Raw genomic sequence first — 72,089 nt, 5'->3', positions numbered from 1 at the left:
CAGGAGATATCCACCAAAACGCTTAGGGGGGCGCTACAGCGCCCCCATCTGACTGACAGGGATGGGTCGGAGGGCCTGAGTAGTGGGTAGGAATTGACATCTTGCTGCCAAATTTGGTAAGCCTAGGTCTTACGGTTTAGGCTGGGCATTCAGTTTTAGGGAAGAAAAAAAAAAGAAGAAAATCCTAACAAAAACAATAAGGTTCCATAGCACTACGTGCTTGGACCCTTAATAATCCTAAGAAAAACAATAATGGTCCATAAGGACTTCGTCCTTTGGACCCTTAATAATAATCCTAAGAAAAACAATAATGGTCCATAAGGACTTCGTCCTTTGGACCCTTAATAATAATAATCCTAAGAAAAACAATAATGGTCCATAAGGACTTCGTCCTTTGGACCCTTAACTAGAAACTGCAGGCAGTTACTGAAGGGTCCAAAGGGTATGACAAGTAGGACAGGTAGGACAGGTAGGACAACAGATGGTTTGAGTAGAAGGTAGAAATCAGGATGGAGATTGTTGAGTGTCCGTCTAACAGGTCAGGAAATGTAGGACAGAATGTAGGACCCTGTGGTGTAGTGCCTGAACCTGACTGAATGTAATGTTTTGGTGAGATAGTCTGAGTAGTAGGTAGAAATCAGGATATAGACTAGTTAGTATCGGTCTAACAGGTCAGCAAATGCAGGACAGAATGTAGAACCCTGTGGTGGAGTGCCTTAGCCTGACTTAATACATGTTTTGGGTCAGATGGCCTGACTAGTTGGTAGATTTAGGGACCTTCATACCTGGTCTGGTAAGTGTAGATATTACATAGTTGCTTTTTTATACTGCCTGTGTAAACATAGGCTGTGTTGCATATTCTTAACAAAGTGCTGAGTTGCGGGAGTGTGACATGTAACAGCAGTAATATCATGCTGTATGCTATTCTAGGATGTATATTTAGACAGGAGAAAGGCTAAAAGTATTGAAGGCATTATTGAAATGGAGCGCTGACTCCACCTGCTGGCCAATTTATTATAAAATTGTAATTGCTGTAGTGTACACAGCCTGAAGAAAGATTAAAGTTTGAAAGATTTGTAAAAGTCAAATGGCAGGAGAATATAAGCAGATTAAAAATATGGACTTAGATGAAGGTTAAGGTGATTAATATTTTAATTTTTAAATAAACAATAAGCAGATTTCAGCTGCATTAACCAAGGTTGGTCTTAGACATATTATGACAGTGGCTGTAGTGCCCCCGTTTGACTGATTGCCACCAAACTTGGAAGGTCTTTTGCAGCTTGGCTGAGGCAGTCTAGTAACACAGCCGTGCATCAAATTTTGTGAGGATTGGATGAAGCATGCCAGAGATATAGCTATTTGAATGAAATAGGCATGGAAACAGTGTGGCCAGCAGGTGGAGTCAGCGCTCCATTTTAGAAATTGTATTCAATACTTTCAGGCCTTCTTATGTGTAAATTAAGTCTGATAATGTTCTATGAGGCAAATTGGTGAAAAATGAAAGTGAATAAAAAATATGGACTCAGGTGAAGGGAAAGGTAACAATTCTTTCAAGGTTTTATGAGAAATAAGGACATTTCAGCTGAATTTGCTAAGGTGGGTCTTAGACATATATGGACAGTGGCTGTAGCGCCCCTGTTTGACCGATTGGCACCAATATTGGAGGGTCTGTCTGAGGTCCCTTACTACATTAGGCCGTCAAATTTGATGAGGATTGGCTGAAGCACGGCTGAGATTCAGATGGTTGATTGAAATGAGCATGGATATGGTGCAGGTTTGTTGTAGCTGGTGGCCATAGCATACAGGTCAAGATATTTTTATGAATTATCCATAAGGGCAATGTCCTGATTGATGTACTACCAGAATGACCTACTTGGGCTGGATATTGTAGAAGTTACAGTAATATGTTATTTATTAAGTTATTAAACATCACAAGGGAATGAAAATGACTATCATTGGGCATTGCATATGTCTTGATTTGGCATGACTCACAGAACTGGCAGTACAAAATATTTTAACCAGTAATATGTCACTAGAACAGAAATGAGATAAATGTAAGTTGAACTGATTTTCAAGGTTTATACAGACATGTTATATTGTTGTAGCGCCCCCGTTTGACCGATCGGCACCAAATTTGGAGGGCCCTTCCGGACTACTATTCTACAGGATATATTAAAGTTTGGTGATGATTGGCTGAGGCAGGCCTGAGATATAGCTGTCTGATTGAATTGGGCATGGCACCTGTATGGTTTGTGTGTGGCTGGTGACTATACCTCATGGAAAGTTTATGATTTTTTTATGAATTATTTATTATGACTGTCTCCTGATTTAAATGATACCAGATTTGTGTAGGTTTGGTGAAAATCCTAGGAGGTTAACGAAATGTCTTGTTTTCAGACCAATATGAATTATGCAAAAACGCAAAGATGCAGAAGCAAGTTCTACATGTTGTTTGATTTGGCATGTCGTACTTAATTGACCGGGCAACAATTAGACTGCCATAACAGGATGGAGATTTAGCGTAGCTCTAATGTGACAGGAGATGTAGGGCAAACCGTAGAGGAGGATACTAAAAAGTCAGACAGAACTACAGGTCAGCAGATGTCAGACAGAACAGAACTTGTTTAGGTCAGATGGTTTGAGTAGAAGGTAGAAATCATGATGTAGATTGTTGAGTGTCGGTCTAACAGGTCAGGAAATGTAGGACAGAATGTAGAACCCTGTGGTGTAGTGCCTGAACCTGACTGAATGCATTGTTTTGGTCAGATGGTCTCAGTAGTAGGTAGAAATCAGGATATAGATTAGTTAGTATCGGTCTAACAGGTCAGCAAATGTAGGACAGAATGTAGAACCCTGTGGTGGAGTGCCTTAGCCTGACTGAATGCATGGTTTGGGTCAGATGGCCTGACTAGTTGGTAGATTTAGGGACCTTCATACCTGGTCTGGTAAGTCTAGATATTACAGAGTTTTCTTTTTTATACTGCCTGTGTAAACATAGGCTGTGTTGCATATTCTTAACAAAGTGCTGAGTTGCGTATTGTGACATGTAACAGCAGTAATATCATGCTGTATCATATTCTAGGTTATACATTTAGACAGGAGAAAGGCTAAAAGTATTGAAGGCATTATTGAAATGGAGCGCTGACTCCACCTGCTGGCCAATTTATTATAAAATTGTAATTGCTGCAGTGTACACAGCCTGAAGAAAGATTGAAGTTTGAAAGATTTGTAAAAGTCAAATGGCAGGAAAATATAAGCAGATTAAAAATATGGACTTAGATGAAGGGAAAGGTGATTAATTTTTTAATTTTTAAATAAACGATAAGCAGATTTCAGCTGCATTAACCAAGGTTGGTCTTAGACATATTAGGACAGTGGCTGTAGTGCCCCCGTTTGACCGATTGCCACCAAACTTGGAAGGTCTTTCTGAAGTCTAGTAACACAGATGTGCGTCAAATTTTGTGAGGATTGGATGAAGCATGCCAGAGATATAGCTATTTTAATGAAATGGGCATGGAAACAGTGTGGCCAGCAGGTGGAGTCAGCGCTCCATTTTAGAAATTGTATTCAATACTTTCAGGCCTTCTTATGTGTAAATTAAGTCTGATAATGTTCTATGAGGCAAATCGGTGAAAAATGAAAGTGAATAAGAAATATGGACTCAGGTGAAGGGAAAGGTAACAATTCTTTCAAGGTTTTATGAGAAATAAGGACATTTCAGCTGAATTTGCTAAGGTGGGTCTTAGAAATATATGGACAGTGGCTGTAGCGCCCCCATTTGACCGATTGGAACCAAAATTGGAGGGTCTGTCTGAGGTCCCTTACTACATTAGGCCGTCAAATTTGATGAGGATTGGCTGAAGCACAGCTGAGCTTTAGATGGTTGATTGAAATGAGCATGGATATGGTGCAGGTTTGTTGTAGCTGGTGGCCATAGCGTACAGGTTAAGATATTTTTATGAATTATCCATAATGGCAATGTCCTGATTGATGTACTACCAGAATGACCTACTTGGGCTGAACATTGTAGAAGTTACAGTAATATGTTATTTATTAAGTTTTTAAACATCACAAGGGAATGAAAATGACTATCATTGGGCATTGCATATGTCTTGATTTGGCATGACTCACAGAACTGGCAGTACAAAATATTTTAACCAGTAACATGTCACTAGAACAGAAATGAGATAAATGTAAGTTGAACTGATTTTCAAGGTTTATACAGACATGTTATGTTGTTGTAGCGCCCCCGTTTGACCGATCGGCACCAAATTTGGAGGGCCCTTCCGGACTACTATTCTACAGGATATATTAAAGTTTGGTGATGATTGGCTGAGGCAGGCCTGAGATATAGCTGTCTGATTGAATTGGGCATGGCACCTGTATGGTTTGTGTGTGGCTGGTGACTATACCTCATGGAAAGTTTATGATTTTTTTTATGAATTATTTATTATGACTGTCTCCTGATTTAAATGATACCAGATTTGTGTAGGTTTGGTGAAAATCCTAGGAGGTTAACGAAATGTCTTGTTTTCAGACCAATATGAATTATGCAAAAACGCAAAGATGCAGAAGCAAGTTCTACATGTTGTTTGATTTGGCATGTCGTACTGAATTGACCTGGCAAGAAATGTCGATTGTAGGCTTCACCGTTCTCGAGAAATAGGCAGAAATGCAAAAGTTGTCACTGTTGCGCCCCCATCTGGCCGAGTGAGGTGTCCTTTACAGTTTAGGCAGAGGGTCAGAGCACAAATGTATCACCCAAATTTGATTTAGATTGGTCATTGAGAAGCCTGTGAAATGCCTGCTTGATTTTGATTGGCTGATGGCGGCCACTCTTTAAGGAATAATTACTGCCATTGTAGGTGACTGACCACAGGCTGCTTCCTAGTACATATCTACCAAATTTCAGTTAGATTGGCAAAGGCAGTCAGGAGATATTGCCAGTTTTTAGTTGTAGCGCCCCCTATTGACGAAATGCGGCCCGCCTCGGACCGTGTCCCCAGAATGGTGTAGGGAGGTAGCATTTCAAATTTGGTCAAGGTAGGCCAAGGCACGGCCAAGTTATAGCCGTCAGACCAAAACGGGCCAAATTTGGACATTGTTTGGGCGTGGCTAATGGCCGTAGGATATAAAAATGTCTGAATTTTGTGGATAATTCTTGATCAGCAGAGAATTCTGATTCGTCTGACACCTCATTTGTCTGATTTGGTAGGACAAGCCAGGACTTTAAGGAAAAAGTAGGATTGGCAAATTATGCAAATTAGCAAAAAATCTAAGTAGGCGGAGCTTCATAGTCCAAATGGCAAGTTGGTAGGGCTTTGCTGTCTGTATATGTAGAACAAAGAATTTCGATTGTAGGTCTAACAGGACAGGAGATATCGACCGAAACGTGTTGGGGGGCGCTAAGGCGCCCCCATCTGGCTGGCAGGACTGGGTAGGACAACCTGAGTAGTGGGTAGGAATTGACATCATCTGACCAAGTTTGGTTGGTCTAGCTCTTACAGTTTAGGCTGTACATTCAGTTTTAGGGCAGAAAAATAATAATAATAATAATAACTAGAAACTGCAGGCAGTTACGAAAGGGTCCAAAGCGCAGGACGATCGGACTGGTCGGACAGTAGAGGAATAACGGCAGTGAACCGGCGGCCAGGGTAGTAGAAAGTCAGACAGAATTAGACTGCCATAACAGGATAGGAGATGTAGGACAGAGCTGGACGGTCTCAGTAGTTGGCAGACATTAGGATGGAGATGCTTTTAGTGCAGGTGTAACAGGCCAGTCAACATCAGAGAGTACACTGTGCACATCAGGATACCTAGCTGAAATACAAAAATACTAAGCTGGGTTCGAACCGGCGATCCTCTGATTACAGGCACACAGGATTAGCACACTGAGCCACCCGCTGCTGTGGGTAAGACGACTGAGATCAGTAGACACCTTCTGGTAACTCGTTTTAGCTCAATGAGCCTAGGTGGGTCTTAGATGTATATAGACAGTGGCGTAGCGCTCCCGATTGACCGATCGACACGAAATTTGGAGGTTATCTCTGGGGTACAGTCCTACATCAGTGAGCCAATTGTTGTAATGATTGGCTGAAGCATCCCTGAGATATAGCTGTCTGATTGAAATGGGCAAGACATCAGTACAGTCAGGGTGTGGCTGGAGGCTGTATCTTACCGAAAGTTTAAGTTTTTTCTGTAAATCTTTAAAAGGACTGTCTCCTGATTTGAATGACACCCGATTTATGGATGTTAGGTGAATATCCTAGGAGGTTAACAAAAAACCTGTTTTCAAAACATCTATAAATCATGCAAGAAGGCAAAGATGTAAAACCAAGATCTATATGCAGGTTGATTCATCAGGACATAGTGAATTGGCCTGGCAATAAATTTCAACTGTAGGCTTGACAGGTCTGGAGATATAGGCAGAAATGCAAATCGGGGTGCTGTAGCGCCCCCATCTGACTGACTGGGATGGGTCAGTGGGACTGAGTAGTGGGTAGGAATAGCAATATTGTTGCCAAATTTGGTCAGTCTAGGACTTACGGTTTAGGCTGGGCATTCAGTTTTAGGGAAGAAAAATAATTATTGTTTAACCGTCTGAAGTAGTGCCTGAGCACGTCTAAATTAACAATAATATAAGCTTCATTCATCATCGTGGGGAAAACGCCTTCACGTCTCCCCAGCTCACTTCATGGAGGGTATGCTGTGCACATCGGGCTGCCTAGCTCGAGTACCCGCCGAAGCTGGGTTCGAACCTGCGACCCTCTGATTACAAGCATACAAGTTTAGCCCACTGAGCCACCCGTTGCTGTGGTTAAAGCAAGTGAGATCGGTAGACACCTTCCTACCTGATCTGGTAACTCATTTGAGCTGAATTGGCCTAGGTTGGTCTTAGTAATATATAAACAGTGGCCGTAGCCACTGTTTACACGGTAGGCTGAGGGTCAGAGGACAAATGTACCAGCTAAATTTGATTTGGATTGGTCATCATTAAGCAAGTCAAATTGCTGCTTGATTTTGATTGGCCAATGGCGGCCACTGTTTCAGGACTCATGACTGTCATTGTAGGTGACTGACCTCAGGCTGGGACCTAGTACATATCTGCCAAATTCCAGTTGGATTGGCCAAGGCAGTCAGGAGATATTGGCAGTTTTTAGTCATAGCGCCCCCTATGGACGAAATGCGGCCCCCCTTGGACCGTGTCCCCAGAATGATGTCCGGAGGTAGAATTTCAAATTTGGTCGATGTAGGTCAAGGCAAGGGCAAGTCATAGCTGTTAGACCAAAATGGGCCAAATTTGGGAATTCTTTGGGCGTGGCTAATGGCCGTACAATACACAAAATGTCTCAATTTTTTTAGAAATTCTTGATGAGCTCACAGTTCTGATTCGTTTGACACCTCATTTGTCTGATTTGGTAGGACAAGCTAGGACTTTAAGAGATAAGTAGTATTTGCAAAATATGCAAATTAGCAAAAAATCTAAGTAGGCGGAGCTTCATGGTCCCATTGACTTTTTGGTAGGGCATGGCTGTCTGTATCAGCAGAAAAAAGAATTTTGGTTGTAGGACAAACAGGACAGGAGATATTGACTGAAACGTGTTGGGGGGCGCTACGGCGCCCCCCTCTGGCTGAGTCGGACGGGTCGGACAACCTGAGTAGTGGGTAGAAATACCAATCATCCTACCAAATTTGGTCAGCCTAGGACTTACGGTTTAGGCTGGGCATTCAGTTTTAGGGAAGAAAAATAATAAAAATAAAAAAAACTAGAAACTGCAGGCAGTTACGAAAGGGTCCAAAGCGCAGGACGATCGGACTGGTAGGACAGTAGAGGAATAACGGCAGAGAACCGGCGGCCATGGTAGTAGAAAGTCAGACAGAATTAGACTGCCATAACAGGATAGGAGATGTAGGACAGAGCAGGACGGTCTCAGTAGTAGGCAGACATTACGATGTAGATGCTTTTAGTGCAGGTGTAACAGGCCAGTAAACACCAGAGAGTACACTGTGCACATCAGGATACCTAGCTGAAACACCAACCTAAGCTGGGTTCGAACCGGCGACCCTCTGATTACAGGCAAACAGGATTAGCACACTGAGCCACCCGCTGCTGTGGGTAAGATGAGTGAGATCAGTAGACTGGTTTTAATGACAGCAGATTTATGTATGTTTGGTGAAAATCCTACGAGGTTAACAAAATAACCTATTTTCAAACAACTATAAATCATGCAAAAAGGCAAAGATGTAGAACCAAGTTCTTTATGCAGTTGAAATTCATCATGACATAGTAAATTGGACTGGCAATAAATTTCAACTGTAGGCTTGACAGTTCTGTAGATATAGGCATAAATGCAAATCGGGGTGCTGTAGCGCCCCCCTCTGACTGACTGTGACGGGTCAGTGGGACTGAGTAGTGGGTAGGAATAGGAATCTTGTTGCCAAATTTGGTCAGTCTAGGACTTACGGTTTAGGCTGGGCATTCAGTTTTAGGGAAGAAAAATAATTATTGTTCAACCCTATGAAGGAGTCCCTCAGCCCGTCTAAATTATAATAAAAGAAGCTTCATTAATCCTCGTCTCCCCAGCTCACTTTATGTAGGATATGCTGTGCACATCAGGATGCGTAGCTCAAGTACCCACCGAAGCTGGGTTTGAACCTGCGACCCTCTGATTACAAGCATACAAGTTTAGCCCACTGAGCCACCCACTGCCGTGGGCAAAATGGGTGAGATCGGTAGACACCTTCCTACCTGATCTGGTAACTCATTTTACCTCAATGAGCCTAGGTGGGTCTTAGACACATACAGACAGTGGCCGTAGCATTACCGTTTGACCGATCGACACGAAATTTGTATGGTATCTCTGCGGTACAGCCATACATTTGCGAGAGAAATTTTGTAATGATTGGCTGAAGCATCCCTGAGATATAGCTGTCTGATTGAAATGGGCGAGGTACCAGTACAGTCAGGGTGTGGCTGGTGGCTGTACCTTGCCGAAAGTTTAAGTTTTTTTCTGTAAGTCTTTAAAAGGACTGTTTCCTGATCATAAAGACAGCAGATTTATGTAGGTTCGGTGAAAATCCTTGCAGTTTAATGAAATAACCTGTTTTCAAAGAACTATAAATCATGCAAAAACACAAAGATGCAGAACCAAGTTCTATACGTTGTCAGGTTTGACATGACGTTGTGAATTGGATTGGCAATAAATTTCAACTGTAGGCTTGACAGTTCTGGAGATATAGGCAGAAATGCAAATCAGACTGCTGTAGCGCCCCCATCTGACTGACTGGGACGGGTCAGAGGGGCTGAGTAGTGGGTAGGAATAGGCATCTTGGTGCCAAATTTGGTCAGCCTAGGTCTTATGGTTTAGGCTGGGCATTCAGTTTTAGGGAAGAAAAATAATTATAATCTAACCGTTTGGAAGAGAGCCTGAGCCCATCTGAATGGCTGGTTTAATAAAATTTTTTGTATTTTTTTTCCTCTTGCTTTACGGAGAGCATGCTGCGCACATCGGGCTGCCTAGCTCAAGTACCCACCGAAGCTGGGTTCGAACCGGCGACCCTCTGATTACAAGCATGCAAGTTTAGCCCACTGAGCCACCCGCTGCTGTTGGTAAGATGGGTGAGATCGCTGGACACCTTCCTACCTGATCTGGTAACTCATTTTAGCTCAATTGGCCTAGGTTGGTCTTAGTAACATATGAACAGTGGCCGTAGCGCTCCCATTTGACCAATCGACACAAAATTTGGAGGGTCTCTCGGTGGTACAGCCCTACATTAGTGAGAGAAATTTGGAAATGATTTGCTGAAGCATGCCTTAGATATAGCTGTCTGATTTAAATGGACACGGCACCAGTATGGTCATGGTGTGGCTTTTTTACGTACCTTACCGAAAGTTTATTTTTTTTCTCTCAGTATTTAAAAGGACTGTCTCCTGATTTTAATGACAACAGACTTATGTAGGTGAGGTGAAAATCGTAGAAGGATAATGAAAAAGCCTGTTTTCAGAAAAACATAAATCATGCAAAAACAGAAAGATGCAGAACCAAGTTGTATATGCAGTTGGATTCAGCAGGATATAGTTAATTGGACTGGCAATAAAATTAATGTGTAAGCTAGGCAGTTCTGGAGAAATAGGCAGAAATGCAGATGGGGGCGCTGTCATGCCCCCATCTGGCCTAATGAGATGTCCTTTACAGGGTGGGCTGAGGGTCAGAGGACAAATGTACCAGCTAAATTTGATTTGGATTGGTCATCTTTAAGCCAGTCAAATTGCTGCTTGATTTTGATTGGCCGATGATGGCCACTGTTTCAGGACTCATGACTACCATTGCACGTGACTGACCTAAGGCTGCGTCCTAGTACATACCTTCCAAATTTCAGTTGGATTGGCCGAGGCAGTCAGAAGATATTGGCAGTTTTTAGTTGTAGCGCCCCCTATGGATGAAATGCGGCCCGCCTTGGACCGTTTCCCCAGAATGCTGTACGGAGCTGGCATTTCAAATTTGGTCAATGTAGACCAAGGCACGGCCAAGTTATAGCCATCAGACCAAAACGGGACAAATTTGGACATTGCTTCGGCGTGGCTAATGGCCGTACAATACAAAAATGTCTCAATTTTTTTAGAAATTCTTGATGAGCTCAGAGTTCTGATTCGTTTGACACCTCATTTGTCTGATTTGGTAGGACAAGCTAGGACTTTAAGAGATAAGTAGTATTTGCAAAATATGCAAATTAGCAAAAAATCTAAGTAGGCGGAGCTTCATGGTCCCCTTGACTTTTTGGTAGGGCATGGCTGTCTGTATCAGCAGAAAAAAGAATTTTGGTTGTAGGACAAACAGGACAGGAGATATTGACTGAAACGTGTTGGGGGGCGCTACGGCGCCCCCCTCTGGCTGAGTCGGACGGGTCGGACAACCTGAGTAGTGGGTAGGAATACCAATCATCCTACCAAATTTGGTCGGCCTAGGACTTACGGTTTAGGCTGGGCATTCAGTTTTAGGGAAGAAAAATAATAAAAAAAATAATAAAAAAAATAATAATCCTAACAAAAACAATAAGGTTCCATAGCACTACGTGCTTTGGACCCTTAATTAAAAGGACTGTCTCCTGGTTTGAATGACAACAGATTTATGTATGTTGGGCAAAAAGCCTACGAGTTTAACAAAATAACCTATTTTCAAACAACTATAAATCATGCAAAAAGGCAAAGATGTAGAACCAAGTTCTATATGCAGTTGAAATTCGTCAGGACATATTCAATTGGCCTGGCAATAACTTTCAACTGTAGGCTTGACAGGTCTGGAGATATAGGCAGAAATGCAAATCAGGGAGCTGTAGCGCCCCCATCTGACTGACTGGGACGGGTCAGTGAGACTGAGTAGTGGGTAGGAATAGGAATCTGGTTGCCAAATTTGGTCAGACTAGGACTTACGGTTTAGGCTGGGCATTCAGTTTTAGGGAAGAAAAATAATTATTGTTCAACCCTCTGTAGTAGTGCCTGAGCACGTCTTAATTAACAATAATAGAAGCTTCATTGATCCTCGTGGGGAAAATGCCTTTAAGTCTCACAGCTCACTACACGGAGGGTATGCTGTGCACGTCGGGCTGCCTAGCTCGAGTACCCACCGAAGCTGGGTTCGAACCTGCGACCCTCCGATTACAAGCATACAAGTTTAGCCCACTGAGCCACCCGCTGCTGTGAGTAAAATGGGTGGGATCAGTAGACACCTTCCTACCTGATCTGGTAACTCATTTTACCTCAATGAGCCTAGGTGGGTCTTAGATGTATATAGACAGTGGCGTAGCGCTCCTGATTGACCGATCGACACGAAATTTGGAGGGTCTCTCTGTGGTACAGTCCTACATCAGTGAGCCAAATTTTGTAATGATTGGCTGAAGAATTCCTGAGATATAGCTGTCTGATTGAAATGGGCAAGACATCTGTACAGTCAGGGTGTGGCTGGTGGCTGTATCTTACCGAAAGTTTAAGTTTTTTCTGTAAATCTTTAAAAGGACTGTCTCCTGATTTGAATGACATCAGATTTATGGATGTTAGGCGAAAATCCTAGGAGGTTAACAAAAAAACCTGTTTTCAAAACATCTGTAAATCATGCAAGAAGGCAAAGATGTAGAACCAAGATCTATATGCAGTTTGATTTGTCAGGACATAGTGAATTGGACTGGCAATAAATTTCAACTGTAGGCTTGACAGGTCTGTAGATATAGGCAGAAATGCAAATCGGGGTGCTGTAGCGCCCCCATCTGACTGACTGGGATGGGTCAGTGGGACTGAGTAGTGGGTAGGAATAGGAATCTTGTTGCCAAATTTGGTCAGTCTAGGACTTACGGTTTAGGCTGGGCATTCAGTTTTAGGGAAGAAAAATAATTATTGTTCAACCCTCTGAAGTAGTGCCTGAGCATGTCTAACTTAAGAATAATATAAGCTTCATTGATCATCGTGGGGAAAACGCCTTCACGTCTCCCCAGCTCACTTCACGGAGGGTATGCTGTGCACATCGGGCTGCCTAGCTCGAGTACCCACCAAAGCTGGGTTCGAACCTGCGACCCTCTGATTACAAGCATACAAGTTTAGCCCACTGAGCCACCCGTTGCTGTGGTTAAAGCAGGTGAGATCGGTAGACACCTTCCTACCTGATCTGGTAACTCATTTGAGCTGAATTGGCCTAGGTTGGTCTTAGTAATATAAAAACAGTGGCCATAGCCACTGTTTACAGGGTAGGCTGAGGGTCAGAGGACAAATGTACCAGCTAAATTTGATTTAGATTGGTCATCATTAAGCCAGTCAAATTGCTGCTTGATTTTGATTGGCCGATGGCGGCCACTGTTTCAGGACTCATGACTGCCATTGTATGTGACTGACCTCAGGCTGCGTCCTAGTACATACCTTCCAAATTTCAGTTGGATTGGCCGAGGCAGTCAGAAGATATTGGCAGTTTTTAGTTGTAGCGCCCCCTATGGACGAAATGCGGCCCGCCTTGCACCGTGCCCCCAAAATGGTGTAGGGAGGTAGGATTTCAAATTTGGGCAAGGTAGGCCAAGGCACGGCCAAGTTATAGTAGTCAGACCACAATGTGTCAAATTTAGATATTGTTTGGGCTAGGCTAATGGCCGTAGGACATAGAAATGTCTGAAATTTGTGGATGATTCTTGATCAGCTCAGAGTTCTGATTCGTTTGACACCTCATTTGTCTGATTTGGTAGGACAAGCTAGGACTGTAAGAAAAAAGTATGATTTGCAAAATATGCAAATTAGCAAAAAATCTAAGTAGGCGGAGCTTCATGGTCCCATTGACTTTTTGGTAGGGCATGGCTGTCTGTATCAGCAGAAAAAAGAATTTCGGTTGTAGGACAAACAGGACAGGAGATATCGACGGAAACATGTTGGGGGGCGCTACGGCGCCCCCCATTGGCTGAGTCGGACGGGTCGGACAACCTGAGTAGTGGGTAGGAATTCCAATCATCCTACCAAATTTGGTCGGCCTAGGACTTACGGTTTAGGCTGGGCATTCAGTTTTAGGGAAGAAAAATAATAATAATAATAATAATAACTAGAAACTGCAAGCAGTTACGAAAGGGTCCAAAGCGTAGGACAATCGGACTGGTAGGACAGTAGAGGAATAAGGGCAGAGATCCGGCGGCCAAGGTAGTAGAAAGTCAGACAGAATTAGTCAGCCATAACAGGATGGAGATTGAGCATAGGTCTAATAAGATATGACTATATATGTTACTGGATTTGGCATGACATAGTGAATTTGACTGGCAATAAAATTTAAGTGTAGGACAAGTAGGACAGGTGATATCGACCAAAACGTGTTGTGGGGAGCAATGGCGCCCCCCTCTGACTGACTGGGATGGGTCGGAGAGGCTCAGTAGTGGGTAGCAATAGGAATCTTACTGCCAAATTTGGTCGGCCTAGGACGTACGGTTTAGGCTGGGCATTCAGTTTTAGGGAAGAAATATAATTATAATCGAACCCTCCGGAGTAGTGCATAAGCCTACAAAAATAGACGCTTCATTGACCTTCATGTGGAAAACACCTTTACATCTCCACAGCTTGCTTTACGGAGAGTATGCTGTGCACATCGGGCTGCCTATCTCAAGTACCCACCGAAGCTGGGTTCGAACCTGCGACCCTCTGTTTACAAGCATACAAGTTTAGCCCATTGGGCCACCCGTTGCTGTGGAAAAAATGGCTGAGATTGGTAGGCACCTTCCTACCTGATGTGGTAACTCATTTTAGCTGAATGAGCCTAGGTGGGTTTTAGATTTATATAGACAGTGGCGTAGGGCTCCCAATTGACCAATCAACATGGAATTTGTAGTGTATCTCTGCGGTACAGTCCTGCATCAGTGAGCCAAATTTGGTAATGATGCGCTGAAGCAGCCCTGAGATATATCTGTCTGATTGAAATGGGCGAGGCACCAGTACAGTCATGGTGTGGCTGGTGGCTGTAAATTACCGAAAGTTTAAGTTTTTTCTGTAAATCATTAAAAGGACTGTCTCCTGATTTGAATGACAACAGATTTATGTATGTTGGGCGAAAATCATAGGAGGTTAACAAAATAACCTGTTTTCAAACAACTATAAATCATGCAAAAAGGCAAAGATGGAGAACTAAGTTCTGTATGCAGTTGGATTCATCATGACATAGTGAATTGGACAGGCAATACATTTCAACTGTAGGCTTGACAGTTCTGGAGATATAGGCAGAAATGCAAATCGGGGTGCTGTAGCGCCCCCATCTGACTGACTGGGACGGGTCAGTGGGACTGAGTAGTGGGTAGGAATAAGAATCTTGTTGCCAAATTTGGTCAGTCTAGGACTTACGGTTTAGGCTGGGCATTCAGTTTTAGGGAAGAAAAAAAATTATTGTTCAACCCTCTGCAGTAGTGCCTGAGCACGTCTAAATTAACAATAATAGAAGCTTCATTGATCCTCGTGGGGAAAACGCCTTTACGTCTCCACAGCTCACTTCACGGAGGGTATGCTGTGCACATCGGGCTGCCTAGCTCAAGTACCCACCGAAGCTGGGTTCGAACCTGCGACCCTCTGATTACAAGCATACAAGTTCAGCCCACTGAGCCACCCGTTGCTGTGCTTAAAATGGGTGAGATCAGTAGACACCTTCCTACCTGATCTGGTAACTCGTTTTAGCTGAATGAGCCTAGGTGGGTCTTAGATGTATATAGACAGTGGCGTAGGGCTCCCGATTGACCGATCGACATGGAATTTGTAGTGTATCTCTGGGGTACAGTCCTGCATTAGTGAGCCAAATTTGGTAATGATGCGCTGAAGCAGCCCTGAGATATAGCTGTCTGATTGAAATGGGCAAGACATCAGTACAGTCAGGGTGTGGCTGGAGGCTGTATCTTACCGAAAGTTTAAGTTTTTTCTGTAAATCTTTAAAAGGACTGTCTCCTGATTTGAATGACACCCGATTTATGGATGTTAGGTGAATATCCTAGGAGGTTAACAAAAAACCTGTTTTCAAAACATCTATAAATCATGCAAGAAGGCAAAGATGTAAAACCAAGATCTATATGCAGGTTGATTCATCAGGACATAGTGAATTGGCCTGGCAATAAATTTCAACTGTAGGCTTGACAGGTCTGGAGATATAGGCAGAAATGCAAATCGGGGTGCTGTAGCGCCCCCATCTGACTGACTGGGATGGGTCAGTGGGACTGAGTAGTGGGTAGGAATAGCAATATTGTTGCCAAATTTGGTCAGTCTAGGACTTACGGTTTAGGCTGGGCATTCAGTTTTAGGGAAGAAAAATAATTATTGTTTAACCGTCTGAAGTAGTGCCTGAGCACGTCTAAATTAACAATAATATAAGCTTCATTCATCATCGTGGGGAAAACACCTTCACGTCTCCCCAGCTCACTTCATGGAGGGTATGCTGTGCACATCGGGCTGCCTAGCTCGAGTACCCGCCGAAGCTGGGTTCGAACCTGCGACCCTCTGATTACAAGCATACAAGTTTAGCCCACTGAGCCACCCGTTGCTGTGGTTAAAGCAAGTGAGATCGGTAGACACCTTCCTACCTGATCTGGTAACTCATTTGAGCTGAATTGGCCTAGGTTGGTCTTAGTAATATATAAACAGTGGCCGTAGCCACTGTTTACACGGTAGGCTGAGGGTCAGAGGACAAATGTACCAGCTAAATTTGATTTGGATTGGTCATCATTAAGCAAGTCAAATTGCAGCTTGATTTTGATTGGCCAATGGCGGCCACTGTTTCAGGACTCATGACTGTCATTGTAGGTGACTGACCTCAGGCTGGGTCCTAGTACATATCTGCCAAATTTCAGTTGGATTGGCCAAGGCAGTCAGGAGATATTGGCAGTTTTTAGTCATAGCGCCCCCTATGGACGAAATGCGGCCCCCCTTGGACCGTGTCCCCAGAATGATGTCCGGAGGTAGAATTTCAAATTTGGTCGACGTAGGTCAAGGCAAGGGCAAGTCATAGCTGTTAGACCAAAATGGGCCAAATTTGGGAATTCTTTGGGCGTGGCTAATGGCCGTACAATACAGAAAATGTCTCAATTTTTTTAGAAATTCTTGATGAGCTCACAGTTCTGATTCGTTTGACACCTCATTTGTCTGATTTGGTAGGACAAGCTAGGACTTTAAGAGATAAGTAGTATTTGCAAAATATGCAAATTAGCAAAAAATCTAAGTAGGCGGAGCTTCATGGTCCCATTGACTTTTTGGTAGGGCATGGCTGTCTGTATCAGCAGAAAAAAGAATTTCGGATGTAGGACAAACAGGACAGGAGATATTGACTGAAACGTGTTGGGGGGCGCTACGGCGCCCCCCTCTGGCTGAGTCGGACGGGTCGGACAACCTGAGTAGTGGGTAGGAATACCAATCATCCTACCAAATTTGGTCGGCCTAGGACTTACGGTTTAGGCTGGGCATTCAGTTTTAGGGAAGAAAAATAATAAAAAAAAAAATAAAAATAATAATAATCCTAACAAAAACAATAAGGTTCCATAGCACTACGTGCTTTGGACCCTTAACTAGAAACTGCAGGCAGTTACTGAAGGGTCCAAAGGGTATGACAAGTAGGACAGGTAGGACAGGTAGGACAACAGATGGTTTGAGTAGAAGGTAGAAATCAGGATGGAGATTGTTGAGTGTCCGTCTAACAGGTCAGGAAATGTAGGACAGAATGTAGGACCCTGTGGTGTAGTGCCTGAACCTGACTGAATGTAATGTTTTGGTGAGATAGTCTGAGTAGTAGGTAGAAATCAGGATATAGACTAGTTAGTATCGGTCTAACAGGTCAGCAAATGCAGGACAGAATGTAGAACCCTGTGGTGGAGTGCCTTAGCCTGACTTAATACATGTTTTGGGTCAGATGGCCTGACTAGTTGGTAGATTTAGGGACCTTCATACCTGGTCTGGTAAGTGTAGATATTACATAGTTGCTTTTTTATACTGCCTGTGTAAACATAGGCTGTGTTGCATATTCTTAACAAAGTGCTGAGTTGCGGGAGTGTGACATGTAACAGCAGTAATATCATGCTGTATGCTATTCTAGGATGTATATTTAGACAGGAGAAAGGCTAAAAGTATTGAAGGCATTATTGAAATGGAGCGCTGACTCCACCTGCTGGCCAATTTATTATAAAATTGTAATTGCTGTAGTGTACACAGCCTGAAGAAAGATTAAAGTTTGAAAGATTTGTAAAAGTCAAATGGCAGGAGAATATAAGCAGATTAAAAATATGGACTTAGATGAAGGTTAAGGTGATTAATATTTTAATTTTTAAATAAACAATAAGCAGATTTCAGCTGCATTAACCAAGGTTGGTCTTAGACATATTATGACAGTGGCTGTAGTGCCCCCGTTTGACTGATTGCCACCAAACTTGGAAGGTCTTTTGCAGCTTGGCTGAGGCAGTCTAGTAACACAGCCGTGCATCAAATTTTGTGAGGATTGGATGAAGCATGCCAGAGATATAGCTATTTGAATGAAATAGGCATGGAAACAGTGTGGCCAGCAGGTGGAGTCAGCGCTCCATTTTAGAAATTGTATTCAATACTTTCAGGCCTTCTTATGTGTAAATTAAGTCTGATAATGTTCTATGAGGCAAATTGGTGAAAAATGAAAGTGAATAAAAAATATGGACTCAGGTGAAGGGAAAGGTAACAATTCTTTCAAGGTTTTATGAGAAATAAGGACATTTCAGCTGAATTTGCTAAGGTGGGTCTTAGACATATATGGACAGTGGCTGTAGCGCCCCTGTTTGACCGATTGGCACCAATATTGGAGGGTCTGTCTGAGGTCCCTTACTACATTAGGCCGTCAAATTTGATGAGGATTGGCTGAAGCACGGCTGAGATTCAGATGGTTGATTGAAATGAGCATGGATATGGTGCAGGTTTGTTGTAGCTGGTGGCCATAGCATACAGGTCAAGATATTTTTATGAATTATCCATAAGGGCAATGTCCTGATTGATGTACTACCAGAATGACCTACTTGGGCTGGATATTGTAGAAGTTACAGTAATATGTTATTTATTAAGTTATTAAACATCACAAGGGAATGAAAATGACTATCATTGGGCATTGCATATGTCTTGATTTGGCATGACTCACAGAACTGGCAGTACAAAATATTTTAACCAGTAATATGTCACTAGAACAGAAATGAGATAAATGTAAGTTGAACTGATTTTCAAGGTTTATACAGACATGTTATATTGTTGTAGCGCCCCCGTTTGACCGATCGGCACCAAATTTGGAGGGCCCTTCCGGACTACTATTCTACAGGATATATTAAAGTTTGGTGATGATTGGCTGAGGCAGGCCTGAGATATAGCTGTCTGATTGAATTGGGCATGGCACCTGTATGGTTTGTGTGTGGCTGGTGACTATACCTCATGGAAAGTTTATGATTTTTTTATGAATTATTTATTATGACTGTCTCCTGATTTAAATGATACCAGATTTGTGTAGGTTTGGTGAAAATCCTAGGAGGTTAACGAAATGTCTTGTTTTCAGACCAATATGAATTATGCAAAAACGCAAAGATGCAGAAGCAAGTTCTACATGTTGTTTGATTTGGCATGTCGTACTTAATTGACCGGGCAACAATTAGACTGCCATAACAGGATGGAGATTTAGCGTAGCTCTAATGTGACAGGAGATGTAGGGCAAACCGTAGAGGAGGATACTAAAAAGTCAGACAGAACTACAGGTCAGCAGATGTCAGACAGAACAGAACTTGTTTAGGTCAGATGGTTTGAGTAGAAGGTAGAAATCATGATGTAGATTGTTGAGTGTCGGTCTAACAGGTCAGGAAATGTAGGACAGAATGTAGAACCCTGTGGTGTAGTGCCTGAACCTGACTGAATGCATTGTTTTGGTCAGATGGTCTCAGTAGTAGGTAGAAATCAGGATATAGATTAGTTAGTATCGGTCTAACAGGTCAGCAAATGTAGGACAGAATGTAGAACCCTGTGGTGGAGTGCCTTAGCCTGACTGAATGCATGGTTTGGGTCAGATGGCCTGACTAGTTGGTAGATTTAGGGACCTTCATACCTGGTCTGGTAAGTCTAGATATTACAGAGTTTTCTTTTTTATACTGCCTGTGTAAACATAGGCTGTGTTGCATATTCTTAACAAAGTGCTGAGTTGCGTATTGTGACATGTAACAGCAGTAATATCATGCTGTATCATATTCTAGGTTATACATTTAGACAGGAGAAAGGCTAAAAGTATTGAAGGCATTATTGAAATGGAGCGCTGACTCCACCTGCTGGCCAATTTATTATAAAATTGTAATTGCTGCAGTGTACACAGCCTGAAGAAAGATTGAAGTTTGAAAGATTTGTAAAAGTCAAATGGCAGGAAAATATAAGCAGATTAAAAATATGGACTTAGATGAAGGGAAAGGTGATTAATTTTTTAATTTTTAAATAAACGATAAGCAGATTTCAGCTGCATTAACCAAGGTTGGTCTTAGACATATTAGGACAGTGGCTGTAGTGCCCCCGTTTGACCGATTGCCACCAAACTTGGAAGGTCTTTCTGAAGTCTAGTAACACAGATGTGCGTCAAATTTTGTGAGGATTGGATGAAGCATGCCAGAGATATAGCTATTTTAATGAAATGGGCATGGAAACAGTGTGGCCAGCAGGTGGAGTCAGCGCTCCATTTTAGAAATTGTATTCAATACTTTCAGGCCTTCTTATGTGTAAATTAAGTCTGATAATGTTCTATGAGGCAAATCGGTGAAAAATGAAAGTGAATAAGAAATATGGACTCAGGTGAAGGGAAAGGTAACAATTCTTTCAAGGTTTTATGAGAAATAAGGACATTTCAGCTGAATTTGCTAAGGTGGGTCTTAGAAATATATGGACAGTGGCTGTAGCGCCCCCATTTGACCGATTGGAACCAAAATTGGAGGGTCTGTCTGAGGTCCCTTACTACATTAGGCCGTCAAATTTGATGAGGATTGGCTGAAGCACAGCTGAGCTTTAGATGGTTGATTGAAATGAGCATGGATATGGTGCAGGTTTGTTGTAGCTGGTGGCCATAGCGTACAGGTTAAGATATTTTTATGAATTATCCATAATGGCAATGTCCTGATTGATGTACTACCAGAATGACCTACTTGGGCTGAACATTGTAGAAGTTACAGTAATATGTTATTTATTAAGTTTTTAAACATCACAAGGGAATGAAAATGACTATCATTGGGCATTGCATATGTCTTGATTTGGCATGACTCACAGAACTGGCAGTACAAAATATTTTAACCAGTAACATGTCACTAGAACAGAAATGAGATAAATGTAAGTTGAACTGATTTTCAAGGTTTATACAGACATGTTATGTTGTTGTAGCGCCCCCGTTTGACCGATCGGCACCAAATTTGGAGGGCCCTTCCGGACTACTATTCTACAGGATATATTAAAGTTTGGTGATGATTGGCTGAGGCAGGCCTGAGATATAGCTGTCTGATTGAATTGGGCATGGCACCTGTATGGTTTGTGTGTGGCTGGTGACTATACCTCATGGAAAGTTTATGATTTTTTTTATGAATTATTTATTATGACTGTCTCCTGATTTAAATGATACCAGATTTGTGTAGGTTTGGTGAAAATCCTAGGAGGTTAACGAAATGTCTTGTTTTCAGACCAATATGAATTATGCAAAAACGCAAAGATGCAGAAGCAAGTTCTACATGTTGTTTGATTTGGCATGTCGTACTGAATTGACCTGGCAAGAAATGTCGATTGTAGGCTTCACCGTTCTCGAGAAATAGGCAGAAATGCAAAAGTTGTCACTGTTGCGCCCCCATCTGGCCGAGTGAGGTGTCCTTTACAGTTTAGGCAGAGGGTCAGAGCACAAATGTATCACCCAAATTTGATTTAGATTGGTCATTGAGAAGCCTGTGAAATGCCTGCTTGATTTTGATTGGCTGATGGCGGCCACTCTTTAAGGAATAATTACTGCCATTGTAGGTGACTGACCACAGGCTGCTTCCTAGTACATATCTACCAAATTTCAGTTAGATTGGCAAAGGCAGTCAGGAGATATTGCCAGTTTTTAGTTGTAGCGCCCCCTATTGACGAAATGCGGCCCGCCTCGGACCGTGTCCCCAGAATGGTGTAGGGAGGTAGCATTTCAAATTTGGTCAAGGTAGGCCAAGGCACGGCCAAGTTATAGCCGTCAGACCAAAACGGGCCAAATTTGGACATTGTTTGGGCGTGGCTAATGGCCGTAGGATATAAAAATGTCTGAATTTTGTGGATAATTCTTGATCAGCAGAGAATTCTGATTCGTCTGACACCTCATTTGTCTGATTTGGTAGGACAAGCCAGGACTTTAAGGAAAAAGTAGGATTGGCAAATTATGCAAATTAGCAAAAAATCTAAGTAGGCGGAGCTTCATAGTCCAAATGGCAAGTTGGTAGGGCTTTGCTGTCTGTATATGTAGAACAAAGAATTTCGATTGTAGGTCTAACAGGACAGGAGATATCGACCGAAACGTGTTGGGGGGCGCTAAGGCGCCCCCATCTGGCTGGCAGGACTGGGTAGGACAACCTGAGTAGTGGGTAGGAATTGACATCATCTGACCAAGTTTGGTTGGTCTAGCTCTTACAGTTTAGGCTGTACATTCAGTTTTAGGGCAGAAAAATAATAATAATAATAATAATAATAATAATCCTAAGAAAAACAATAATGGTCCATAAGGACTTCGTCCTTTGGACCCTTAATAACTAGAAACTGCAGGCAGTTACTGAAGGGTCCAAAGGGTATGAAAAGTAGGACAGGTAGGACAAGTAGGACAGGTAGGACAAGTAATAGAGCAATAACGGCAGAGGACTGGTGACCAGGGTAGTAGAAAGTCAGACAGAATTAGACTGCCATAACAGGATGCAGATTTAGTGTAGCTCTATTGCGACAGGAGATGTAGGGCAAACTGTAGAGGAGGGTACTAACAAGTCAGACAGAACTACAGGTCAGCAGATGTCAGACAGAACAGAACTTGTTTCAGTCAGATGGTTTGAGTAGCAGGTAGAAATCAGGATGGAGATTGTTTAGTGTCGGTCTAACAGGTCAGGAAATGTAGGAAAGAATGTAGAACCCTGTGGTGTAGTGCCTGAACCTGACTGAATGCATTATTTTGGTCAGATGGTCTCAGTAGTAGGTAGAAATCAGGATATAGATTAAATATTATCGGTCTAAAAGGTCAGCAAATGTAGGACAGAATGTAGAACCCTGTGGTGGAGTGCCTTAGCCTGACTGAATGCATGGTTTGGGTCAGATGGCCTGACTAGTTGGTAGATTTAGGGACCTTCATACCTGGTCTGGTAAGTCTAGATATTACAGAGTTGCTTTGTTATACTGCCTGTGTAAACATAGGCTGTGTTGCATATTCTTAACAAAGTGCTGAGTTGCGTAGTGTGACATGTAACAGCAGTAATATCATGCTGTATCCTATTCTAGGTCGTACATTTAGACAGGAGAAAGGCTAAAAGTATTGAAGGCATTATTGAAATGGAGCGCTGACTCCACCTGCTGGCCAATTTATTATAAAATTGTAATTGCTGCAGTGTACACAGCCTGAAGAAAGATTGAAGTTTGAAAGATTTGTAAAAGTCAAATGGCAGGAAAATATAAGCAGATTAAAAATATGGACTCAGATGAAGGGAAAGGTGATTAATATTTTAATTTTTAAATAAACAATAAGCAGATTTCAGCTGCATTAACCAAGGTTGGTCTTAGACATAGTAGGACAGTGGCTGTAGTGCCCCCGTTTGACCGATTGCCACCAAACTTGGAAGGTATTTCTGAAGTCTAGTAACACAGATGTGCGTCAAATTTTGTGAGGATTGGATGAAGCACGCCAGAGATATAGCTATTTGAATGAAATGGGCATGGAAATAGTGTGGCCAGCAGGTGGAGTCAGCGCTCCATTTTAGAAATTGTATTCAATACTTTCAGGCCTTCTTATGTGTAAATTAAGTCTGATAATGTTCTATGAGGCAAATTGGTGAAAAATTAAAGCAAATAAAAAATATAGACTCAGGTGAAGGGAAAGGTAACACTTCTTTCAAGGTTTTATGAGAAATAAGGACATTTCAGCTTAATTTGCTAAGGTGGGTCTTAGAAATATATGGACAGTGGTTGTAGCGCCCCCGTTTGACCGATCGGCACCAAATTTGGACGGCCCTTCCGGAGTACTATCCTACACGACATATTAAAGTTTGGTGATGATTGGCTGAGGCATGCCTGAGATATAGCTGTCTGATTGAAATGGCCATGGCACCTGTATGGTTTGGGTGTGGCTGGTGGCCAGCGATTATTGCGGCTGGTGTGGCTGCTTCCCAGCGATTATTAATTGCTTTTATAAAACCAAGACCTAAATGAGAATGATACTAAAAAAACATTAGCATAACTTAAACCATCTAAAAACAGAAAACAGCAAATCGTCAACAAACTACAATTAAAAAGATGTGCCGTCAGACAATATTACAGATATTCTTACCTCTTGCAATGCCAGCAGCAAAATCTAAAAGACAAGCCTTGCAATGGCGGACACCGGAAAGCGGTCACGTACGGCAGCCAATCAGAACCGTAAAAACATGTCCCCCTTTTGGCGAATGTCTACTGAGCACAAACAAAATGTCCGCCACAGAAAGGCGTCTTCGCCGCTATGTAAGGGATAATGTACAGTCAGCCGGTAGTTATCGCAGAAATAAGCCCCGACAGTGTGATCAGGACCCGACGCGAAGCGGAGGGCCTTGTATCACACTGAAGGGGCTTATTTCGCGATGACTACCGGCTGCCTGTACATTATACCGCTTATTACACAGCTATTTGTCACATAAGGAAAAAACCTGGACATCAATATAAATTTGAAACATTTTATTGGCATATTTGTTTTAAATTAGCATTTTTACCCTTCCGCGAAACGATATAGTACCACGTGACCATGCGTTATTACTTTGGAGAGGTTATTTGAAAAGAACGAACCTGCAAATGTCTCAACTGACCAATCAGAATCAAGCATTCCAGAGAGCCATGTAATAAGCCGAATTAATGCTTAACCAGTTTATCCCTTTATGAAGTTAGTTTAGTCTAAATTAATAAATTCAACAGACTTAGCTCTTAAAGCATATAGCAGCAAACCTTTAACATACAACTAAAAACACCTTCGGCTGACAAAGAGCATATGATAACCTAGGCTGACCAGATAATCCATGTCAGGGAGGACACTTTAAGCTACTCCAGGTTTTACAAACTACTTTAAAACTGAAAGGCACCTGTGTTTGGCTAAATAGCTCACTTCTTCTTGTGCTTTGACTGGTTTGATTGAAAAACTCATCCAGCTGTTACACATTAACATTAGTGGCATATGCATGATTATAGGAGACTGATCAATCAGCACACAGCAAGAATTCGGTGCTTAACTGAGATCCAGGTCCTTTTAATTTAAATGGTATTTTACAAATCCTGTCCTAGCTCAATGTGTCCTCCCTGACATGGATTATCTGGTCACCCTAGATAACCCAATTAAAAAAGTAATAAAGTACAACTCCGACACTGACCAAAAAGCAATCATTTGCGTGCCGTTTGCGGTAAATCCCTTGTTGTAAACAATAACTACTAATCGAATTTTAATAACACAGAAGGATTCAAACATCGCCTGGCTGTTTCAGAATGCTTCGTTTTTGCTTAACCCGATAACATGTCTTATTGTAGGCAGTCCGGGCTAAATGTTAGTAAACGAAAATAAAGTTTATTTATTTAAAACTGAGGTACGCCTATCTAAAATCCAACAACAAGCAATCCAGCGAAAGAGGAAATGCTGCTTTCTGAAACTGACCCCAGCCGTTCGTAAAACTATTTATATTCATGGCTATATTTCACTGTTTGTCCGCTTTTTAGTCTTCACCGAGTAGGCCTATAGTCAATTAAACCGCAGATAATACCTAAGTAATAACAGGCGCTCTAAAACTACTAAAACGTTAAAACTGGACTGCATTATGCGTCTAGTTTCGGTCGCAAACCTACAGTCGATTTGTACGACAGACACGCGTATTTAATAAATGCTTCCCAGCGATTATTAATTGCTTTTATAAAACAAAGACCGAACTGAGAATGATACTAAAAAAAACCTTAGCATAACTTAAACCATCTAAAAACAGAAAACAGCAAGTCGTCAACAAACTACAATTAAAAAGATATGTCGTCAGACAATATTACATATATTCTTACCTCTTGCAACGCGACCAGCAAAATCAAAAAGACAAGCCTTGCTGTGGCGGGGGAATGTGGTCACGTACGGCAGCCAATCAGAACCGTAAAAACACATCCCCCTGTCGGCGAATGTCTACTGAGCTTAAACAAGAGAAAGGCGTCTTCGCCGATATGCCGAATTAATGCTTAACCAGCTTATCCCTTTATGAAGTTAGTTTAGTCTAAATTAATAAATTCCACAGACTTAGCTCTTAAAGCATATAGCAGCAAACCTTTAACATACAACTAAAAACACCTTCGGCTGACAAAGAGCATATGATAACCCAATTAAAAAAGTAATAAAGTACAACTCCGACACTGACCAAAAAGCAATCATTTGCGTCCGTTTGCGGTAAATCCCTTGTTGTAAACAATAACTACTAATCGAATTTTAATAACACAGAAGGATTCAAAACATCAAGATTTCAAACATCGCCTGGCTGTTTCAGAATGCTTCGTTTTTGCTTAACCCGATAACATGTCTTATTGTAGGCAGTCCGGGCTAAATGTTAGTAAACGAAAATAAAGTTTATTTATTTAAAACTGAGGTACGCCTATCTAAAACATTAAAACTGGACTGCATTATGCGTTTAGTTTCGGTCGCAAACCTACAATCGATTTGTACGACAGACACGCGTATTTAATAAACGCTTCCCAGCGATTATTAATTGCTTTTGTAAAACCAAGACTGAACTGAGAATGATACTAAAGAAACCTTAGCACAACTTAAACCATCTAAAAACAGAAAACACCAAATCGTAAACAAACTACAGTTAAAAAGATCTGCCGTCAGACAATATTACAAATACACTTACCTCTTGCAACGCCAGCAGCAAAATCTAAAATACAAGCCTTGTATAGCGGACACCTGGAAGCGGTCACGTACAGTACGGCAGCCAATTAGAACCGTAAAAACACGTCCCCCTGTCGGCAAATGTGTGTCAATATGTTGTAATTACATATTCTAAACTACAAACATTTTCTGATATATTAGACTGTGAAACTAACATATTTGGCAAGCTTGTAATAAGTGTAGTCTAACAAAATACAATTAAGCAAATCGCCTGCACTGTTCATTAGCTCAGAAAATGCGGGCTTTGACACAATTTAATGTTATGAAAATGCGCTATACAAATGAACAGTATATTTTCATGAGAGGTCGATTTGGCTACATACAGTATGTATATGCTCTCCTCTCAATAAATAGAACATTTTAAATCATAATGAAGTTCACAAACAAACATTCCCATAGTACGATTTGCCTTTAAACCCAAACAACTTCAAAAACATGAAACATTCACAGTCAATTTGACGTGGTTTTACTTTATAACACATAAAACACAAACCAAAATACAACCGAATTCGCCCTTCTCATGTAATACAAACTGTCATGTCACAAATAAATAGGTCAAACAAGAAGTAATGTACAGTACAATTAGTAGTCCCATACTACTGCCATTTACACAAACTTTATACAAAAAACTTCAAAACTTCACGCTCACAGCAACAGTAATGTACAGTACAAGTAGCCCTATACACCTGCTATTTACACAAACTTTATACAAAAAACTTCAAAACGTCACGCTCACAGCAACAGTAATGTACAGTACAAGTAGTCATATACTACTGCTATTTACACAAACTTTATACAAAAAACCTCAAAACTTCACGCTCAGACTGTCAGAGCAACACAACAAACATATTAAACTAAAAACAGAACACGCTAATACAAAACAAACTACTCCGGCGAGTCATCACATCTCTAGCTAGACGAAGGGACTGCGCTATCTGCAATGTCTACAATAGAAGAAACGTTGCATTCGTCGTCAAAAGAGAACTGAAGGCATTCCTCAAAAAGAAGATGCTCTTCAATAGCTTCCTCTTTGTCCATTAATGATGTTATATTCCGTCGTTTTAAATAGTCCACCAGAGTACAGTGTCCGACAGTCAATGTATAATCTGCGCCGTCATCATTTTTCACTTTTAAAGTTCCGCGTAATACTTTTGAAAATGCCCCCGATTTCTGCAGCATCCTGCAGCTCTGGCATCGTGCAAACCTGCTCTGGCTGTCCCAAGTATCCTGCCGGCTTCCACACAGGGCACACTTCAGGCTTGCCTTAATCTCAGCTCCACATATGGAAGCCTTCACCGTCACAACCGATTCCTCTTCTTGTACAGCGTCCGCGTCTCCCACATCCAAATCGCAGATCTTCTCAATCATGCTCTCTACGGTTGTTGTTAGTTCCACTTTCCCTTCAAAAACTCTAGTCGAAAGCTCCGTAAAGACGTAAGATGAGTCAACCTCCACGTCATGGATCAGTCTCTCCCAAACGCAAAGACTCATCTGGGCAGTTCCATCAAAGACTGTGAATCTCTTCACCTCTTTGTCGCTGCCTCTAATGCTTACAGTTTTCTGCAATGACGCTGCCACGACCTTGGCTTTCACCAAAGGCACCTATAGGAATGAACACCAGTCATTACTTTTCTAAACTTCTCATCCAGAAATAGCGAAATTTTACAAAAGGTGTACATTGTCATTGCAAACTTATTCTTAAACGCACCTTCTTGCCTGCCGGCAGAGCTGTGACATCAACCAGTGTCTGCCTAACGGGTGCTGCAGGTTTCCGAAAAGGAAACGTCACCTTCGTTACAGACAGCTCGGTCAACTGGTTCCCCATCACGTCGAAGTCAGACGTGCCTTTAAAACCTACCAAAAAAAAAAAAAAACCAACAGACATTAATACATACTCAGTAACAACCATGTCCTGGAAAACTGTGCTCTGTAAAGCAATACTTACTCAAAGCCTTTCTGACATGTGTCAGGCGTATTGCCGTGCCATTATCTGAAGCTTGGCTGAACAGCGCACGCTTTCTCGGACTGAAGATGGTCACATCGTGAAATTCTTCACGTCCAGTCTGTAGTACAGCATTAAAAAAACCTCTGTTTTTAGTGGTGAATTTTAATGCTGAGATAGAGTGGATATAGCCACTGACTACGTCTGTGTCCATCCTCATTTTCTTCGCTGGAGTCTCCATGTCGAAAAAGCAATTAGAAAAACATGCAAAACACCCCAATATATATACTGCTGGGACATGCCATTAACCTCCCCTTATTACACGACTCTCTGGAATGCTTGATTCTGATTGGTCAGGTGAGACATTTGCAGGTTTGTTCTTTTCAAATAATAACCGCTCTTTTCAAATAATAACCGCTCCAAAGTAATAACGCATAGCCGCTACTACTTGTATGTTTAAAATGTTAGTCACGTCGTACTATATCGTTTCGCCGAAAGATAAAAATGTTAATTTAAAACAAATATGCCAAGAAAATGTTTCAAATTCATATTCATATATTGTCTCGTGTAGAGTTAATGTTGTCTACACTGACTATAATTTATGTTTTTGTATTTGGGTACATATGTTTGTTCCTTATTTTATTTTTCCTTATTTATATAATTCTCTATGTCCGACATGGGGACTGCACCTAATTTAGTTGTACTTGTTACAATGACAATAAAGTTATTCTGATATTCATGTCCAGTTTTTTTCCTTATGTGGCAAGTAGCCATGTAATAAACTGGATAATGTACAGGCAGCCGGTAATTATCGCGAAATAAGCCCCGACAGTGTGATACAAGAAGCGGAGAGTCTTGTATCACACTGAAGGGGCTTATTTCGCGATAATTACTGGCTGCCTGTACATTATCCCTTACTTACACGGCTACTTGCCACATAAGGAAAAAAACTGGACATGAATATGAATTTGAAACATTGGCGTCGGGTCCTGATCACACGGTCGGGGCTTATTTCGCGATAACTACCGGCTGCCTGTACATTATCCCGCTTATTACACGACTCTCTGGAATGCTTGATTCTGATTGGTCAGTTGAGACATTTGCAGGTTCGTTCTTTTCAAATAATAACCGCTCTTTTCAAATAATAACCGCTCCAAAGTAATAACCCCTAGCCGCTACTACTTGTATGTTTAAAATGTTAGTCACGTTGTACTAATTATCGCGAAATAAGCCCCTTCAGTGTGATACAAGAAGCGGAGGGTCTTGTATCACACTGAAGGGGCTTATTTCGCGATAACTACCGGCTGCCTGTACATTATCCCTTACTTACACGGCTACTTGCCACATAAGGAAAAAAACTGGACATGAATATGAATTTGAAACATTGGCGTCGGGTCCTGATCACACTGTCGGGGCTTATTTCGCGATAACTACCGGCTGCCTGTACATTATCCAGTTTATTACACGGCTACTTGCCACATAAGGAAAAAAACTGGACATGAATATCAGAATAACTTTATTGTCATTGTGACAAGTACAATGAAATTAGGTGCAGTCCCCATGTCGGACATAGAAAATTATATAAATAAGGAAAAATAAAATAAGGAACAAACATATGTACCCAAATACAAAAACATAAATTATAGTCAGTGTAGACAACATTAACTCTACACGAGACAATATATGAATATGAATTTGAAACATTTTCTTGGCATATTTGTTTTAAATTAACATTTTTATCTTTCCGCGAAACGATATAGTACGACGTGACTAACATTTTAAACATACAAGTAGTAGCGGCTATGCATTATTACTTTGGAGCGGTTATTATTTGAAAAGAGCGGTTATTATTTGAAAAGAACGAACCTGCAAATGTCTCAACTGACCAATCAGAATCAAGCATTCCAGAGAGTCGTGTAATAAGCGGGATAATGTACAGGCAGCCGGTAGTTATCGCGAAATAAGCCCCTTCAGTATGATACAAGACTCTCCGCTTCTTGTATCACACTGTCGGGGCTTATTTCGCGATAATTACCGGCTGCCTGTACATTATCCAGTTTATTACACGGCTACTTGCCACATAAGGAAAAAAACTGGACATGAATATCAGAATAACTTTATTGTCATTGTAACAAGTACAACTAAATTAGGTGCAGTCCCCATGTCGGACATAGAGAATTATATAAATAAGGAAAAATAAAATAAGGAACAAACATATGTACCCAAATACAAAAACATAAATTATAGTCAGTGTAGACAACATTAACTCTACACGAGACAATATATGAATATGAATTTGAAACATTTTCTTGGCATATTTGTTTTAAATTAACATTTTTATCTTTCGGCGAAACGATATAGTACGATGTGACTAACATTTTAAACATACAAGTAGTAGCGGCTATGCGTTATTACTTTGGAGCGGTTATTATTTGAAAAGAGCGGTTATTATTTGAAAAGAACAAACCTGCAAATGTCTCACCTGACCAATCAGAATCAAGCATTCCAGAGAGTCGTGTAATAAGGGGAGGTTAATGGCATGTCCCAGCAGTATATATATTGGGGTGTTTTGCATGTTTTTCTAATTGCTTTTTCGACATGGAGACTCCAGCGAAGAAAATGAGGATGGACACAGACGTAGTCAGTGGCTATATCCACTCTATCTCAGCATTAAAATTCACCACTAAAAACAGAGGTTTTTTTAATGCTGTACTACAGACTGGACGTGAAGAATTTCACGATGTGACCATCTTCAGTCCGAGAAAGCGTGCGCTGTTCAGCCAAGCTTCAGATAATGGCACGGCAATACGCCTGACACATGTCAGAAAGGCTTTGAGTAAGTATTGCTTTACAGAGCACAGTTTTCCAGGACATGGTTGTTACTGAGTATGTATTAATGTCTGTTGGGTTTTTTTTTTTTGGTAGGTTTTAAAGGCACGTCTGACTTCGACGTGATGGGGAACCAGTTGACCGAGCTGTCTGTAACGAAGGTGACGTTTCCTTTTCGGAAACCTGCAGCACCCGTTAGGCAGACACTGGTTGATGTCACAGCTCTGCCGGCAGGCAAGAAGGTGCGTTTAAGAATAAGTTTGCAATGACAATGTACACCTTTTGTAAAATTTCGCTATTTCTGGATGAGAAGTTTAGAAAAGTAATGACTGGTGTTCATTCCTATAGGTGCCTTTGGTGAAAGCCAAGGTCGTGGCAGCGTCATTGCAGAAAACTGTAAGCATTAGAGGCAGCGACAAAGAGGTGAAGAGATTCACAGTCTTTGATGGAACTGCCCAGATGAGTCTTTGCGTTTGGGAGAGACTGATCCATGACGTGGAGGTTGACTCATCTTACGTCTTTACGGAGCTTTCGACTAGAGTTTTTGAAGGGAAAGTGGAACTAACAACAACCGTAGAGAGCATGATTGAGAAGATCTGCGATTTGGATGTGGGAGACGCGGACGCTGTACAAGAAGAGGAATCGGTTGTGACGGTGAAGGCTTCCATATGTGGAGCTGAGATTAAGGCAAGCCTGAAGTGTGCCCTGTGTGGAAGCCGGCAGGATACTTGGGACAGCCAGAGCAGGTTTGCACGATGCCAGAGCTGCAGGATGCTGCAGAAATCGGGGGCATTTTCAAAAGTATTACGCGGAACTTTAAAAGTGAAAAATGATGACGGCGCAGATTATACATTGACTGTCGGACACTGTACTCTGGTGGACTATTTAAAACGACGGAATATAACATCATTAATGGACAAAGAGGAAGCTATTGAAGAGCATCTTCTTTTTGAGGAATGCCTTCAGTTCTCTTTTGACGACGAATGCAACGTTTCTTCTATTGTAGACATTGCAGATAGCGCAGTCCCTTCGTCTAGCTAGAGATGTGATGACTCGCCGGAGTAGTTTGTTTTGTATTAGCGTGATCTGTTTTTAGTTTAATATGTTTGTTGTGTTGCTCTGACAGTCTGAGCGTGAAGTTTTGATGTTTTTTGTATAAAGTTTGTGTAAATAGCAGTAGTATATGACTACTTGTACTGTACATTACTGTTGCTGTGAGCGTGACGTTTTGAAGTTTTTTGTATAAAGTTTGTGTAAATAGCAGGTGTATAGGGCTACTTGTACTGTACATTACTGTTGCTGTGAGCGTGAAGTTTTGAAGTTTTTTGTATAAAGTTTGTGTAAATGGCAGTAGTATGGGACTACTAATTGTACTGTACATTACTTCTTGTTTGACCTATTTGTTTGTGACATGACAGTTTGTATTACATGAGAAGGGCGAATTCGGTTGTATTTTGGTTTGTGTTTTATGTGTTATAAAGTAAAACCACGTCAAATTGACTGTGAATGTTTCATGTTTTTGAAGTTGTTTGGGTTTAAAGGCAAATCGTACTATGGGAATGTTTGTTTGTGAACTTCATTATGATTTAAAATGTTCTATTTATTGAGAGGAGAGCATATACATACTGTATGTAGCCAAATCGACCTCTCATGAAAATATACTGTTCATTTGTATAGCTCATTTTCATAACATTAAATTGTGTCAAAGCCCGCATTTTCTGAGCTAATGAACAGTGCAGGCGATTTGCTTAATTGTATTTTGTTAGACTACACTTATTACAAGCTTGCCAAATATGTTAGTTTCACAGTCTAATATATCAGAAAATGTTTGTAGTTTAGAATATGTAATTACAACATATTGACACACATTCGCCGACAGGGGGACGTGTTTTTACGGTTCTAATTGGCTGCCGTACTGTACGTGACCGCTTCCAGGTGTCCGCTATACAAGGCTTGTATTTTAGATTTTGCTGCTGGCGTTGCAAGAGGTAAGTGTATTTGTAATATTGTCTGACGGCAGATCTTTTTAACTGTAGTTTGTTTACGATTTGGTGTTTTCTGTTTTTAGATGGTTTAAGTTGTGCTAAGGTTTCTTTAGTATCATTCTCAGTTCAGTCTTGGTTTTACAAAAGCAATTAATAATCGCTGGGAAGCGTTTATTAAATACGCGTGTCTGTCGTACAAATCGATTGTAGGTTTGCGACCGAAACTAAACGCATAATGCAGTCCAGTTTTAATGTTTTAGATAGGCGTACCTCAGTTTTAAATAAATAAACTTTATTTTCGTTTACTAACATTTAGCCCGGACTGCCTACAATAAGACATGTTATCGGGTTAAGCAAAAACGAAGCATTCTGAAACAGCCAGGCGATGTTTGAAATCTTGATGTTTTGAATCCTTCTGTGTTATTAAAATTCGATTAGTAGTTATTGTTTACAACAAGGGATTTACCGCAAACGGCACGCAAATGATTGCTTTTTGGTCAGTGTCGGAGTTGTACTTTATTACTTTTTTAATTGGGTTATCATATGCTCTTTGTCAGCCGAAGGTGTTTTTAGTTGTATGTTAAAGGTTTGCTGCTATATGCTTTAAGAGCTAAGTCTGTGGAATTTATTAATTTAGACTAAACTAACTTCATAAAGGGATAAACTGGTTAAGCATTAATTGGGCATAGGCGAAGACGCCTTTCTCTTGTTTAAGCTCAGTAGACATTCGCCGACAGGGGGACGTGTTTTTACGGTTCTGATTGGCTGCCGTACGTGACCACATTCCCCCGCCATAGCAAGGCTTGTCTTTTTGATTTTGCTGGTCGCGTTGCAAGAGGTAAGAATATAGGCTATGTAATATTGTCTGACGACACATCTTTTTAATTGTAGTTTGTTGACGACTTGCTGTTTTCTGTTTTTAGATGGTTTAAGTTGTGCTAAGGTTTTTTTTAGTATCATTCTCAGTTCGGTCTTTGTTTTATAAAAGCAATTAATAATCGCTGGGAAGCATTTATTAAATACGCGTGTCTGTCGTACAAATCGATTGTAGGTTTGCGACCGAAACTAGACGCATAATGCAGTCCAGTTTTAACGTTTTAGTAGTTTTAGAGCGCCTGTTATTACTTAGGTATTATCTGCGGTTTAATTGACTATAGGCCTACTCGGTGAAGACTAAAAAGCGGGCAAACAGTGAAATATAGCCATGAATATAAATAGTTTTACGAACGGCTGCGGTCAGTTTCAGAAAGCAGCATTTCCTCTTTCGCTGGATTGCTTGTTGTTGGATTTTAGATAGGCGTACCTCAGTTTTAAATAAATAAACTTTATTTTCGTTTACTAACATTTAGCCCGGACTGCCTACAATAAGACATGTTATCGGGTTAAGCAAAAACGAAGCATTCTGAAACAGCCAGGCGATGTTTGAAATCCTTCTGTGTTATTAAAATTCGATTAGTAGTTATTGTTTACAACAAGGAATTTACCGCAAACGGCACGCAAATGATTGCTTTTTGGTCAGTGTCGGATTTGTACTTTATTACTTTTTTAATTGGGTTATCATATGCTCTTTGTCAGCCGAAGGTGTTTTTAGTTGTATGTTAAAGGTTTGCTGCTATATGCTTTAAGAGCTAAGTCTGTGGAATTTATTAATTTAGACTAAACTAACTTCATAAAGGGATAAGCTGGTTAAGCATTAATTCGGCATAGCGGCGAAGACGCCTTTCTGAGGCGGACATTTTGTTTAAGCTCAGTATAGACATTCGCCGACAGGGGGATGTGTTTTTAGGGTTCTGATTGGCTGCCGTACGTGACCGCTTCCCCCCGCCATAGCAAGGCTTGTCTTTTTGATTTTGCTGCTAGCGTTGCAAGAGGTAAGAATATATGTAATATTGTCTGACGACACATCTTTTTAATTGTTGTTTAAATTGTTGTTTGTTGACGATTTGCTGTTTTCTGTTTTTAGATGGTTTAAGATGTGCTAAGGTTTTTTTTTAGTATTCTCAGTTCGGTCTTGGTTTTATAAAAGCAATTAATAATCGCTGGGAAGCATTTATTAAATACGCGTGTCTGTCGTACAAATCGATTGTAGGTTTGCAACCGAAACTACTAACATTTAGCCCGGACTCCCTACAATAACACATGTTATCGAGTTAAGCAAAAACGAAGTATTCTGAAACAGCCTGGCGATGTTTGAAATCCTTCTGTGTTATTAAAATTCGATTAGTAGTTATTGTTTACAACAAGTGATTGTCAGCCGAAGGTGTTTTTAGTTGTATGTTAAAGGTTTGCTGCTATATGCTTTAAGAGTTAAGTCTGTGGAATATTAATTTAGATTAAACAACTAACTTTATAAAAGGATAAGCTGGTAAAGCATTAATTCGGCATAGCGGCGAAGACGCCTTTCTGTGGCGGACATTTTGTTTTCGCGGCAGACATTTTCTTTACGCTCAGTAGACATTCGCCGAAAGGGGGACTTGTTTTTACGGTTCTGATTGTCTGCCGTACGTGACCGCTTCCAGGTCTCCGCTATAGCAAGGCTTGTGTTTTAGATTTTGCTGCTCGCGTTGCAAGAGGTAAGAATATATGTAGTATTGTCTTTGTGCCATTGCACTACTAAGAATGGTACAGTGCAAAATCTGTCTGTACGTTTATGGGAAGTTTATCATGCAGCTGCATATACTAATGAAATGTATGTACAAATGCACCTGTCAATCATTAACTGATGCATGTTGTCTTTGTAGACTGAAGGGCTGTGATATCACAGGAATCAAAAGTAAATATTTTTAGGGTGATGTCTATCAGCAATCGTGTTTGAGGTTTTCTTAAGTTGAATAACATTGAAAGGTATATCAACTTTACATGGTGTTTTCAATGAAGGTGACTGTTGGCAAATGTTTATGAAATGAAACTTGTGTGTCACTTTTCTCTGCAGAGTTGTGCTGGACTGCCACCCTTGAGGAGAAAGTGATATACGGTATGCTTTGTGTACTTAGACAACATACACTGACATACACTGTGTGCAGAATTAGGCAAGTAATATTTCCGGAGATATTTCTTGCCAACAGTTGGGCAGAATTATACATTCTGAAGTTTTTCTTTTGCTCTAAGTAAATGTACTTAGAGAAAATGTTACATTATAGTTTCACAAAGGAAAATAAAAGAAAAGCACTTCTGTGGGCACAATTATCAAGCAATCAGAAACTAAGTGGATTTTTTTCACTTAACTATCAACAGAAATAATAATGAAATTGTCTGAAGTCTATATAAGGAACAACGAACGTCACCAAGTTTATTGTCCTGTATCGTCACCTTTATTCTGAATGACCATCATCAGCCTGTTTGCCATTGAACCACCGAAGTCTTTGTTTTGATCCTGTCTTATATTAGCCACGTCAGCTAGGACTGTGTCCCAGATGCTGATCTGAGAAGTGTCCTGCTTGCTTGGTAAATCTCATACTTCACTCGGGCTGTGTAGCTCTTAATGGGCGTTGAGTCAGGCGATGATGACAGCCTGGTCATAAGTCAGTGACCTTTTTTGTCTAATCTATGGAATACTTTGATGCATGGGAAGGGGCACTGTCTTGCATGCATATCAAGGAGACAGGCACTGTTGTGCATGAATATCATAGGAAGGGGCAGTGTTCTGCATGCATGTCATAACATTTTTGAAAGCTGCTGAAATTTCCTCTAGAAATTGGCAGTAGTTAATTTTATACCACCTGGAAGTCTGAAAGAGCCAACAAGTTCATCACTGATAACTGCAGCCCACACCATCACTTCTCCACTGCCCTGTGGGTGCTCGAAGAAGATGACCATCCATGGACCTATCCATCTGCTACAAGAGTCACTCTCACCTCATCTGATTTTTTTCACAAAACCTTTATAAAATCATTCTTGACATGTCTGTGTGCATTCTTGACTTTTTAGCTTGCATACCTTTATTGCGTAGAGCTTATATTACAGCAATTCTGATCCTAGTGATTTCATGTAACACACTACAAAGTGCTTCCAGAGCGTTCAGATTGCAGTTGTTAAAAGTGGTGGCATTTGATTCTAAAGTCTTCTTTTTAATTGAACACATAACTTTGGCAGTTATTTTGTTGCCTCGCTATATGCTGCTTCCATCCTCTTTGTGTGTTGCCCACAAAACAATCAATTGTACAATAATTATGTTTTGAATGTTTAGCAGGTTTGGTTATTTCGACTGGCACTTTAATATTTTGATTTTCTTCTGTCTGCAAGGTGCTTTTCTGGCCCATTTCAGTAATCATAAACATGCTTCATTCTGCATAGGAAAGTATGTTTTCCTGTTATCAAAACAAAGTACTCAGATCAAAAACCAAACATTTTGCCATTTTTAAACATTCTGTTTTAGGTTCATCTGGACTGAAAACATTGGTCGACAAGATACAAATAAAGTACATGCCTAATTCTGCACACAGTGTACATATCACAAACGTGGGTCAGTTAGTGTTGAGGTGAAACTTTTGTGTGTAATGCAGATGTGACAGGTAAGTGTTTTGTCTGATTAAAAAAAAAACATAAGTCATGAGGCATATTTATTTTAGGATAATGAGTGTAATGGTTAAAATTCAGTTTGTAGGTTGTGTAACTTCCAGACAGTTGCTGAGTCAGCTGCATCACTGACTTACTGTAAGTGGTGAGAAAGCTGTTAGTGGAACTGCTCCTGATTGATGTGCACTATGTATACACATTTGATGGCTTTGTGACAACATCAGTGCAAAGTACAGTTGCAAGCAGGTGTGCTTCTCCCCCCCCCCCCCCGTTCATCTGCAGATGCCTCGCACAAAGGCTTCCCGGCGTTCCGCAGCAGCGAAGAAGAGGCTGTTGGACCGGCAGCGAGCTCCTGATAGTTTTGATGTGGCTATGACTGATGACGGGGTTAACCCGTTTCCCCCCTCTCGGAATACCAAAACGGCGATGACTGTGACTAATCGGACGAGCCACAACCAACGGACTGACCCCGCTGCTGCTGCCGTCCATGTCGTGGCTATGACTGATGACGGGGTTAACCCGTTTCCCCCCTCTCGGAATACCAAAACGGCGATGACTGTGACTTTCCTGACGAGCCACGACCAACAACCTGAGCAGGCCGCACAGCAGCGGCCTGTGTCCGTCATGGCTATGACTGATGACGGGGTTAACCCGTTCCCCCCCTCTCGGAATACCAAAACGGCGATGACTGTGACTTTTCCGACGAGCCATGACCACCGGGTTCCCGCCCTGGGTGCCATTTGTAGGACCGTCGACGAGTTCTGTATGCCTTTTCTTGATAAAGATAAGGCAAGGACGGACGAGGTACTGCAGCCCCCTCATAAAAGAAAGGCTGCAAAGTGGACTGACCCCAAAAGTGAACCAGAATGTGAACCAGCATGCGAACTTGAAACAAAACTTGAAACAAAACTTGAAACAGAACTTGAAACAGAACTTGAAAGTGAACTTGAACTGAGAAATACCCTGGCAGTGCCAAACTATTACCCAACCGTGGATCAACAACAGCATGTGAACCCTGTAACTATCTGTGTATCTCCTCATTTTCCTCAGGCACGTGCAGTGAGAGGCTCATTCCATCAAGGACACCCACGATTTGGAGTCAACAGTAACAAGCAATGTGTTGCTAATAGTTTGATTGCTATAGTAACGTGTAAGGTAAAGAATGTTTTAACCTGGTCAGTCACAGACATTGATCAAGTGCTGCTGAAAGGAGATGACCTCTACACTACCATCAGAGATGCTAGGAGAATTGGAGATGCTTCTGGGTATCTGTTAGTTAGAGATCTACCAACAGAGTACACATTGAATGGTGATAAATATGAAATAAACTACCATGATGACATGTTTGTTGGCTTGTTTGGTGTCAGTGAATATGGAGATATGGGTGACATTTTCATGTCAGCTGATGCAGCGGTAAGAAGAGTATTCTCACAGTATGATGCGTGTCTTTTTACTCTTAAAGTAAATACATGTGCCATCATTAAGCAAGGGTCATGGTATGTGGTGATCGACTCCCATTCCCGACGAGGAGATGGAGCAAGCGACGCATCAGGCAGAAGTATATTGGTGTGCCACTCTACCATAGATTCTTTGCTAGACCATGTGGATACCCTAGGACTATCTTTAGATGCAACAGGGGAACAGTTTGAGATTACAGCTGTGAGTGTGACTAGTCGAAGCATCCTGCACCAGCATCCAGATGGCAACTGCCCAGCCACCAGCGTCAACCAGCTTACCAGCATGTCAGGCCATCCAGACGGTAAGTCCTCAGTCACCAGTGTCAACCAGCGTACCAACATATCAGACCATCCAGACGACAACTCCTCAGTGACCAGAGTCCAGCAGTTTGCCAGAATGTCAGACAGCCAATATGGTGTGGTAAGGCCAAATGTGACACATGGTACAGACCCTGAGGTTGATGTCCGTGTGAACAATGAAGGTGATGTAGTTTTTATCAGTGAGCTACGCAGTGAGCAGTTTCTGTTCAGTCCTTTGACAATCCAGCAGCAAAGAAGGCTTTCCTGTAAGCTTGGTGTGGTGTACATTGATCATGGCCATGTAAACATGGATGCAGAGTTTCCAATGGGTGATCCTTGCAGAATGGTGCCAATCACTGGTGATGGCAACTGCTTTTTCAGATCTCTGGCTTTTGCTATTACTGGAAATGAGAAAGAACACAGGAAAATTAGGTGTGCTATTGTTGCTCACATACTAAGAAATGAATCCAGGTATGTTGCTTGTCTTAGAGATGGTCACTCTTCTGTCACTGAGTATGTCACTGCATCACGGATGAAATATGTTGGTACTTGGGCATCTGAGGTAGAGATTCAAGCTGCCGCTGATCTGCTTGGTGTGGATATTTTCACATACTCTGACAACAAATGGTTGAAGTACTCCACATGTATTGGTTCTGATCAGAGAGGTATATACCTGAAACATTGTAATGAGTCACATTATGAGGTTGTAATTTGTGTGAAAGGGCATGACACTGAGGGTTGTGCAACACAATGCTCTGAAATCGATAACACACCATCTGAAATGGCATCAAGTCGACGAAAACTTGAACGAGAAAAAAGACGGTATGAAGTAAGTATGGTGTACAAGGAGGAACAACTTGAGAGAAGCATAAAGCGCTACCGTGAGGATGAAGTGTACAGAGAACATGTTAAACAGTCAAGTATAAGTAAGTATGCAACAGATATGGGGCACCGCAAATATGTACAGCAGTCAAGTGTGAGCAAATATGCAACAGATGATAGACACCAGCAACGTGTAAAGCAGTTGAGTGTGAGCAAGTATGCGACAGACGTTGAACACCAGCAACGTGTGAAGCAGTCGAGTGTTAGGAAATATGCCACAAATGTTGAACACCAGCAATGTGTGAAGCAGTCAAGTGTTAGGAAATATGCCACAAATGTTGAACACCAGCAACGTGTGAAGCAGTCAAGTGTAAGTAAATATGCCACAGACATTGAACACCAGCAACGTGCGAAGCAGTCAAGTGTAAGTAAATATGCCACAGACATTGAACACCAGCAACGTGCGAAGCAGTCAAGTGTAAGTAAATATGCCACAGACATTGAACACCAGCAACGTGCGAAGCAGTTAAGTGTTGATAAATACAAAACAAACAGCGATTTTGCTACTGCAGTAAAAAAGAGAAATGTTGAGAAACGAACTAAGCAGAAGGATAAAAGAACAGATATTGCGTATGTGATCGAACAATTTGGAGAGAAAATAAATACAGGCCCTGTATACATTTGCTCAGTTTGTCATCGAATGTTGTTTAAATACCAAGTTGTGATATGCAGAAAAGATGAATACCTAAAAAAATCACAAGGAGTTGCATTACTGGCAATGCAGTGCATAACTGACACATACTTACACAAATGTATAGATACTTGTTCTGATGATTGTAGCAGTCTGTTGGGCCCTACAGGTTCATTATGGATTTGTCACACATGTCATAGAAAGATTCTTGATGGGAAAATGCCAGCAGAGAGCGTTGGAAACTGTCTAGCTCTAGACCCAGTTCCTCCTGAGTTGCAGTGTCTAAATACTCTGGAACAACATCTGATTGGTATTCATATTCCTTTTATGAGAATTGTGTCTTTGCCAAAAGGTGGACAAAATGGTGTTCATGGTCCTGTGACTTGTGTCCCGTCAAGCATTTCGAATGTAGCTGAATCTTTACCAAGAGTGAATAATGATGACCTTATGATCCGTGTGAAGTTGAAGCGGAAGTTAACTTACAAAGGGCATTACAAATATGAATTTGTGCATCCAGAAAAAATAAAGAAGGCTTTGGTGTATCTTACAGAGAATAACAAATTTTATAGCAATGTGCAGTTCAATGATGACTGGATTAATCCCCTGCAGAAAACTGAAGTGCCTGGTGATGTAAGTGACATACATGCAGATGAAGAGCGTAATGAAAATAACATGGAGGATGAGGAGATGGATGAAACTCTGCATGATAGACAACAACATGGCATGCACATGGATACGTGTCTTCAACCTGTCGACATAGCACAAGAGGTGTTGGATCAACACTTTGATGGAATCATGTCTATGGCACCTGCAGAAGGAAACAACCCAGTGAGGCTTCTAACTGATGAGTCAAATGAAGCTAAATGTTTTCCAGTCCTTTTCCCAAAAGGAACAGGCACTTTTCATGACAGAAGGAAGGGAAAACTGACACTGTGTAGGTATTTAAATACAAGAATTCTTAATGCAGATGGACGTTTTGGGAAAAACTTGGACTATATATTTTATGGGCAGTATTTGTCTGAGCTTCAGCAGGTTGTGTCAAATGTGTCAATTGCTGTGAGAAAGGGCTATGATGCACGGGATAAGTGTCCTGTCACATCAGAAACTTTGACAAATAAGGAGTCTCTACAAAAGATGTTCAATTTTGATGAAGGTTATAAATTTCTAAGACCAATCAGAGGCACCCCTGTTTTTTGGCAAAGTGTTCAGAAAGATCTGTTTGCAATGGTAAGACAGCTTGGTATTCCCACATGGTTTTGCTCATTTTCTTCTGCTGATTTACGCTGGAGAGAACTTATGACAGCAATCTTCAAACAAGATGGCATAGATGCATCAAGTGCTGAGCTTGACTGGTCAGAAAGGTGTGCACTGTTGAAAAACAATCCTGTGACAGCTGCCAGAATGTTTGATTATCGATTCCACTGCTTCCTAAAAGATGTCATCATGTCAGAAGCACAACCCATTGGCAAAATAGTTGATTATTTCTACAGAGTAGAATTTCAGCAACGAGGATCACCTCACACTCACTGTTTGTTTTGGGTGGAAGATGCGCCTAAGGTTGGCAAAGATGATGAAGATGAGGTATCAGCTTTCATTGATCAATATGTGACATGTGAAATGCCAGAGGGTGACGATGAAATGCATGAAATTGTATGTAGTGTACAGCAACATAGTAAGAGGCACTCAAAAACATGCAAGAAAAAAGGGAAAACTTGTAGATTCAATTTCCCACGTCCTCCAAGCAACAGAACATTTGTGTCATCATGCAAAGTTGGAGATGGTGAGACAGACGGACAGCCCCTGAAAAAAGAAGTAGCAGACGCTATCATGAAAAAAGTGAAGGATGCTGTACTAAACCCTGAGGCCAACTATGACTCTGTTGATTCCTTATTTAGTACAATTGGTATCAGTCAGGACATATTTCAGGCTGCGTACTCAAGAATCACAAAGAAAACTACCATTGTTCTTAAGAGGAGACCATGTGAAGTGTGGGTCAACCAATATAACAGAGACCTTTTACGCTGTTGGAATGCAAACATGGACATTCAGTTTGTGGTTGATGCATATTCATGTATTGTGTACATCATTTCCTACATTTCCAAAGCTGAGAGAGAGATGGGACTGCTACTGGCAAATGCTCAGAAAGAGGCCTCCCAGCAAGGTAACCTTGATGCAAAAGAAGCTCTTCGCCAACTTGGCAGTGTTTTCCTGCACAATCGTGAAGTTTCGGCCCAGGAAAGTGTTTATCGTCTGACTAACATGAGGTTGAAAGAGGGATCACGAAAGGTGCAGTTTATCCCAACCGGAGAAAATGTGGTAAAAATGAGCCTTCCATTGAACATCATACGGAAGAAAGCTGAGTGTGAGAATGAGGATGAACAAGGTATTTGGATGAACAGTATCACTGATAGATATAAAGCCAGACCAGAAACAAAAGAGTTTGCAGTAATGTGCCTGGCGAGATTTGCATCTGAGTACAGAATACTATGTAAGTCTCAGAGCTCATGCCCTGGAAGTGTGCAGTTGGACAGAAAATTAGGATTTGTGAAGAAAAGGACACGCACAGAGGCAGCCGTTGTTCGGTATGCTCGCTTTTCACCCACAAAGGACCCAGAAAAATATTACCACAGCATTTTGCAACTTTTTCTGCCACATTATTTCGATGCACAATTAAAACCTTCTACTTTTGGCAGTTACCAGGAATTCTATGAGACTGGTTGTGTCAAGTTCTTTGATGATGAATTGCATTCAGTAAAACTGGTTGTGCAGTCAAACATGTCAAGTTTTGAAAAGGAATCACATGCAATTGACAAAGCTGAAGAAGACTTACAGCAGCATGGTGTAATGGAAGATGCCTGGGCAGAGATTTGTCCGGAAACTGAACGTGAACGGCTAGAGTGTCTTGCTAGCAAATCCAACACTACACCAGAAATGAGAGAACAACGTGATGAGATACCAGATTTGTTACCAAGGCCGAGGCGCTATATGTTGCATGACAATCCTTGTGGTATGTCCAGGCAGGAAGCACTGGCTTTGCTTCGCTCACTGAATAACAAGCAGTCTGAGACTTTTTACAAAATACGAAACTGGTGTTTACAGAAGGCACGTGGTGAAAACCCAGAACCATTTCATGTATTCATATCTGGACCTGGAGGTGTGGGCAAGTCAGTCTTGATCAAAGCAATACATTATGAGGCAGCTCGTATCTTGCGTCAGTTGTCACAAAATCCAGATGAGACACACGTGTTACTGACTGCTCCAACTGGGGTTAGTGCTTACAACATCAAAGCTGCAACAATACACGCCTGTTTCCATATTGCAACGGACGCAAAGCTGCCATATGAACCACTTGGAGATGAAAAAATAAATTCATTGAGAGCTGAACTGGGAAACCTGCAAATATTGATCATAGATGAAATTTCAATGGTTGATCACAAGCTGCTTGCATGTATTCATGGCAGATTAAGACAAATCAAACAAATTGGAGATTATTCTGCTTTTGGAAATGTCTCAATCATTGCTGTTGGAGATTTCTACCAGCTTTGTCCTGTGAAAGGGAAAGCTTTGTATACTGAGGGTAAAGCTGTTGATCTATGGCAGAATCATTTCGCTATGGTGGAGCTGACTGAAATTATGAGACAGAAAGACATGCAGTTTGCACAGTTGCTGAATCGGCTAAGGAAACGCAAAAGGGGTGATGCAATGCTGGAGGAAGACATTGCTATGCTGAAACTACGTGTGACAGGTGAAGGACAAGACAGTACTGGTCTTCATATTTATGCAACCAATGATGAAGTTGATCAACATAACTACCATATGCTGCGGAAGATCTGCTCAGACCATGTCATCATTCATGCTCAGGATTTTCAAAGGGTTGCTGCAACTGGCAGACTGGAAAAGAAACATGGACATCATGCTAATGTTCAGAAGACATGTCTCCCCGAATCACTACATGTAGGTGTCAATGCACGAGTAATACTTCTGAAAAATATTGACGTTTCAGACGGCTTGGTAAATGGTGCATTTGGTACAGTTAGTGACATCTGCTTTGATACTGATGAGGATTTTCCATCAGAGATATACATCACATTTGACAACGAAGCAGCTGGAAAGTCACTCAGGGGAAAGAAGCCATGCCTAAAAGCAGGGTTGGACAAAGCTACACAAATCAAAGCAGAGGAGGAGAGAGTGACAAACAGTGGTGGAACACGACGGCAGTTTCCATTGAAATTGGCTTGGGCTTGTACAGTACACAAGGTACAAGGTCTGACAGTAGATAAGGCTGTTGTATCACTAAAGAAGATATTTGCAGCTGGACAGGCATATGTAGCATTAAGCCGTGTCACTTCTCTGGAAGGCCTTATAATAGAAGACTTTAAGGAGACTGCTATATATGCAAAACAAGACATTGAGACTGCAATGCAAAGCATGCCTGCATTTATTGAGCCCGTCATGGAAGTGCCATCATTATGTAAGATTTTACTGCACAATGTTGAAGGACTTACATGTCACCTGGATGACCTAAAGCAAGACAGAAGGTATATGGAAGCTGATATCATCTGCTTGACAGAGACATGGTTAAATTCAAAGGAAGACACAGAAGGTGTACAGCTGCCTGGATTTTCATACCATGGGAAGCCCAGACATCAGGCATATGATGGTAGTGATGCTATCTCTGCTGAACTGAAGAAGCAACAACATGGTGGTGTGGGTTTGTATTATAAAGAACATACCAACTGTACTGTGACTGATGTGCAGTGTGTCAACATTGAGTGTGTGCAGTTCAGTGTGGGCCTACTAAGAACAACAGTCTTGGTACTATACAGACCACCCTTGTATAATCTAACAATCTTTCAGAAGAACCTGATGCAGTTGATCACTCAGTTGGACAGTGTGGAAGGTGGGAAAATCATCATGGGCGACTTCAATGAAAATCTTCTGGCAGTAAGTACAATTGCTAATTTCATGGAAGAACATGGGTATGCTCAACTTGTGAAAGAAGCAACCACTGGGAAAGGCACTTTGATTGATCATGTGTATGTGAAAGACATTGTGACTAACAGCATCTCTGTTTCAGTAATGCCGACGTATTTCAGCCATCATGAATGTGTAGTGCTACATTATCTGTAAGAAACTGTATAAAAAAACAAAAAAAAAATTTGTCATGCAGTAAATCATTTGGCAGTAAGTACAATTGCTAATTTTATGGAAGAACATGGGTATGCTCAACTTGTGAAAGAAGCAACCACTGGGAAAGGCACTTTGATTGATCATGTGTATGTGAAAGACATTGTGACTAACAGCATCTCTGTTTCAGTAATGCCGACGTATTTCAGCCATCATGAATGTATAGTGCTACATCATGTATAAGAAACTGTATAAAAAAATATGAAAAAATTTGTCATGCAGTAAATCATTTGACAGTAAGTACAATTGCTAATTTTATGGAAGAACATGGGTATGCTCAACTTGTCAAAGAAGCAACCACTGGGAAAGGCACTTTGATTGATCATGTGTATGCGAAAAATATTTTGACTAATAGAATTTTTATTTCAGCAATGTAGATGTATTTCAGCCATCATGAATGTGTAGTGCCACATTATCTGTAAGAAACTGTATAAAAGACATTATGAGTAAGAAACATAAATTTTTTGCTGCAGTGATAGTTTTCTGGGGTGCGTCAGCCTCGGGAGGCTGGCACTGCGACTGGGGCTATGGCTGTACTAGGGGGGATTGGCAGGGAGGCTTGGCCTGGTGCCAAGCTTTGGGGGTTAGGCCTGGGGCTGGCCGTCAGCTGCTACCACTGGGGTTGCCGGTAGGCTGTGGGGGGCTAGGACTAGGGCTGGCCTTCAGAAGGCTGCAACTAGGCCTCAGAGGTTGGCAGTGGAGCTGGTGTTCCAGGGCTTGGCATTTAGCCTGAGGCTGATGTTGGGCTTTGGGGGTTGGGGTCGACCTTGAGGGGGCTGCTGCTGGGCCTGGGGCTGGCACCATGCTTTTGGGGGCTGCGGCTGGGCTTCAGGAAGCTGGCACTGGGGCTGAGGCAGGGGGTACTAAAGCTGGACATGGCGGCCTGTTGCTGGGGATAAGTCTGAGGTGGGCTGCTTGGGTTACCACTAGGCATAGGACTAAGGTTACGGGAGGGTCACTAGGGCTAGGCATAAGGGGGCTAGGATGGGGCACATGGCACTGGGGGTTGGTGTGGGGGCTAGGGGAAGTTTAGGACAGAGCAAGCAATGTGGTCTTTGAAAAGGGAGGTAATGTGCTCTGTCAAGTACCTCACAACAGCAGTATGCCAAACTTGTTAATGTCATGAATTTTCCACAAAAAAATAAACAATTTTAGATGTCCTGTGATATAATTCAGTATTTATTAAATGCATTGTTGCCTATATAGAAATTTTGTGTTGTGGGCCAGTACAGTGCACTGAACCTCTTTACAAAGCACCACACACTTGGAAAATGTAAATGTATAGTTGCTTATGTAACGTAGAATATATAATTACAATGAATTAAATGTAAGGAGATGAAGAAGTACCATCAGATGTAGACACTACCAAACTAATGTCTTGTACCACAAAACGTGCTGAAAAGACACAGAATTTCACAAAGCAAGGCTTTGATTGAAAAGAATGGTGAGAGGGTGAAGAGGCACAGACATCTATGGGCAAAGGTAAGACCATATACTGACATGTCTCTGTATAGTGTCGTAGAGTGTACTTTCACACTGTAAAAGGAAATGGACATATGTACACTGACTGTATTATGGCATTATGTATATGATGTAATTTTTGGAGTAATGTGTATGTTTTGTGTGTTTCTTGAAACAGCTAAAATGAAGTAACACTAAACAGTCATACATGTGGATGACCTAAAATCTAAGTGGGAAAGCTGGGCAGTGTGTGTGAGACATTCATCTAGACACAGTGGATGTGCCATGACTGGGTGGGCAAAGCAAAGGTACGTGAGTGACAGTTTCTCACTTAACATGAGCATGCTAGTTAAGACATACCAGTTTGCAGTGTATGAGCTTATAAATTGGGTAACTAAGTATTGTCAGAAATCCCTACTACATTGTTATATTCCATGTTTTAACCTGCCTTCTCCTATGTATAACCTCAGGTTACTAAGGCACAACTGTCATGTGCTTCCCTGATGATCAAGCCAACACACATCTGTCTGTTGAAGCTCTGCTATACTGCATCCTCCGTCATACAGCTGTACATTGGGAGTGTGACACATCACACTGAATGCTGCATAGCCAGAGGAGCAGGCGCTGACCTTGTGAGTTTGCCTTTTTCAGACATTTCTTCCTCTTTGGTGTAGTTCTAGTTTTACTCTGTCAGTGTTTGTCTAACTTACATGCCAGTTCATGCTTTTAATCTTTTAATCTTTTCCAGCGCCTGCTGTTGATGACACTGACCCCATGCCCACCACATCAACTTTCGTTAACACATCACACTGCCTGGTACGTTGGAACAATGAGATGGGCTGGCCTGGTGAGTTTGCCTCTTTGATGGATTATTTTGTCTGTGAAGTAGTTTCACTTTACAACTGCAAGTGTCTGATTGGCTGACATGCAGCTTTCTGGTTTTACTCTCTTTTCCAGTGCCTTATCTTCATATCAGTGACACCGTACTCACCACATCAAGTTTCCCTGCGCCCATGTTGTCGACAACCAAAGCGTTCTCTAAAGGACTCAGAGACTGGACACAGACAGTATGAACTACACACAGATGCCTGAAGTGAAATGCACCAGAAATCATCTCCACACACTATAGTCTGACAGCAAAGGTACTTTGAGTGAAATGTGCTGCTGCTTGTGGATGTTTATTGCTATAATGTCTCACAATTTTTCTTGTAGTATTTATTGAGTTATTTTCACTTTTACTCTGCAATAACAAAACATTAATGATGTGTTGTGACAGTTCTGTAGTACATAATATGTCATGTAATTTACAGTCATGATGCCATGGTTAAATTGATGTCAAAATAACGATCCAGCTTTGTTTGTGATGCCTGTGTTGACTTACACCAAATTGTATATTCAAAAGAATATTGCCATGTAGGGAGTTGTGTAGTATATATATACAGTATGAGTGCTACTATCACACTTTGTGGTCTTTGTACACTGTGTATGTAAGAATGGCATACACATCATATGCGAAATATTATGTCAATTGTGCTGGCTCAACTATTGTGGCCTCAATGTACTTTTTCAGCCTCCTCAAACAATGACACAAACCTAAATGTTTGGTTAAGACAAATGTAGTCAATTGCAATTTTACAATGTGTATAATGTGTTTTATATTATGTCTCTAATGAATAATAATAAATATTATAATCATTAATACAGTCATCATTCTTAAGCATGTTAAATACACATGTAAATGTCAGAATAAATTTTAATTAGCGTATAGGTGAAACAGGCAGTGAAGAAAATACGCATACAAAAAGTGCAGTTGAACCCGGTTATGTTGCCGGCCTAGGTGGTTGCCAAAAAGCGTCGAGATAACCGATGATCGAGATAACAGAAAACCAATATGGGGGCAATATACCATGTTGACATATGCTTGAAATTTATTTATGTGCGTTAATAAATGAGAATGTACATGCACTGGTTTTTGGTGTTTTTTTACACAACAGCGTTGCCGCGATTTGTTTGCTGACGCGATCGGCATGTTATATAAATGTACATACATGTTGGCTAACAACAAAAGGCATATGTGCACCAACCAAAAGCAGACATTTACCAGTATATAATATAAACCACCGTCGATTCTCGATAGAAGCCTTTAATTATATCATCCAACATTGCAAACACAAAGATCGCTCACAAAATCACATAAAAACCTGTGGGGTGTAGTTCGTTGTCACAAAAAGCAAACCAGTGTCAAAATCAAATTCACAAGTAATTTCGCTCTGACAGCTCTGAAAAGTATCGTACACGCAATTAATATGGTTTCTTTACAAAGTCTAAAATGCTTTGTTGCTTTTTGCCTTTGACAGTCTACTTGAAAATAAATGCTTCGATATTACTTATGCTGTCTAAAACAGTTTCATCCCCTGCAAAAGAACCATACCGTCGATTTTTTGTAGCATTTTTATCACCTCACTGGCAGAGGGAATTTGTTCCAAATCTTCGTCCGCATCTTCTTCATCTTCGTTGTCATTGCCGCATGCGGATATGCTTGGCTTTGGTTTTGATGGGGATTTACCTAGATCGCGTTTAACCGCTGCGTTGTTCAGCAAATTACCATGCGAATGGGATTTGAGTACGCGCTGTTTAGCACGTGAGATACATTTTAAAAAGCCGGCGATTAGTCACAGGGATCGAGATAACCGATGTTAAGTGGCGATTTTGGCCCTCTTTCGGGCTCGAGATATTAGGGTTCAGCGACATAAAAGAATCGACATAACCGATGAGAAATGCTAATGCAAAGAGGGAATTTTGGTGATTGCACTTCAAAAACATCGACTTAATAGGGTTGGCGAGTTAGCCGAGGTCGAGATAAGTGGGTTCGACAGTATTACAATGCCCTGAGCAACATTTAAGAAAAAACACACTACACTATAATGACATTCTATAGTGACTGGCCATAATGTATAATATGAACCTGCTGTATGCATGCATTAATGAAATACAGGACGAACTACTGGCCAATCTATAAAAAAAATCCAAAAAAGTACAATATAAGTAGAGCACCATCTCCACCTACTGGCCAATTGAATACAAAAAAGCGAAAAATCTGCAATATACACTGCCTGGTTTATAAATAAAATCTGATAATTTTCTGAGTCAAATAGCAGAAAAATGAAAGGAGCTTAAAATATGGACTGAGGTGAAGGGAAAGTCAACAAGTCTTTGAAGGTATTATGAAGGATATTTCAGATGAATTAGCCAAGGTAGGTCTTAGACATATTAGGACAGCGGCTGTAGCACCCCCGTTTGACAGATTGCCACCAAACTTGGAAGGTCTGTCTGTAGTCCAGTGATACAGAAGCGAGTCAAATTTTGTAAGGATTGGATGAAGCATGCCAGAGATATAGCTGTTTGATTGAAATGGGCAGGGAAATGGTGTGGCCAGCAGGTGGAGTCAGCGCTCCATTTTAGAAATTGTATTCAATACTTTCAGGCCTTCTTATGTGTAAATTAAGTCTGATAATGTTCTATGAGGCAAATGGGTGAAAAATGAAAGTGAATAAAAAATATGGACTCAGGTGAAGGGAAAGGTAACAATTCTTTCAAGGTTTTATGAGAAATAAGGACATTTCAGCTGAATTTGCTAAGGTGGGTCTTAGACATATATGGACAGTGGCTGTAGCGCCCCCGTTTGACCGATTGGCACCAAAATTGGAGGGTCTGTCTGAGGTCCCTTACTACATTAGGCCGTCAAATTTGATGAGGATTGGCTGAAGCACGGCTGAGATTTAGATGGTTGATTGGGTCAGATGGTTTGAGTAGAAGGAAGAAATCATGATGTAGATTGTTGAGTGTCGGTCTAACAGGTCAGGAAATGTAGGACAGAATGTAGAACCCTGTGGTGTAGTGCCTGAACCTGACTGAATGCATTGTTTTGGTCAGATGGTCTGAGTAGTAGGTAGAAATCAGGATATAGATTAGTTAGTATCGGTCTAACAGGTCAGCAAATGTAGGACAGAATGTAGAACCCTGTGGTGGAGTGCCTTAGCCTGACTTAATGCATGGTTTTGGTCAGATGGCCTGACTAGTTGGTAGATTTAGGCACCTTCAAACCTGGTCTGGTAAATCTAGATATTACAGGGTTGCTTTTTTATACTGCCTGTGTAAACATAGGCTGTGTTGCATATTCTTAACCAAGTGCTGAGTTGCGTAGTGTGACATGTAACAGCAGTAATATCATGCTGTATGCTATTCTAGGTTGTATATTTAGACAGGAGAAAGGCTAAAAGTATTGAAGGCATTATTGAAATGGAGCGCTGACTCCACCTGCTGGCCAATTTATTATAAAATTGTAATTGCTGTAGTGTACACAGCCTGAAGAAAGATTGAAGTTTGAAAGATTTGTAAAAGTCAAATGGCAGGAAAATATAAGCAGATTAAAAATATGGACTTAGATGAAGGGAAAGGTGATTAATATTTTAATTTTTAAATAAACAATAAGCAGATTTCAGCTGCATTAACCAAGGTTGGTCTTAGACATATTATGACAGTGGCTGTAGTGCCCCCGTTTGACCGATTGCCACCAAACTTGGAAGGTCTTTCTGAAGTCTAGTAACACAGATGTGCGCCAAATTTTGTGAGGATTGGATGAAGCATGCCAGAGATATAGCTATTTGAATGAAATGGGCATGGAAACAGAGTGGCCAGCAGGTGGAGTCAGCGCTCCATTTTAGAAATTGTATTCAATACTTTCAGGCCTTCTTATGTGTAAATTAAGTCTGATAATGTTCTATGAGGCAAATCGGTGAAAAATGAAAGTGATTAAAAAATATGGACTCAGGTGAAGGGAAAGGTAACAATTCTTTCAAGGTTTTATGAGAAATAAGGACATTTCAGCTGAATTTGCTAAGGTGGGTCTTAGAAATATATGGACAGTGGCTGTAGCGCCCCCGTTTGACCGATTGGCACCAAAATTGGAGGGTCTGTCTGAGGTCCCTTACTACATTAGGCCGTCAAATTTGATGAGGATTGGCTGAAGCACAGCTGAGCTTTAGATGGTTGATTGAAATGAGCATGGATATGGTGCAGGTTTGTTGTAGCTGGTGGCCATAGCGTACAGGTTAAGATATTTTTATGAATTATCCATAATGGCAATGTCCTGATTGATGTACTACCAGAATGACCTACTTGGGCTGAACATTGTAGAAGTTACAGTAATATGTTATTTATTAAGTTTTTAAACATCACAAGGGAATGAAAATGACTATCATTGGGCATTGCATATGTCTTGATTTGGCATGACTCACAGAACTGGCAGTACAAAATATTTTAACCAGTAACATGTCACTAGAACAGAAATGAGATAAATGTAAGTTGAACTGATTTTCAAGGTTTATACAGACATGTTATGTTGTTGTAGCGCCCCCGTTTGACCGATCGGCACCAAATTTGGAGGGCCCTTCCGGACTACTATTCTACAGGATATATTAAAGTTTGGTGATGATTGGCTGAGGCAGGCCTGAGATATAGCTGTCTGATTGAATTGGGCATGGCACCTGTATGGTTTGTGTGTGGCTGGTGACTATACCTCATGGAAAGTTTATGATTTTTTTATGAATTATTTATTATGACTGTCTCCTGATTTAAATGATACCAGATTTGTGTAGGTTTGGTGAAAATCCTAGGAGGTTAACGAAATGTCTTGTTTTCAGACCAATATGAATTATGCAAAAACGCAAAGATGCAGAAGCAAGTTCTACATGTTGTTTGATTTGGCATGTCGTACTGAATTGACCTGGCAAGAAATGTCGATTGTAGGCTTCACCGTTCTCGAGAAATAGGCAGAAATGCAAAAGTTGTCACTGTTGCGCCCCCATCTGGCCGAGTGAGGTGTCCTTTACAGTTTAGGCAGAGGGTCAGAGCACAAATGTATCACCCAAATTTGATTTAGATTGGTCATTGAGAAGCCTGTGAAATGCCTGCTTGATTTTGATTGGCTGATGGCGGCCACTCTTTAAGGAATAATTACTGCCATTGTAGGTGACTGACCACAGGCTGCTTCCTAGTACATATCTACCAAATTTCAGTTAGATTGGCAAAGGCAGTCAGGAGATATTGCCAGTTTTTAGTTGTAGCGCCCCCTATTGACGAAATGCGGCCCGCCTCGGACCGTGTCCCCAGAATGGTGTAGGGAGGTAGCATTTCAAATTTGGTCAAGGTAGGCCAAGGCACGGCCAAGTTATAGCCGTCAGACCAAAACGGGCCAAATTTGGACATTGTTTGGGCGTGGCTAATGGCCGTAGGATATAAAAATGTCTGAATTTTGTGGATAATTCTTGATCAGCAGAGAATTCTGATTCGTCTGACACCTCATTTGTCTGATTTGGTAGGACAAGCCAGGACTTTAAGGAAAAAGTAGGATTGGCAAATTATGCAAATTAGCAAAAAATCTAAGTAGGCGGAGCTTCATAGTCCAAATGGCAAGTTGGTAGGGCTTTGCTGTCTGTATATGTAGAACAAAGAATTTCGATTGTAGGTCTAACAGGACAGGAGATATCGACCGAAACGTGTTGGGGGGCGCTAAGGCGCCCCCATCTGGCTGGCAGGACTGGGTAGGACAACCTGAGTAGTGGGTAGGAATTGACATCATCTGACCAAGTTTGGTTGGTCTAGCTCTTACAGTTTAGGCTGTACATTCAGTTTTAGGGCAGAAAAATAATAATAATAATAATAATAATAATAATCCTAAGAAAAACAATAATGGTCCATAAGGACTTCGTCCTTTGGACCCTTAATAACTAGAAACTGCAGGCAGTTACTGAAGGGTCCAAAGGGTATGACAAGTAGGACAGGTAGGACAGGTAGGACAACAGATGGTTTGAGTAGAAGGTAGAAATCAGGATGGAGATTGTTGAGTGTCCGTCTAACAGGTCAGGAAATGTAGGACAGAATGTAGGACCCTGTGGTGTAGTGCCTGAACCTGACTGAATGTAATGTTTTGGTGAGATAGTCTGAGTAGTAGGTAGAAATCAGGATATAGACTAGTTAGTATCGGTCTAACAGGTCAGCAAATGCAGGACAGAATGTAGAACCCTGTGGTGGAGTGCCTTAGCCTGACTTAATACATGTTTTGGGTCAGATGGCCTGACTAGTTGGTAGATTTAGGGACCTTCATACCTGGTCTGGTAAGTGTAGATATTACATAGTTGCTTTTTTATACTGCCTGTGTAAACATAGGCTGTGTTGCATATTCTTAACAAAGTGCTGAGTTGCGGGAGTGTGACATGTAACAGCAGTAATATCATGCTGTATGCTATTCTAGGATGTATATTTAGACAGGAGAAAGGCTAAAAGTATTGAAGGCATTATTGAAATGGAGCGCTGACTCCACCTGCTGGCCAATTTATTATAAAATTGTAATTGCTGTAGTGTACACAGCCTGAAGAAAGATTAAAGTTTGAAAGATTTGTAAAAGTCAAATGGCAGGAGAATATAAGCAGATTAAAAATATGGACTTAGATGAAGGTTAAGGTGATTAATATTTTAATTTTTAAATAAACAATAAGCAGATTTCAGCTGCATTAACCAAGGTTGGTCTTAGACATATTATGACAGTGGCTGTAGTGCCCCCGTTTGACTGATTGCCACCAAACTTGGAAGGTCTTTTGCAGCTTGGCTGAGGCAGTCTAGTAACACAGCCGTGCATCAAATTTTGTGAGGATTGGATGAAGCATGCCAGAGATATAGCTATTTGAATGAAATAGGCATGGAAACAGTGTGGCCAGCAGGTGGAGTCAGCGCTCCATTTTAGAAATTGTATTCAATACTTTCAGGCCTTCTTATGTGTAAATTAAGTCTGATAATGTTCTATGAGGCAAATTGGTGAAAAATGAAAGTGAATAAAAAATATGGACTCAGGTGAAGGGAAAGGTAACAATTCTTTCAAGGTTTTATGAGAAATAAGGACATTTCAGCTGAATTTGCTAAGGTGGGTCTTAGACATATATGGACAGTGGCTGTAGCGCCCCTGTTTGACCGATTGGCACCAATATTGGAGGGTCTGTCTGAGGTCCCTTACTACATTAGGCCGTCAAATTTGATGAGGATTGGCTGAAGCACGGCTGAGATTCAGATGGTTGATTGAAATGAGCATGGATATGGTGCAGGTTTGTTGTAGCTGGTGGCCATAGCATACAGGTCAAGATATTTTTATGAATTATCCATAAGGGCAATGTCCTGATTGATGTACTACCAGAATGACCTACTTGGGCTGGATATTGTAGAAGTTACAGTAATATGTTATTTATTAAGTTATTAAACATCACAAGGGAATGAAAATGACTATCATTGGGCATTGCATATGTCTTGATTTGGCATGACTCACAGAACTGGCAGTACAAAATATTTTAACCAGTAATATGTCACTAGAACAGAAATGAGATAAATGTAAGTTGAACTGATTTTCAAGGTTTATACAGACATGTTATATTGTTGTAGCGCCCCCGTTTGACCGATCGGCACCAAATTTGGAGGGCCCTTCCGGACTACTATTCTACAGGATATATTAAAGTTTGGTGATGATTGGCTGAGGCAGGCCTGAGATATAGCTGTCTGATTGAATTGGGCATGGCACCTGTATGGTTTGTGTGTGGCTGGTGACTATACCTCATGGAAAGTTTATGATTTTTTTATGAATTATTTATTATGACTGTCTCCTGATTTAAATGATACCAGATTTGTGTAGGTTTGGTGAAAATCCTAGGAGGTTAACGAAATGTCTTGTTTTCAGACCAATATGAATTATGCAAAAACGCAAAGATGCAGAAGCAAGTTCTACATGTTGTTTGATTTGGCATGTCGTACTTAATTGACCGGGCAACAATTAGACTGCCATAACAGGATGGAGATTTAGCGTAGCTCTAATGTGACAGGAGATGTAGGGCAAACCGTAGAGGAGGATACTAAAAAGTCAGACAGAACTACAGGTCAGCAGATGTCAGACAGAACAGAACTTGTTTAGGTCAGATGGTTTGAGTAGAAGGTAGAAATCATGATGTAGATTGTTGAGTGTCGGTCTAACAGGTCAGGAAATGTAGGACAGAATGTAGAACCCTGTGGTGTAGTGCCTGAACCTGACTGAATGCATTGTTTTGGTCAGATGGTCTCAGTAGTAGGTAGAAATCAGGATATAGATTAGTTAGTATCGGTCTAACAGGTCAGCAAATGTAGGACAGAATGTAGAACCCTGTGGTGGAGTGCCTTAGCCTGACTGAATGCATGGTTTGGGTCAGATGGCCTGACTAGTTGGTAGATTTAGGGACCTTCATACCTGGTCTGGTAAGTCTAGATATTACAGAGTTTTCTTTTTTATACTGCCTGTGTAAACATAGGCTGTGTTGCATATTCTTAACAAAGTGCTGAGTTGCGTATTGTGACATGTAACAGCAGTAATATCATGCTGTATCATATTCTAGGTTATACATTTAGACAGGAGAAAGGCTAAAAGTATTGAAGGCATTATTGAAATGGAGCGCTGACTCCACCTGCTGGCCAATTTATTATAAAATTGTAATTGCTGCAGTGTACACAGCCTGAAGAAAGATTGAAGTTTGAAAGATTTGTAAAAGTCAAATGGCAGGAAAATATAAGCAGATTAAAAATATGGACTTAGATGAAGGGAAAGGTGATTAATTTTTTAATTTTTAAATAAACGATAAGCAGATTTCAGCTGCATTAACCAAGGTTGGTCTTAGACATATTAGGACAGTGGCTGTAGTGCCCCCGTTTGACCGATTGCCACCAAACTTGGAAGGTCTTTCTGAAGTCTAGTAACACAGATGTGCGTCAAATTTTGTGAGGATTGGATGAAGCATGCCAGAGATATAGCTATTTTAATGAAATGGGCATGGAAACAGTGTGGCCAGCAGGTGGAGTCAGCGCTCCATTTTAGAAATTGTATTCAATACTTTCAGGCCTTCTTATGTGTAAATTAAGTCTGATAATGTTCTATGAGGCAAATCGGTGAAAAATGAAAGTGAATAAGAAATATGGACTCAGGTGAAGGGAAAGGTAACAATTCTTTCAAGGTTTTATGAGAAATAAGGACATTTCAGCTGAATTTGCTAAGGTGGGTCTTAGAAATATATGGACAGTGGCTGTAGCGCCCCCATTTGACCGATTGGAACCAAAATTGGAGGGTCTGTCTGAGGTCCCTTACTACATTAGGCCGTCAAATTTGATGAGGATTGGCTGAAGCACAGCTGAGCTTTAGATGGTTGATTGAAATGAGCATGGATATGGTGCAGGTTTGTTGTAGCTGGTGGCCATAGCGTACAGGTTAAGATATTTTTATGAATTATCCATAATGGCAATGTCCTGATTGATGTACTACCAGAATGACCTACTTGGGCTGAACATTGTAGAAGTTACAGTAATATGTTATTTATTAAGTTTTTAAACATCACAAGGGAATGAAAATGACTATCATTGGGCATTGCATATGTCTTGATTTGGCATGACTCACAGAACTGGCAGTACAAAATATTTTAACCAGTAACATGTCACTAGAACAGAAATGAGATAAATGTAAGTTGAACTGATTTTCAAGGTTTATACAGACATGTTATGTTGTTGTAGCGCCCCCGTTTGACCGATCGGCACCAAATTTGGAGGGCCCTTCCGGACTACTATTCTACAGGATATATTAAAGTTTGGTGATGATTGGCTGAGGCAGGCCTGAGATATAGCTGTCTGATTGAATTGGGCATGGCACCTGTATGGTTTGTGTGTGGCTGGTGACTATACCTCATGGAAAGTTTATGATTTTTTTTATGAATTATTTATTATGACTGTCTCCTGATTTAAATGATACCAGATTTGTGTAGGTTTGGTGAAAATCCTAGGAGGTTAACGAAATGTCTTGTTTTCAGACCAATATGAATTATGCAAAAACGCAAAGATGCAGAAGCAAGTTCTACATGTTGTTTGATTTGGCATGTCGTACTGAATTGACCTGGCAAGAAATGTCGATTGTAGGCTTCACCGTTCTCGAGAAATAGGCAGAAATGCAAAAGTTGTCACTGTTGCGCCCCCATCTGGCCGAGTGAGGTGTCCTTTACAGTTTAGGCAGAGGGTCAGAGCACAAATGTATCACCCAAATTTGATTTAGATTGGTCATTGAGAAGCCTGTGAAATGCCTGCTTGATTTTGATTGGCTGATGGCGGCCACTCTTTAAGGAATAATTACTGCCATTGTAGGTGACTGACCACAGGCTGCTTCCTAGTACATATCTACCAAATTTCAGTTAGATTGGCAAAGGCAGTCAGGAGATATTGCCAGTTTTTAGTTGTAGCGCCCCCTATTGACGAAATGCGGCCCGCCTCGGACCGTGTCCCCAGAATGGTGTAGGGAGGTAGCATTTCAAATTTGGTCAAGGTAGGCCAAGGCACGGCCAAGTTATAGCCGTCAGACCAAAACGGGCCAAATTTGGACATTGTTTGGGCGTGGCTAATGGCCGTAGGATATAAAAATGTCTGAATTTTGTGGATAATTCTTGATCAGCAGAGAATTCTGATTCGTCTGACACCTCATTTGTCTGATTTGGTAGGACAAGCCAGGACTTTAAGGAAAAAGTAGGATTGGCAAATTATGCAAATTAGCAAAAAATCTAAGTAGGCGGAGCTTCATAGTCCAAATGGCAAGTTGGTAGGGCTTTGCTGTCTGTATATGTAGAACAAAGAATTTCGATTGTAGGTCTAACAGGACAGGAGATATCGACCGAAACGTGTTGGGGGGCGCTAAGGCGCCCCCATCTGGCTGGCAGGACTGGGTAGGACAACCTGAGTAGTGGGTAGGAATTGACATCATCTGACCAAGTTTGGTTGGTCTAGCTCTTACAGTTTAGGCTGTACATTCAGTTTTAGGGCAGAAAAATAATAATAATAATAATAACTAGAAACTGCAGGCAGTTACTGAAGGGTCCAAAGGGTATGACAAGTAGGACAGGTAGGACAGGTAGGACAACAGATGGTTTGAGTAGAAGGTAGAAATCAGGATGGAGATTGTTGAGTGTCCGTCTAACAGGTCAGGAAATGTAGGACAGAATGTAGGACCCTGTGGTGTAGTGCCTGAACCTGACTGAATGTAATGTTTTGGTGAGATAGTCTGAGTAGTAGGTAGAAATCAGGATATAGACTAGTTAGTATCGGTCTAACAGGTCAGCAAATGCAGGACAGAATGTAGAACCCTGTGGTGGAGTGCCTTAGCCTGACTTAATACATGTTTTGGGTCAGATGGCCTGACTAGTTGGTAGATTTAGGGACCTTCATACCTGGTCTGGTAAGTGTAGATATTACATAGTTGCTTTTTTATACTGCCTGTGTAAACATAGGCTGTGTTGCATATTCTTAACAAAGTGCTGAGTTGCGGGAGTGTGACATGTAACAGCAGTAATATCATGCTGTATGCTATTCTAGGATGTATATTTAGACAGGAGAAAGGCTAAAAGTATTGAAGGCATTATTGAAATGGAGCGCTGACTCCACCTGCTGGCCAATTTATTATAAAATTGTAATTGCTGTAGTGTACACAGCCTGAAGAAAGATTAAAGTTTGAAAGATTTGTAAAAGTCAAATGGCAGGAGAATATAAGCAGATTAAAAATATGGACTTAGATGAAGGTTAAGGTGATTAATATTTTAATTTTTAAATAAACAATAAGCAGATTTCAGCTGCATTAACCAAGGTTGGTCTTAGACATATTATGACAGTGGCTGTAGTGCCCCCGTTTGACTGATTGCCACCAAACTTGGAAGGTCTTTTGCAGCTTGGCTGAGGCAGTCTAGTAACACAGCCGTGCATCAAATTTTGTGAGGATTGGATGAAGCATGCCAGAGATATAGCTATTTGAATGAAATAGGCATGGAAACAGTGTGGCCAGCAGGTGGAGTCAGCGCTCCATTTTAGAAATTGTATTCAATACTTTCAGGCCTTCTTATGTGTAAATTAAGTCTGATAATGTTCTATGAGGCAAATTGGTGAAAAATGAAAGTGAATAAAAAATATGGACTCAGGTGAAGGGAAAGGTAACAATTCTTTCAAGGTTTTATGAGAAATAAGGACATTTCAGCTGAATTTGCTAAGGTGGGTCTTAGACATATATGGACAGTGGCTGTAGCGCCCCTGTTTGACCGATTGGCACCAATATTGGAGGGTCTGTCTGAGGTCCCTTACTACATTAGGCCGTCAAATTTGATGAGGATTGGCTGAAGCACGGCTGAGATTCAGATGGTTGATTGAAATGAGCATGGATATGGTGCAGGTTTGTTGTAGCTGGTGGCCATAGCATACAGGTCAAGATATTTTTATGAATTATCCATAAGGGCAATGTCCTGATTGATGTACTACCAGAATGACCTACTTGGGCTGGATATTGTAGAAGTTACAGTAATATGTTATTTATTAAGTTATTAAACATCACAAGGGAATGAAAATGACTATCATTGGGCATTGCATATGTCTTGATTTGGCATGACTCACAGAACTGGCAGTACAAAATATTTTAACCAGTAATATGTCACTAGAACAGAAATGAGATAAATGTAAGTTGAACTGATTTTCAAGGTTTATACAGACATGTTATATTGTTGTAGCGCCCCCGTTTGACCGATCGGCACCAAATTTGGAGGGCCCTTCCGGACTACTATTCTACAGGATATATTAAAGTTTGGTGATGATTGGCTGAGGCAGGCCTGAGATATAGCTGTCTGATTGAATTGGGCATGGCACCTGTATGGTTTGTGTGTGGCTGGTGACTATACCTCATGGAAAGTTTATGATTTTTTTATGAATTATTTATTATGACTGTCTCCTGATTTAAATGATACCAGATTTGTGTAGGTTTGGTGAAAATCCTAGGAGGTTAACGAAATGTCTTGTTTTCAGACCAATATGAATTATGCAAAAACGCAAAGATGCAGAAGCAAGTTCTACATGTTGTTTGATTTGGCATGTCGTACTTAATTGACCGGGCAACAATTAGACTGCCATAACAGGATGGAGATTTAGCGTAGCTCTAATGTGACAGGAGATGTAGGGCAAACCGTAGAGGAGGATACTAAAAAGTCAGACAGAACTACAGGTCAGCAGATGTCAGACAGAACAGAACTTGTTTAGGTCAGATGGTTTGAGTAGAAGGTAGAAATCATGATGTAGATTGTTGAGTGTCGGTCTAACAGGTCAGGAAATGTAGGACAGAATGTAGAACCCTGTGGTGTAGTGCCTGAACCTGACTGAATGCATTGTTTTGGTCAGATGGTCTCAGTAGTAGGTAGAAATCAGGATATAGATTAGTTAGTATCGGTCTAACAGGTCAGCAAATGTAGGACAGAATGTAGAACCCTGTGGTGGAGTGCCTTAGCCTGACTGAATGCATGGTTTGGGTCAGATGGCCTGACTAGTTGGTAGATTTAGGGACCTTCATACCTGGTCTGGTAAGTCTAGATATTACAGAGTTTTCTTTTTTATACTGCCTGTGTAAACATAGGCTGTGTTGCATATTCTTAACAAAGTGCTGAGTTGCGTATTGTGACATGTAACAGCAGTAATATCATGCTGTATCATATTCTAGGTTATACATTTAGACAGGAGAAAGGCTAAAAGTATTGAAGGCATTATTGAAATGGAGCGCTGACTCCACCTGCTGGCCAATTTATTATAAAATTGTAATTGCTGCAGTGTACACAGCCTGAAGAAAGATTGAAGTTTGAAAGATTTGTAAAAGTCAAATGGCAGGAAAATATAAGCAGATTAAAAATATGGACTTAGATGAAGGGAAAGGTGATTAATTTTTTAATTTTTAAATAAACGATAAGCAGATTTCAGCTGCATTAACCAAGGTTGGTCTTAGACATATTAGGACAGTGGCTGTAGTGCCCCCGTTTGACCGATTGCCACCAAACTTGGAAGGTCTTTCTGAAGTCTAGTAACACAGATGTGCGTCAAATTTTGTGAGGATTGGATGAAGCATGCCAGAGATATAGCTATTTTAATGAAATGGGCATGGAAACAGTGTGGCCAGCAGGTGGAGTCAGCGCTCCATTTTAGAAATTGTATTCAATACTTTCAGGCCTTCTTATGTGTAAATTAAGTCTGATAATGTTCTATGAGGCAAATCGGTGAAAAATGAAAGTGAATAAGAAATATGGACTCAGGTGAAGGGAAAGGTAACAATTCTTTCAAGGTTTTATGAGAAATAAGGACATTTCAGCTGAATTTGCTAAGGTGGGTCTTAGAAATATATGGACAGTGGCTGTAGCGCCCCCATTTGACCGATTGGAACCAAAATTGGAGGGTCTGTCTGAGGTCCCTTACTACATTAGGCCGTCAAATTTGATGAGGATTGGCTGAAGCACAGCTGAGCTTTAGATGGTTGATTGAAATGAGCATGGATATGGTGCAGGTTTGTTGTAGCTGGTGGCCATAGCGTACAGGTTAAGATATTTTTATGAATTATCCATAATGGCAATGTCCTGATTGATGTACTACCAGAATGACCTACTTGGGCTGAACATTGTAGAAGTTACAGTAATATGTTATTTATTAAGTTTTTAAACATCACAAGGGAATGAAAATGACTATCATTGGGCATTGCATATGTCTTGATTTGGCATGACTCACAGAACTGGCAGTACAAAATATTTTAACCAGTAACATGTCACTAGAACAGAAATGAGATAAATGTAAGTTGAACTGATTTTCAAGGTTTATACAGACATGTTATGTTGTTGTAGCGCCCCCGTTTGACCGATCGGCACCAAATTTGGAGGGCCCTTCCGGACTACTATTCTACAGGATATATTAAAGTTTGGTGATGATTGGCTGAGGCAGGCCTGAGATATAGCTGTCTGATTGAATTGGGCATGGCACCTGTATGGTTTGTGTGTGGCTGGTGACTATACCTCATGGAAAGTTTATGATTTTTTTTATGAATTATTTATTATGACTGTCTCCTGATTTAAATGATACCAGATTTGTGTAGGTTTGGTGAAAATCCTAGGAGGTTAACGAAATGTCTTGTTTTCAGACCAATATGAATTATGCAAAAACGCAAAGATGCAGAAGCAAGTTCTACATGTTGTTTGATTTGGCATGTCGTACTGAATTGACCTGGCAAGAAATGTCGATTGTAGGCTTCACCGTTCTCGAGAAATAGGCAGAAATGCAAAAGTTGTCACTGTTGCGCCCCCATCTGGCCGAGTGAGGTGTCCTTTACAGTTTAGGCAGAGGGTCAGAGCACAAATGTATCACCCAAATTTGATTTAGATTGGTCATTGAGAAGCCTGTGAAATGCCTGCTTGATTTTGATTGGCTGATGGCGGCCACTCTTTAAGGAATAATTACTGCCATTGTAGGTGACTGACCACAGGCTGCTTCCTAGTACATATCTACCAAATTTCAGTTAGATTGGCAAAGGCAGTCAGGAGATATTGCCAGTTTTTAGTTGTAGCGCCCCCTATTGACGAAATGCGGCCCGCCTCGGACCGTGTCCCCAGAATGGTGTAGGGAGGTAGCATTTCAAATTTGGTCAAGGTAGGCCAAGGCACGGCCAAGTTATAGCCGTCAGACCAAAACGGGCCAAATTTGGACATTGTTTGGGCGTGGCTAATGGCCGTAGGATATAAAAATGTCTGAATTTTGTGGATAATTCTTGATCAGCAGAGAATTCTGATTCGTCTGACACCTCATTTGTCTGATTTGGTAGGACAAGCCAGGACTTTAAGGAAAAAGTAGGATTGGCAAATTATGCAAATTAGCAAAAAATCTAAGTAGGCGGAGCTTCATAGTCCAAATGGCAAGTTGGTAGGGCTTTGCTGTCTGTATATGTAGAACAAAGAATTTCGATTGTAGGTCTAACAGGACAGGAGATATCGACCGAAACGTGTTGGGGGGCGCTAAGGCGCCCCCATCTGGCTGGCAGGACTGGGTAGGACAACCTGAGTAGTGGGTAGGAATTGACATCATCTGACCAAGTTTGGTTGGTCTAGCTCTTACAGTTTAGGCTGTACATTCAGTTTTAGGGCAGAAAAATAATAATAATAATAATAATAATAATAATCCTAAGAAAAACAATAATGGTCCATAAGGACTTCGTCCTTTGGACCCTTAATAACTAGAAACTGCAGGCAGTTACTGAAGGGTCCAAAGGGTATGACAAGTAGGACAGGTAGGACAGGTAGGACAACAGATGGTTTGAGTAGAAGGTAGAAATCAGGATGGAGATTGTTGAGTGTCCGTCTAACAGGTCAGGAAATGTAGGACAGAATGTAGGACCCTGTGGTGTAGTGCCTGAACCTGACTGAATGTAATGTTTTGGTGAGATAGTCTGAGTAGTAGGTAGAAATCAGGATATAGACTAGTTAGTATCGGTCTAACAGGTCAGCAAATGCAGGACAGAATGTAGAACCCTGTGGTGGAGTGCCTTAGCCTGACTTAATACATGTTTTGGGTCAGATGGCCTGACTAGTTGGTAGATTTAGGGACCTTCATACCTGGTCTGGTAAGTGTAGATATTACATAGTTGCTTTTTTATACTGCCTGTGTAAACATAGGCTGTGTTGCATATTCTTAACAAAGTGCTGAGTTGCGGGAGTGTGACATGTAACAGCAGTAATATCATGCTGTATGCTATTCTAGGATGTATATTTAGACAGGAGAAAGGCTAAAAGTATTGAAGGCATTATTGAAATGGAGCGCTGACTCCACCTGCTGGCCAATTTATTATAAAATTGTAATTGCTGTAGTGTACACAGCCTGAAGAAAGATTAAAGTTTGAAAGATTTGTAAAAGTCAAATGGCAGGAGAATATAAGCAGATTAAAAATATGGACTTAGATGAAGGTTAAGGTGATTAATATTTTAATTTTTAAATAAACAATAAGCAGATTTCAGCTGCATTAACCAAGGTTGGTCTTAGACATATTATGACAGTGGCTGTAGTGCCCCCGTTTGACTGATTGCCACCAAACTTGGAAGGTCTTTTGCAGCTTGGCTGAGGCAGTCTAGTAACACAGCCGTGCATCAAATTTTGTGAGGATTGGATGAAGCATGCCAGAGATATAGCTATTTGAATGAAATAGGCATGGAAACAGTGTGGCCAGCAGGTGGAGTCAGCGCTCCATTTTAGAAATTGTATTCAATACTTTCAGGCCTTCTTATGTGTAAATTAAGTCTGATAATGTTCTATGAGGCAAATTGGTGAAAAATGAAAGTGAATAAAAAATATGGACTCAGGTGAAGGGAAAGGTAACAATTCTTTCAAGGTTTTATGAGAAATAAGGACATTTCAGCTGAATTTGCTAAGGTGGGTCTTAGACATATATGGACAGTGGCTGTAGCGCCCCTGTTTGACCGATTGGCACCAATATTGGAGGGTCTGTCTGAGGTCCCTTACTACATTAGGCCGTCAAATTTGATGAGGATTGGCTGAAGCACGGCTGAGATTCAGATGGTTGATTGAAATGAGCATGGATATGGTGCAGGTTTGTTGTAGCTGGTGGCCATAGCATACAGGTCAAGATATTTTTATGAATTATCCATAAGGGCAATGTCCTGATTGATGTACTACCAGAATGACCTACTTGGGCTGGATATTGTAGAAGTTACAGTAATATGTTATTTATTAAGTTATTAAACATCACAAGGGAATGAAAATGACTATCATTGGGCATTGCATATGTCTTGATTTGGCATGACTCACAGAACTGGCAGTACAAAATATTTTAACCAGTAATATGTCACTAGAACAGAAATGAGATAAATGTAAGTTGAACTGATTTTCAAGGTTTATACAGACATGTTATATTGTTGTAGCGCCCCCGTTTGACCGATCGGCACCAAATTTGGAGGGCCCTTCCGGACTACTATTCTACAGGATATATTAAAGTTTGGTGATGATTGGCTGAGGCAGGCCTGAGATATAGCTGTCTGATTGAATTGGGCATGGCACCTGTATGGTTTGTGTGTGGCTGGTGACTATACCTCATGGAAAGTTTATGATTTTTTTATGAATTATTTATTATGACTGTCTCCTGATTTAAATGATACCAGATTTGTGTAGGTTTGGTGAAAATCCTAGGAGGTTAACGAAATGTCTTGTTTTCAGACCAATATGAATTATGCAAAAACGCAAAGATGCAGAAGCAAGTTCTACATGTTGTTTGATTTGGCATGTCGTACTTAATTGACCGGGCAACAATTAGACTGCCATAACAGGATGGAGATTTAGCGTAGCTCTAATGTGACAGGAGATGTAGGGCAAACCGTAGAGGAGGATACTAAAAAGTCAGACAGAACTACAGGTCAGCAGATGTCAGACAGAACAGAACTTGTTTAGGTCAGATGGTTTGAGTAGAAGGTAGAAATCATGATGTAGATTGTTGAGTGTCGGTCTAACAGGTCAGGAAATGTAGGACAGAATGTAGAACCCTGTGGTGTAGTGCCTGAACCTGACTGAATGCATTGTTTTGGTCAGATGGTCTCAGTAGTAGGTAGAAATCAGGATATAGATTAGTTAGTATCGGTCTAACAGGTCAGCAAATGTAGGACAGAATGTAGAACCCTGTGGTGGAGTGCCTTAGCCTGACTGAATGCATGGTTTGGGTCAGATGGCCTGACTAGTTGGTAGATTTAGGGACCTTCATACCTGGTCTGGTAAGTCTAGATATTACAGAGTTTTCTTTTTTATACTGCCTGTGTAAACATAGGCTGTGTTGCATATTCTTAACAAAGTGCTGAGTTGCGTATTGTGACATGTAACAGCAGTAATATCATGCTGTATCATATTCTAGGTTATACATTTAGACAGGAGAAAGGCTAAAAGTATTGAAGGCATTATTGAAATGGAGCGCTGACTCCACCTGCTGGCCAATTTATTATAAAATTGTAATTGCTGCAGTGTACACAGCCTGAAGAAAGATTGAAGTTTGAAAGATTTGTAAAAGTCAAATGGCAGGAAAATATAAGCAGATTAAAAATATGGACTTAGATGAAGGGAAAGGTGATTAATTTTTTAATTTTTAAATAAACGATAAGCAGATTTCAGCTGCATTAACCAAGGTTGGTCTTAGACATATTAGGACAGTGGCTGTAGTGCCCCCGTTTGACCGATTGCCACCAAACTTGGAAGGTCTTTCTGAAGTCTAGTAACACAGATGTGCGTCAAATTTTGTGAGGATTGGATGAAGCATGCCAGAGATATAGCTATTTTAATGAAATGGGCATGGAAACAGTGTGGCCAGCAGGTGGAGTCAGCGCTCCATTTTAGAAATTGTATTCAATACTTTCAGGCCTTCTTATGTGTAAATTAAGTCTGATAATGTTCTATGAGGCAAATCGGTGAAAAATGAAAGTGAATAAGAAATATGGACTCAGGTGAAGGGAAAGGTAACAATTCTTTCAAGGTTTTATGAGAAATAAGGACATTTCAGCTGAATTTGCTAAGGTGGGTCTTAGAAATATATGGACAGTGGCTGTAGCGCCCCCATTTGACCGATTGGAACCAAAATTGGAGGGTCTGTCTGAGGTCCCTTACTACATTAGGCCGTCAAATTTGATGAGGATTGGCTGAAGCACAGCTGAGCTTTAGATGGTTGATTGAAATGAGCATGGATATGGTGCAGGTTTGTTGTAGCTGGTGGCCATAGCGTACAGGTTAAGATATTTTTATGAATTATCCATAATGGCAATGTCCTGATTGATGTACTACCAGAATGACCTACTTGGGCTGAACATTGTAGAAGTTACAGTAATATGTTATTTATTAAGTTTTTAAACATCACAAGGGAATGAAAATGACTATCATTGGGCATTGCATATGTCTTGATTTGGCATGACTCACAGAACTGGCAGTACAAAATATTTTAACCAGTAACATGTCACTAGAACAGAAATGAGATAAATGTAAGTTGAACTGATTTTCAAGGTTTATACAGACATGTTATGTTGTTGTAGCGCCCCCGTTTGACCGATCGGCACCAAATTTGGAGGGCCCTTCCGGACTACTATTCTACAGGATATATTAAAGTTTGGTGATGATTGGCTGAGGCAGGCCTGAGATATAGCTGTCTGATTGAATTGGGCATGGCACCTGTATGGTTTGTGTGTGGCTGGTGACTATACCTCATGGAAAGTTTATGATTTTTTTTATGAATTATTTATTATGACTGTCTCCTGATTTAAATGATACCAGATTTGTGTAGGTTTGGTGAAAATCCTAGGAGGTTAACGAAATGTCTTGTTTTCAGACCAATATGAATTATGCAAAAACGCAAAGATGCAGAAGCAAGTTCTACATGTTGTTTGATTTGGCATGTCGTACTGAATTGACCTGGCAAGAAATGTCGATTGTAGGCTTCACCGTTCTCGAGAAATAGGCAGAAATGCAAAAGTTGTCACTGTTGCGCCCCCATCTGGCCGAGTGAGGTGTCCTTTACAGTTTAGGCAGAGGGTCAGAGCACAAATGTATCACCCAAATTTGATTTAGATTGGTCATTGAGAAGCCTGTGAAATGCCTGCTTGATTTTGATTGGCTGATGGCGGCCACTCTTTAAGGAATAATTACTGCCATTGTAGGTGACTGACCACAGGCTGCTTCCTAGTACATATCTACCAAATTTCAGTTAGATTGGCAAAGGCAGTCAGGAGATATTGCCAGTTTTTAGTTGTAGCGCCCCCTATTGACGAAATGCGGCCCGCCTCGGACCGTGTCCCCAGAATGGTGTAGGGAGGTAGCATTTCAAATTTGGTCAAGGTAGGCCAAGGCACGGCCAAGTTATAGCCGTCAGACCAAAACGGGCCAAATTTGGACATTGTTTGGGCGTGGCTAATGGCCGTAGGATATAAAAATGTCTGAATTTTGTGGATAATTCTTGATCAGCAGAGAATTCTGATTCGTCTGACACCTCATTTGTCTGATTTGGTAGGACAAGCCAGGACTTTAAGGAAAAAGTAGGATTGGCAAATTATGCAAATTAGCAAAAAATCTAAGTAGGCGGAGCTTCATAGTCCAAATGGCAAGTTGGTAGGGCTTTGCTGTCTGTATATGTAGAACAAAGAATTTCGATTGTAGGTCTAACAGGACAGGAGATATCGACCGAAACGTGTTGGGGGGCGCTAAGGCGCCCCCATCTGGCTGGCAGGACTGGGTAGGACAACCTGAGTAGTGGGTAGGAATTGACATCATCTGACCAAGTTTGGTTGGTCTAGCTCTTACAGTTTAGGCTGTACATTCAGTTTTAGGGCAGAAAAATAATAATAATAATAATAATAATAACTAGAAACTGCAGGCAGTTACTGAAGGGTCCAAAGGGTATGACAAGTAGGACAGGTAGGACAGGTAGGACAACAGATGGTTTGAGTAGAAGGTAGAAATCAGGATGGAGATTGTTGAGTGTCCGTCTAACAGGTCAGGAAATGTAGGACAGAATGTAGGACCCTGTGGTGTAGTGCCTGAACCTGACTGAATGTAATGTTTTGGTGAGATAGTCTGAGTAGTAGGTAGAAATCAGGATATAGACTAGTTAGTATCGGTCTAACAGGTCAGCAAATGCAGGACAGAATGTAGAACCCTGTGGTGGAGTGCCTTAGCCTGACTTAATACATGTTTTGGGTCAGATGGCCTGACTAGTTGGTAGATTTAGGGACCTTCATACCTGGTCTGGTAAGTGTAGATATTACATAGTTGCTTTTTTATACTGCCTGTGTAAACATAGGCTGTGTTGCATATTCTTAACAAAGTGCTGAGTTGCGGGAGTGTGACATGTAACAGCAGTAATATCATGCTGTATGCTATTCTAGGATGTATATTTAGACAGGAGAAAGGCTAAAAGTATTGAAGGCATTATTGAAATGGAGCGCTGACTCCACCTGCTGGCCAATTTATTATAAAATTGTAATTGCTGTAGTGTACACAGCCTGAAGAAAGATTAAAGTTTGAAAGATTTGTAAAAGTCAAATGGCAGGAGAATATAAGCAGATTAAAAATATGGACTTAGATGAAGGTTAAGGTGATTAATATTTTAATTTTTAAATAAACAATAAGCAGATTTCAGCTGCATTAACCAAGGTTGGTCTTAGACATATTATGACAGTGGCTGTAGTGCCCCCGTTTGACTGATTGCCACCAAACTTGGAAGGTCTTTTGCAGCTTGGCTGAGGCAGTCTAGTAACACAGCCGTGCATCAAATTTTGTGAGGATTGGATGAAGCATGCCAGAGATATAGCTATTTGAATGAAATAGGCATGGAAACAGTGTGGCCAGCAGGTGGAGTCAGCGCTCCATTTTAGAAATTGTATTCAATACTTTCAGGCCTTCTTATGTGTAAATTAAGTCTGATAATGTTCTATGAGGCAAATTGGTGAAAAATGAAAGTGAATAAAAAATATGGACTCAGGTGAAGGGAAAGGTAACAATTCTTTCAAGGTTTTATGAGAAATAAGGACATTTCAGCTGAATTTGCTAAGGTGGGTCTTAGACATATATGGACAGTGGCTGTAGCGCCCCTGTTTGACCGATTGGCACCAATATTGGAGGGTCTGTCTGAGGTCCCTTACTACATTAGGCCGTCAAATTTGATGAGGATTGGCTGAAGCACGGCTGAGATTCAGATGGTTGATTGAAATGAGCATGGATATGGTGCAGGTTTGTTGTAGCTGGTGGCCATAGCATACAGGTCAAGATATTTTTATGAATTATCCATAAGGGCAATGTCCTGATTGATGTACTACCAGAATGACCTACTTGGGCTGGATATTGTAGAAGTTACAGTAATATGTTATTTATTAAGTTATTAAACATCACAAGGGAATGAAAATGACTATCATTGGGCATTGCATATGTCTTGATTTGGCATGACTCACAGAACTGGCAGTACAAAATATTTTAACCAGTAATATGTCACTAGAACAGAAATGAGATAAATGTAAGTTGAACTGATTTTCAAGGTTTATACAGACATGTTATATTGTTGTAGCGCCCCCGTTTGACCGATCGGCACCAAATTTGGAGGGCCCTTCCGGACTACTATTCTACAGGATATATTAAAGTTTGGTGATGATTGGCTGAGGCAGGCCTGAGATATAGCTGTCTGATTGAATTGGGCATGGCACCTGTATGGTTTGTGTGTGGCTGGTGACTATACCTCATGGAAAGTTTATGATTTTTTTATGAATTATTTATTATGACTGTCTCCTGATTTAAATGATACCAGATTTG

The 72,089-nt window shown here is 41.0% G+C and overlaps 3 protein-coding genes and 1 long non-coding RNA gene across 4 annotated transcripts; 3 read left to right on the top strand and 1 right to left on the bottom strand.

The window, feature by feature from the left end:
- Window positions 1–27,085: 27,085 nt before the first annotated feature.
- LOC140579735 (uncharacterized) lies at window positions 27,086–29,369 on the bottom strand. Its single transcript, XM_072702411.1, has 3 exons — window positions 28,588–29,369; window positions 28,351–28,496; window positions 27,086–28,244 (listed from the first exon to the last, which is right to left on the bottom strand). The coding sequence occupies exons 1-3, from the start codon at window positions 28,823–28,825 to the stop codon at window positions 27,552–27,554; spliced, it is 1,077 nt and encodes a 358-aa protein (XP_072558512.1). The 5' UTR covers window positions 28,826–29,369; the 3' UTR covers window positions 27,086–27,551.
- Window positions 29,370–30,601: 1,232 nt separating this feature from the next.
- Window positions 30,602–32,913, top strand: LOC140579652 (uncharacterized). The gene is made up of 3 exons (XM_072702321.1): window positions 30,602–31,420; window positions 31,510–31,655; window positions 31,762–32,913. The coding sequence occupies exons 1-3, from the start codon at window positions 31,183–31,185 to the stop codon at window positions 32,452–32,454; spliced, it is 1,077 nt and encodes a 358-aa protein (XP_072558422.1). The 5' UTR covers window positions 30,602–31,182; the 3' UTR covers window positions 32,455–32,913.
- A 3,270-nt stretch (window positions 32,914–36,183) lies between these two features.
- On the top strand, window positions 36,184–41,565 carry LOC140579713 (uncharacterized). The gene is made up of 3 exons (XM_072702386.1): window positions 36,184–36,372; window positions 38,196–40,862; window positions 41,536–41,565. Exons 2-3 carry the CDS (start codon window positions 38,196–38,198, stop codon window positions 41,563–41,565), a joined length of 2,697 nt encoding a protein of 898 aa, XP_072558487.1. The 5' UTR covers window positions 36,184–36,372.
- Window positions 41,566–47,350: 5,785 nt separating this feature from the next.
- LOC140579520 (uncharacterized) lies at window positions 47,351–48,649 on the top strand. Its single transcript, XR_011983508.1, has 4 exons — window positions 47,351–47,852; window positions 48,010–48,139; window positions 48,302–48,463; window positions 48,580–48,649. It is a non-coding gene; the product is annotated as an uncharacterized lncRNA (long non-coding RNA).
- The last annotated feature ends 23,440 nt before the right edge of the window (window positions 48,650–72,089 follow it).

Source organism: Paramormyrops kingsleyae, chromosome 18, assembly GCF_048594095.1.
Source record: "Paramormyrops kingsleyae isolate MSU_618 chromosome 18, PKINGS_0.4, whole genome shotgun sequence".
In the NCBI taxonomy this organism is placed as follows: domain Eukaryota; kingdom Metazoa; phylum Chordata; class Actinopteri; order Osteoglossiformes; family Mormyridae; genus Paramormyrops; species Paramormyrops kingsleyae.
Note: the sequence above shows the minus strand (reverse complement) of the source record. Positions and strands in the feature narration are given on the sequence as shown.

Coding starts and splice junctions, on each gene's coding strand:
- LOC140579652 (XM_072702321.1), top strand. CDS start 31,183: ATGGAGACTCCAGCGAAGAAAATGAGGATGGACACAGACGTAGTCAGT. Junction 31,421..31,509: donor ACATGTCAGAAAGGCTTTGA/GTAAGTATTGCT, acceptor TTTTTTTGGTAG/GTTTTAAAGGCACGTCTGAC. Junction 31,656..31,761: donor CTCTGCCGGCAGGCAAGAAG/GTGCGTTTAAGA, acceptor TCATTCCTATAG/GTGCCTTTGGTGAAAGCCAA.
- LOC140579735 (XM_072702411.1), bottom strand. CDS start 28,825: ATGGAGACTCCAGCGAAGAAAATGAGGATGGACACAGACGTAGTCAGT. Junction 28,497..28,587: donor ACATGTCAGAAAGGCTTTGA/GTAAGTATTGCT, acceptor TTTTTTTGGTAG/GTTTTAAAGGCACGTCTGAC. Junction 28,245..28,350: donor CTCTGCCGGCAGGCAAGAAG/GTGCGTTTAAGA, acceptor TCATTCCTATAG/GTGCCTTTGGTGAAAGCCAA.
- LOC140579713 (XM_072702386.1), top strand. CDS start 38,196: ATGCCTCGCACAAAGGCTTCCCGGCGTTCCGCAGCAGCGAAGAAGAGG. Junction 40,863..41,535: donor AACGTGTGAAGCAGTCAAGT/GTAAGTAAATAT, acceptor CTTTGCCAAAAG/GTGGACAAAATGGTGTTCAT.